The following is a 65,597-nucleotide window of genomic DNA, read 5'->3' as shown; positions in this document are numbered from 1 at the left end:
GATGTCCTAAAAACAAAATTGTTGACAAAGCAGCCTTCGACTAAAATAGAAACAGCTAATGTTTATTACACAAAAGGTAGACATTCAATATATAAAATGTAAATGTTGACCCAAATGAAGCCTAAACCTGAATGTTTGGAGTGTTTGTGTACATTAACCACAGTCTGGATGTTCCTTGTATAACAGAGATGTAAGACAGAGCGTATATCTCCTCTAATAGTTCTTATTAGGGCACTTCATTGGAGTGTCAATATTCATGATAAAATACAAAATAATACAAATATTAGTGGCACTTCAGATTCAATAACAGGGTTGTAAATTGTGAGGATTCAGGCACAACAAGCCAAATAGAAAGATCTTCATTTCTACCCCAAGGGTGTTATAAAATAGCACTATATCCCTTCATTTGCAGCTCTAAAAGGAGGCACGTGAACTACAGCAGCTCTCTGTACATTTCCAGCAGCCCTTTCCAGCAATAAATGTCAACTGGCACCCTAGATGAAATGAGCAGAGAGGAAGGAGTTTTGTGACATGTACGGGCTGAGCTGCTAAAGGCACGATGGGATTACACAGCACTTCCTGAGCTGTCAATCGACCCTACAAAGGTCAGAGATCATTAACAGGCAATACAGGAAAAATGGTTGTGATAAGCATAGGCCATCAAACCTATAGGCCTTAGGGTCTCACAATAACATGGCACACAAATTAGGGGGATTGCAAGCCCTCATAATTGTGTTACTGATGAAGAAAGGGAAAGACAGCACCTTCATAAGACCTCCGGTCACATTAGACTGAATTTACACTTTGGTGCATGAAATATCCTCTGAGTGATTCCTTAAAATATGCTGGGGTTTTAAGGCATTATAGGAAGGCAGATGCCTGTAGTCCTTTAGACGAATCCACTACACTCCGTCTGCCTAATTTTAGATTACAACACCGTATTTATGTCTTAGATGATATGCATGTAAAGTTGAAACACAAATACACAAGCACACACAGTCTCATTCTCTCTTATTATCAGTCTGTGCACCCATTGCTAACTGTAGTGTAGAAATACGAACAAAAAGTTGTAGCAACACAGGATCACGTGACTAACTTACATTCCACCCTTCATTAAATCTCTCTCACACACACACATCCTCATGTAGTTATAACAGCACACATTTCTTGGTGTGCTTCTTGGCGTTTGGGTAGAGAACAGCCCTGACTGCTTCATTGAAGACCTCTCTGACTCCCTCCTGCAGAAGGGCTGAGCACTCCAGATATCGCACGGCACCTATGCTTCGGGCCAGAGCGCTGCCCTGCTGCGGAGTGGTCGGACTCATGCTTTGCTCCTTCAGCTTCTCCAGGGTCTCCTTGTCCCCCCGCAGGTCTCTCTTAGTGCCCACAAGCAGCACGGGCACGCCGGGACAATGGTGGCACACCTCCGGGTGCCATTTATGCCTGACGTTGGCGTGAGAGGAAGGACTTGCCACAGAGAAACAGATGATAAACACGTGTGTTTGCGGGTAAGAGAGGGTTCGCAAGCGGTCATACTCCTCTTGACCGGCCGTGTCCCACAGGTTGAGGCTGACGGCACGGCCGTCCACACAGGTCTGAGTGCTGTAGTTGTCGAACACCGTAGGAATGTACTCGTCTGGGAAGGCATTGGTGGTGTAGGAGATCAACAGGCAGGTCTTTCCCACTGCACCATCACCAACGACAACACACTTTATGGTCTGCATTTTGTTGCCTGGCACAGGGGTCCCTGAAAGAGAGAACGATTTCATATCTCACTATACATGTACCAGACTTTGCAGATAACAGCTCAGACAGTAAAACAGCAGATAATGTTTGTATACAGCAGGGACTACGAAAGAGCAGTTTGTCTGTATAAACTGACTTCATATTAGTTATTTTATCAGGTTAGACCTCTGCGAGCAACAAAGACCCAAAACAAAGTAATACATCTGCTCAGCTAGTACGTTAGCAGCTGATCTGGTAAATAAAACCGGCCATTACGGGATTCAGAAAGGCAGCATCACATAATCGTTGATAAAAGTATTTTTTTTTTAGTAAAACTCACTGTGTTTGGGTGGTCTGGAGAGCTGGATGAGTGTTTGCTTTGAGCTGCTCAAGTTTCCATCATCGCAGCGGCAAAGGCGCTTTGCTAACCGACTAGCGGATGAGCCTCACATTAATCAGTTATTAAACATAGGCAAACAATTTCTGAAGGTCTGTAACTACGTGTAACAACTGCTCAAAACCTGAAAACACATCGAAAGTCTCGGAATACTTTCATATGAACACCATTTAATGTAATTCATACAAATTGTTCTATGTGTATCGCAGTCCTTTTCTCTCACTGGCTCATTCTTCAACTAAACGGAGACGACATAGAGGAACACGCCCATGTCGCAAAGCCTATGGGAACTGTAGTGTAGTTTCAGAGTAAAAACTACAATTGTTCGTATTTACATTTAGTCATAAATGATTATGATTCATAATCAAATAGTAACACAACTAATAGTAACTCAAGTATGATTGATGTATGGTATTACTTTACTAAACTGTACTAACCTTTATAGGATGGTTTCAACACGTTATACCTTCTAGGTGTCTTTTTATGACATTATCCACACATGTAGGTCACATATGTAATTAAACCAAATTTCTCAATGTGAATCGCAGTTAGTTTCTCTCACTGGCTCATTCTTCAACTTACGGGTCACGGATATGACATTACGGGACATGCCTAGCCTACGTCGCATAGGCTCGTGGGAAATGTAGTGTAGTTTTAGAGTAATAACTACAACATTATCTAGGCTTTGTCTTTCATTTTTTGATAATATGCTTTGAATCAACTAAACCGACTGTAAAGGTACCGTGTAAACGTATAGCCTTCACCAAGAGCAATGTGTATTTTTTTGTGTAAAAGAGCCGAAAGCTCACTTATTTTAAGGTTGCCTTGTTACAGTGTAATTATATATTTAAGTACTAAGTAATATTATTACTACATAGCCTACTACTTAGGCTACTATACTATAGGGTTAGGGTTAAGAATAGGGTTTAGTTTATGGTTAGGGTAGTTGCGTGGAATAATGCATAATTTACTGTTAGGCTATTAGTAGCCTATAACAAGTAGTTAAAAGGACACCAAATCAAACTCTGTACATTAAAAAAGTGTTACCGCTCACATATACAGAGTGAGCAGACTGACAGGGCTAAATGTCAGAGTTATGAATTGTTAGTTATATAGTTGCATTACTTAAATAATAATAAAAAAACATATTTTTACAGATCGAAGTAGGTTACTTTATTTTCAGGTTATTAACAATAATTACTCATGCAAAAAAACAACAACAACAAAATCACTGGTAGCTGTTAGGATGTAGCTTTCCTGTGTTCCAGAATGTGGACTTTACCCCGTCCCATTCTTTCCTCCCACTATCTCCCATGGCTATCAATAGAGGCTGCGTTCGAAACCGCATACTCATTGAGTAGGTACTCATTTTCAATAAGTACTTACTTAACGATCTCTAAAAGAGTAGGTACTATATTGCCTGATCTCGTTAAGTATGAATGCGATCCGCACTTTATGCGCCATGTTGACGTTATCATGTGACCTACAACGTTATATCAAGCGCAACGACTTGAAAGACGAGTGACAGGTTTAATTCATCGATCTATAAATATCTTAATATTGATTAAATTTGCTAATTGTGTGGGCTTGTTGAAGAAACAGCTGCCCATTTATTTTGTGATATTAACCCTACTAATCTGACCCAGTTTTATCCTTACCAAAACCCACAATCGTGATCTCTTAAATATGTTGTTAATTTCTTTATTTTATATGCAAAGCATGTCATCCACAAGCAAAATTGGCCTAAATCTCCTTTATATTTTCCTTTTTAAATTTAACTCCTGTTTTATCCCTCAATCCCTTATTCAAAGATATCTAACCTTGTTATTGTTTTTTCTTTGTATATAATGTATGCAAACCCATGATATTTGTTTTATTATTAGGATTGTTAAAGATACAACCATGTAATTATAAAATAAAAGATAGGCCTATGAGTGACAGGTGCAGTGAGAGCTCAAAGCATCAATAACTCCCAAGCCCGACCTGTGCGGTTTCCCGCAGAGTCTGCAACGAGGACGTCTTTCAGCTGCTCGAAGATCTCACCTTTGGAGAACACTGTTGATTTTATACTCTTAAAATGTAAGTTATTACTATTCAAAATTAAGATTACCCCAGAATGAATTGCATTGCTAGCCCACTAAAACACTTACAATAATAATAATAACAAATGCTGACCAATACTTAATTATATAACTTTTTTTTTTACTGAAAATTATATTGTTTTAGTAAAACAAGCAAAATGCAAAACTTGTTGTCATATGACATAGCGATGCATGAAAATACACTAGAACAAATGCAGCCGATGTGAATACCAATTTTCAGTCAAGCAATGAATAAATGCATGAGTTCATAAAATATTTTATTTACTGACAACAATAGGAAACATGAATTAATGAGTAAAAGAATGAATAAAAGTAAACATCACAAATGAATAAGTCACCATGAAACAAAGCTTTATTCAAACGTATTGTTCTAACAAACCATCACACATTTACAGACGGTGAACCCCACATCTGCTGCCATCTCAACACAGCTTGATGAAGCAGTTGACCACCGTGAACACCTTCGCCTGTCCCAGCTGTCCCTCCTGTCCCTTCTGAACCCCACAACCTTGAAGCAAGAGTGAGAACATGTGCGGGACAATCTGACTGCTGATGTGTCTACTCCAAACATCCGTCTCCATCAGCATGACTACTTAAAACGCTTTACAATTCATGTTGTCAGCATCCCATTTCTTGCCATATTTGATTTAATATTTTTTACAATTACATGCTACTTGTATTGTAGCTTTATGACTTTTGTGGTGTAGTGGGCTAAACACTGAACTGATAAGCAGAAGGTTTCTGCTTGGATCTCCGCAGCCGTCACCACCAGTGTGTCCTTGAGCAAGGCTCAACCACAGAAGCTCTGCAGCAAATGCACAGACATCAAGAATCAGAAAAGTGCTGAAATAACCCTGTTTGAAATTAAAATAAAATACAACTTAAGATTTAAATGTATGTTTTATTCATTTCTGTAGTATACTCAAAGCCTTTGATAACAGGCTTCCTTCATCACCCTCTCTCCAGTCTCCACCAGATAAACACACACGTGCTCTTCTGCTCCTGTAACATCAGACAACTTTCATGTTACCTGTATCTTAAACAACACCTTGATAAAAGCATAAAAGTTTATGTGCTCAATAGCCTTAAATGTTGAGGTAGTTGCTGATGTGTTAATGTTCCTCAATTCATCAACAGTACTAATGGAAAAATAAAAAAAGATAACTTATGTTTAGTTATACTTTATGTAGATTTATTAACATTACTGACGTTCATGTAAAGTAAGCAGTGATGACAACAGGGAACTCTACATTATAGCACACACATCACTCTGATCAGATGTCTATTTCATGCTGTGATGTCATCTGCAATACTTATCGAAAATGTTCCTGTCAGATGTTAAATAAACATTTAGCAAACATCTTTATCTTTAAGTATATCGTTTATGTAAATCCACTTTGGAGACGTGTGTGTGTGTGTTACTGGAGCTCATACATAATAAAACGTGTTTTTACAGCCCAATCACAACTACACTATACTGTCTGTCGTCTTTACACTTTTAACAATTCAACAATTTAACGTTACTCTACAGTAGTCCAACAAATTTTAACACAAGGAACCGTGATTTTGGTTTGTAATACTCACATTTGATTGGCTTTTCTCCGCCTGACGTCTCCTTTCCTGTGGCCTCATGGGAAAGCAGGGATAGAAAAGTATCCGACGATGGGTACTTCACAATCTGGGCGGAATCAGTAAGCCATCCGGGAACTTCTCGCCTACTCTTTTATGATTACTGAGGTTTCGAACATACTTCTCCTTTCACGTACTGTTTTCGCCTACTATATAGTAGGTAAGTAGGCATATTCGAACGCAACATCAGTATACGCACGTCCGAATCTCGCGAGAAATACTCCAAAACCCTGGTAGTTCTCGCCTACTCTTTTATGAATACAAAGGATTCGAGCATACTCTTCGCTCGCCTACTGCTTTTTACATACTATATAGTAGGGAAGTATGCGGTTTCGAACGCAGCCAGAGTCACCTTTCTATTTATAGACTAGTATTTTATTGTCCCATAAGCCGCACCAATATTTTAAATATTTGTTTTTAATTAAAGCTGAGCAATTAATCATGTTATAATTTTTGATAAACGCACCTTGCATGATTAACCTTCTAAGGAAGCTGATCGCCTGGAAGAACTCTAAATCACCTTTTAACCGGAGTGATTTAACCGGAGAAGATGATTTTACTGATGTAAAAATGTACACATGGTGGCTTAAATGACTATGAGTAAAAATGACTAAAACATCATCAATGTTTAATTTACCTGTACAACTCGTTTGCACTGCAAGGTGCGTCTTCCATTATAATCAACTGTCCTCGAGCTCGCGAGCAGTGCAGATATGATGTGCGCCTGATGGGGGCGACAAATCACAGCCTCTTATCACTCTAACTTCACTATCGACCAAAGAAGACTGATAAAACTTCCCGTAGAATAATGGCGACTTGGGGCAGGTTAGGCGCTAGTTGGCGGAGTACAGTCAGAAGTTTGTGGCCTCTCAGAGGTATATGGTATAACCGCGCTGTTGGAGCGGGTCTGCTGGGCTCTGTTGTAGCAGGCGGATTTATACACTATAAGAATGAACCGAGATGGACACTGTGGCCACACATCGTCTACGCGGAGGAAAGTAAGGTAAACAAACTTCTCTAATCAGAGACAACTTTTAAACCTCTTAACTTTTTAAAATGTCGTGTTGTCCGAGAAGTTAAACGCATTAGCATCATTTTGATGTTCGGAGAGTCACTTTGATTATACTGTTGTGCCATCTGTTTTAAAATGATTAAATTCAACCGATATATACTTTTATTAAACGGGTTTACCCGTGTTTTATTGCAGTTTGGTACATTGCATATGGAGTCTCAGTAAAAGCCTAATCTGTCTTCTGTTGCAAATGTTTGTTTATGCCCGCATATTTGGGATAGTTTGAATAGTAACACTGTTGCCATCAAGTTGAAGGTGGAGATCTGTGTATGGTGTCACAGCAAACTAGCTACTATGTGTCAGCCAGGTCACAAATCTAAATGCTTGGTTGATGACTCATTATGTGATTAACATTTGGATAATTTACAGAATTCATTCAAACATAATACAATGTATAATCAGAGCCAGAAATGCATTACTGAAGTGAATTGTCATGCACACAAATAACTGCTACTATAAAAACCCAATAAACAGTTTAAACAGGTTTAGGATAATCTTACAATAACACTGTTTACATCGGCTAAAGAGAAAGTAATAATAAATATTGAGTCCACATTTAAAGAACATCAAATCATATTTCCTGTATTTTTTACCCCTCTGTGAACAGTTGTCACCCTGCTGTTATTTTAGTATTATTTGTACACTATATTATAGTATTTATTCATTTTTAATTTGCTTTTATTTTTTACAGTTTCATACGGTTCTCATTTTATTTTACGTTTTAGTATTTTTTGTGCCTTTATGTCTTTTCTATTAGTTTTTTTAATATATTTTTATATTTCCATTAACCTTTAATTTATTTTTGTTTTATTTTATTAATTTTAGTACTTCAGCTTAAACTTATTTCAGTGAGTTTCAGTGAGTTTTTAAGGTGGAGATTTCCGTCTAATATTTATAGTTTTTATTTAAGCTTTATTTCTATTAACAAAAACTATTAAAATATTTTAATAGTTTTCAGTTTTAATTAACAATCACAACACTGCTCCCCTGTTGCCCCTTCTTAAAAAATCCATAGAATGATACTGAACTTTCCAGTTAGACATTATTGAAACATTATTCAATTTACTGGAAAGATAATGACTCATATGTCTCAAAATTCTAGAGGCCAAGTTATGCTCTAGATAGAATGCAAGTGCACAGTTCATGAATGCAACGTACTCTTTCTTTATATTTTTTTGTTTATGTCTGTAAAGAAAGAGGTGATCACAGTACCAAATGTATCCATGAGACGACTGCGGTTTAACCAGTTTGCCTCCATGATCTATGAAGAGGAGCCATACATGACACCCAGAGACTTCCTCCATTCAGTCTTGATGGAGAAGGTGGATCGTAAGTGATATACCATCATGTGCGAACACTCAAAAAGAGACGTGCACTAGGGAGGCTCTATAATGTATAAATTGCTATATGATATTGTGCATTCCTGTTCTATTGGACTAAATAGAATATAGCTTTATTACACTTTACTTTACCTTTATGAAAAGTGCATACTTTAATATTTCTCTGTTTAAATGTAAACTCTTTATGTGGACTGCCATCAAAAAACACCAAGACCCCAAATTGCTGACACATGCAGCCTTCCCCTCTCTTTCACTTACACTCTCATTTATAGTAACATGTTTCTGGTTTGAGTGTACCGAGTGAAAATGCTGTTTATCTGGAAGTAATCACCTCTGCGTGTTAGGCCTTGTATTAAATAAAGTAAGCGTAAAGTACTCCAGGATCTCTCCAAACACCACTACAGACATTTCTGTTAATTTTCAATATGCTGCAAAATATTATTACAACAATCTTTGATCTTCCTCTTATAGGCAAACTACAGAAAAAGATGCTGACCAAAGCAGTAAGTGCATTTTGTTAGTTCACATGAATGTTGTTTCGAACACAAATAGACTAGCTCTAAACGAATACCATTATTATATGATCAAATGTGATGTGTGATTGTGCTGGAGGTCTCACGGACACAATTAAAGCTTTGCCTTATTATCTGATTGGTCCACTCACAGGATGTGGACGATATGATATGGGTGGCTTCTAGGGCTGAGGAAGGAAATCTTCTGTTCAGAGGAATTGGAGACAAAGGTATATGTTAACTGAACACATGCCAGAGTCTACCTGTCTTAGTAAAGTTGCTGTGTGGGCCAATTACTTCCCATTGAGGAAGTGTCATAATTAAAATGTAATTTTGAATATGCTGTTTCTGTTTACATAATTCAGTGTTTTAATTAACATTGAATCTCCTTGTCTGAACCATTATTTTCAGGGCTGATCTCTTACACAGAGTACCTGTTTCTCCTCACTATTCTTACAAGTAAGTATTTCCTACCCTTTTTACATCATTTCATAAACGGTTTTCTTTCAGCTACATCAGTGCCCATCCCTGGAACCAATTATTTATATATATTCTTTAACCCTGTATCAAAATATGTCTGCACCATTCTGCACTGCTGCTAAATTCACTGCATCATGGCAAAATTAATTTTAGCTGAGCTTGCATTCTTATTTGAACGCAATAAGAAAGAGAGATTGGCCTCTGTGAAATAATACAAACACAATAATTAGACAATGCATTGTCCTTGCTGGTTGCATGCAACATTAAACATACAGCATGACCATATAGTCCAACTTAGGAACAAATTAATTTGAGAGATTTGATGAAGTAAAAACAATTTTTAAAGAAAAAAAAAACTCATTAAGTGGAATCAAAGCCAAAATATTTCTTATGATTATGATTCCTAGTCTCAGAAGACGGTAGAAAGACAATTTAATCACTGTTTAATCACTTTCGGTTCAGCACCAGAATTTATTAGGTCTCATTCACTAACTAGTGCATGAAATCTGAATGTTTTCACAAACAAATCATGATTCATCAATATCTTTCGTTCTAAAATTTATTCCAAATTTATGAACAAATGTAGGAACAACGGAAACCAATTTGGGCATGCACGTTATTAACGTTAGAACAAGGTTAAGAACATATTCATGTGAGTACTCGCTTTTATGAGAATTTATCCTGTGCGTATAAATAATAATCATTTATGTAATTATTAGTGAATGAGATTTATTGTTCTTCAACTGCTTGAATACAATCAGAATATTGTCTAAAAATATAACAATCAAAAGTTTCGGTGAGTTTGCAGAAGGCCTGTACTTGAATACTTGATTTTTTTTAACCAGCAGTTTCAGTACAATTGTACAAGTTTAGAGTCCTAATGTTTTTATTTTTTATATAAAGTTTTGCTAATTTGCCAGCAAAGCCCAAAATACTGCATCTTCACTCAGTGCTTGCTGTGACACTATATTGGAGCATACTCAGGGTTCCCACTCGTCCTGGAAAACCTTGAAAATTGATGACAAATTTTCTAGTCCTGGAAAACACGTGGAAAATTAGAGAAAATGTAAAAGGTCCTGGAAAATCTTATTTTTTTTTTCTTTAGCTGAGTACAAAGAGTTTATCACAGGCTCAAAACAATTACCGCTAGTTGCAGAAAGCGCGATGCTCCGGAATGCTGAGTTTTGACACTTGAGAGAAGCATTTTGAATGATGGTGTTTAGTCTTGTGTTGCCACTTGCTGCAGTTAGCTAATGTTATTAACAGCTCAAATTTATGTAGTGAATGTTAACTGGTAAGCAGCTATCTAATCACATAATTTTGATATAAACTTGTAATTGCGTGATATAAACTCACAATTGTGTGTTATGAAGTCAGAATTGCATGATATAAAATTACAATTGTGTTATAGTCAGAATTGTGAGAGTAGTATAGTTAAAAATTTGCAATTTTCTTTTCTTTTTATTCTGTGGCGGAAACAAGCTTCCATAATTTATGATTAAGAGCTCATATTAAAAACTGTTTTATAGTTAAGTCATGGCAATAAATTGTACTAATTTTAAAGACTTAGAGAGCAATATTTGGCATGATCCTTGTCTTTTATTCCCGTCGTAGTAAAATTTAAAATATCCTGGAAAATGATCGCTGAAAAAGAGTGGGAACCCTGATACTGTATTTACCATAACATCACAGTTATACCACAGTTGTATTTGTGATATTTACTTACACCGGGGCAGCTGCATTATACCTGTTAGTCTTTTCTTCCTTGTAGCAATTTGTTTTGTATGTGTGGTGGGGGTGGTGGAGGGGGGAGGGTATGGGTCTCTTTCGCTGGTCACATATTATTCCAGAAAGCCAGTATCCATTGCTTTACTCTGTTAACTGCATTGTGATTCCAGAACCACAAACAGGATTTCATATTGCTTTCAAAATGCTTGATATTGATGGCAATGAGCATGTGGACAAGAAGGAATTTCAAAAGGTATGGGGTGTCTTTTCACACATGATTTATTTGACACCATGTTTTCTCATACTCAAATTGATAATAGGTGCAAATGTTTTTTTGGTTTTTTTTGTAAATGTAAATGCATTTAATTATATGAAGATGTGCAGAGCTAAGAAAGTTCTCCTGACTGGATTTATCCATTATGGACTGTTAGTAGTGTGGTCATTAGGGTCTATCTGCTTTGTGTTTCTGTTAATGCTGGCATGAGCTGAGACTGATGCGCACCAGGTATGTGGGAATGGTTGATGCATGATTGGTGCATGATACGAGCATCAGAAAAATATATCAATTAATTGAATTTAGTTTGATTTAAATGTTTAGTCTATTCAAATGGATCAGTGTGCCATGTGGTGGAAGATTCACATAAGCTCAAAACTATTTGAATAGTTTTTCTTCAGAGCATATCTACATCCCACCGCCCCTTAACACACAAACACATACATAAACACTAGAGAATATCGTTAATCAGTTATTTGAATGTACATTACTTTTACCTGCTTTCTACTAACCTTGCTCTCGTTTTTGAAGCTGAAGAAAGTTATTCGACCGAGGAAAGAACTACTAGGGCAGGGTGGGACAGAGGTGGGTACATGTTTGTGTGAGTTCAGCAACTTTGGATGTTATATGGTGTATTTAGAATTTGTTATTCCTATATTCTGTATAGAAACACTTCCTAGTTTTGTTTAATATCAAAGGTAAGTTGTACTGAAAATCTTTGTAAACACATTTGTTACATTTAGATGTTTAAGCAAACAGCATTGTTTGTTTCTCTACAGGTTTCAGACAGTGATTTTGAGGTTAACACTACACTACAGGTTTTCTTCTTTGGGAAAAATGGCAAGAAAAAACTCCACTACAAAGATTTTTGCAGGTACTTTAGCATGTTAAAGTGTCTGTGATTAAAAACTATAATTGTGTGGTCAATCTTAAACTGTAGTATTAGATGTAGTCGGCTATTTGACCTTAAATTTGCATTATAATATAAATCTCTAAACTTCTCACTAGTTGTAGTTATAATCAGAAGTTATCCGTTGCCATTACTATGCTGTTTCCACTCTCTAATTTTCTTTATGTATGCTACAAAAATAACACAACTGTTTTCAAATCAGGATGTTTTTATTAAGTGTAGACATGAGATTGGCAGAATACAGCAAAATAAGATCGGTTGGTCGATAAGGATTTTTTTTTTAAGAAGTCTCTTATGCTCACCAAGGCTACATTTATTTGATTATAAAATACAGTAAAACAGTAATATTTGAAATATTATTACAATTTAAAATGACTTTTTCATATTTTATTGCAAAATGTAATTTATTCAGCATCATTACTCCAGTCTTCAGTATCACATGATCCTTCAGAAATCAGTCTAAAATGCTGATTTGGAGATCAATAAACATTACTTAATTATTATCAATGTTAAACACACAGGGCCAGATTTACTAACAGTTTGCGCCAGCGCAAACCCTCTTTAGGCCTTAAAAAATATTTACTTAAAAAATTAAAAGCAGAAAAGGTGTGGCCAGTTATTTTTGCGGCTGACGTTATTGCATGTGCATTTGTAAGATTTTCACTTTCCCATTTCCTTGCTGAATAAAAGTATTAATTTTATTTAAAAAACAACAACAACAACAAAAACATCTGGGGCCGTATTCACAAAACATTTTATCTTACCACGAAGAGTTCTCCTAAATAGCAGTAAAAGTTCTTAGTTAAAGGGGTGGTAAAACACATTCTTTTGAAGGCTTGGCTGTGTTTGTGGGGTGCACTGTAACATGTGTTCATGCTTCGTTTTAAAAAAAATTGCCTTATTTTTCATATATTTGACCTTTATTCTACACTGCTCTGTCCCTCCTTGTAAAACGGTCTGATGCTTTCCGGGTTGTATGAAGCCAGTCCCTCAAAAATACGCAGTGGGCTCAGATTGGTTAGCTGGCCCAGTGTGTTGTGATTCGCTAACCGCAGTGCACGTCGGAAACGTCACGCCCCTTACCGGAGGCTGTTCAGTATGGTGTTCGTCGGATATCGTTAAGTATGAATGAGCATTTAACAGACTGGTTTGCAGAACAGCGTTGTCATCTGTTTACTTCCTTGCTACAACCTATTACAGGAAAACACATCGATGAAAAATAAATCAGACTTACAGGTTGTGGCCCATGAACAGCTTCTGTTTGTAAATCCAGCTTTCAGGACAAGCCGTTGTGCATATCCTGTATTGAACTCGCGAAGTTTGTGGAAGTTTGTGTTGTCCTCCGTGAAATGTGCAGCGCGCGCGTCGTGCATCCACGCACCGGCAGTGTTTTTTTCACGCAGCTGACGTTGTGCAAATCTGGCATTCAAAACGCGAAGACGGTGGATGTTTCCCTCCATGAGATGTGCTGCAGGGAGCCCTGCGCACGCCTGATTCCCCGCTGACTCAAACACACGTGCATATAACATGCTGTATGTTAAACGCTCTGCAACGCACCCCCGTCCCTATGAAGGCTGAACAGAGCAAGTACCCCAGACCTGCAATCCGGATGAATATAACAGCGTTTCCTCTGCATCGCGGCAACAACACTCCAGCCTACTAACCACAACAGCGCCGCGATACAAAATGGCCTCATCCCCCCCCTTATTTAATATTCTCGGAGGAGGGGTTTATGTAAATATTGAGCCTGTTGATGTCACCAACCCTGGAGGAATGTCTGTAGTCGCCTACTGGCCGTTTGCTGTAGTTCTTAGAAACTGATTTCTTTAAAAGCAAATATCTCCCTTTGCTTTAAACTTTGAACGTTGTAACTTTGCAGATGTTGTTTATGCTCAAGCAGCAACATTACACGCTAGCTAAAGTTAGAATAGTGAAATCGTTGTTTACCACCCCTTTAAGAGTTTTTCTCTTAAAACCTTTTCACAAAGCTGCTGAGACCAACTTTTACTAAGGAATAGAGAGAAGTCTTAAGAGCAGGGTTGACCTTGTTGCTATGGATTGGCTTAGGGGGAGGTGTCTATGTAAGCTATTTAATCTATTCAATAATATTCAATAATATTGCCATATTCAATAAAGATTTTAAAATGTAGGCTAAGTGTCAATATTAAACAAGTAGGCCTATATGTTCAGCTAATTGTCAGCCTCTTACATGTCTGCATCTCGAGAGTTTGAAAAATTCAAGCGACAAATTATGTTTTATAAGCAAAGTTCCATTCAATGCATTTTGCCTGTACATGAATGTTATTTTAAACCGTTATTTTATGTCATTGCAGATTAAAATCTATAAATCAAAATATTTATTGCATTTATGAAGAAAAGGCTCAGCACTCAAGGCTCAGCACTATCGCCTATTGCCTCTTGCCTCAATGGTCTTTGGGTAGATTGCTGTGGCAGATTGCCAGCAACAACCATAGGATTGTTTGTAATATGGTCTTACTGACTTAGTTAGTCCTCTTGACTACCCCTAACTTTTCACAGATGGAGCTGGTTTTAGTGCTAAAATGCTTTGTGAAACACTCTTAGAGCAAAAAGAATTTAGGAGTCCTAAAATTAGGACTGACACACCTATTATTTTTAAGAGTTTCTCCTAAATCAGCAAGTTACTATGTTTTGTGAATACGGCCCTTAAAACAGCCCTTACCCTTTCAAAGTAAGCCAGGTAGCTCATCTCCTATCTACCAACTATCCTGTGTTTTAACTTTTGTTTAGCCTTGAGAGATGTATTGCAAGGATTTTGTTTTGGCTTTGTGTAGATTTATGGAGGATCTGCAGGCGGAGGTGCAAGAAGTTGAGTTCCTGCGGTTTTCTAAAGGAATGAAGACCATGAGGCGGGAGGACTTTGCTGAATGGCTGCTTCACTACACCAATGAAGAGGACAATGAGGCATACTGGGACAACATGAGGAAGAGGATCCCCACTGGACAGGTAACATTTATATTAATAATAGTCCTGAATATTATTAATATACAGCCTTGGCCAAAGTATTGGTAGTGACATTAATTTTGTGTTTTGCAAAGTTTGCTGCTTCAGTTGTTGTGGTGTTGATTCACTTTGTTTGTAGGTTATTGTGCAGAATGGTTAGATGCATTTTAAATAATTGCAAGAAAATGCAAGAAAAGAAAATTTAAAAAAGAACTTTATCACAAACTAGTCCCCGTCCATACGTAAAAATGTTGTATCGTATCGGCGCTTCATCCAGACGGATCTGGCGTTTTAGGAGCCTGAAACCGGTATTTTTTTTAAACTGGGTCCCAGACTGGATAAATCTGAAACTGACACCCTGTAGCGTATTAGGGTTACATATATATTTAAATTAAAAATTAGCTCAATAGGGAATTGTGGGTATTAATATTTAGGGATTTATGATTAATCATAACGGGTTATAATCTAATCACCAATCTCCAAAATCACCCAAAATGGGAATACCTCACCTCGGTATTTATGCAATATAATATATATGGTTAACAACAATTTATTGTAATTAACTACAGATATATCTATATTAAATAATCACAGAATAACCCCAAGGGAGTTGATTCAAAATTCCTCTCCGTTCCGTTTAAAGAACGAGCGGAGATTCCTTATCCACTCACCAGGTCTATTCTTCCTACCCAATTCTCGGGAAGTTCGTCCCTCTGGCCACAAAGGACAAACTTTCCGAGTTATGGTATTAATTAAAGCATTCAACGAATAAGAGCTCGTAGCTTAGATCTGACATTAAAGGGACTCGTGTTCCGTGAGCAAACAATGACAATCGAAACGTGAATATCATGGTTTTAATAAAGATTAATACTACGATTACATATGACTACATAAAGAATACATGTATTTACAGAATAGTGGAAAGTAAAGAGGAGGATGAGGGGAAGGGAAAGGAAAGGAAGGAGGGTAAGATCGTGTCCGATCCGACACCTTCCCAGACAAAACCATTGGAGCCAGCAAGAAATATCACCTTAAACAGGGGTACAATCTTTAAAACGCATCTAAATTTCGGTAGAATTGATACTTGCATGGTTTCTTGGTGTTGTGTAAAGCAAGATGCGTGCGTTGGCGTTTCTCAGAGAGTTTGCGCGCTGAAGCGTTCTCTCCATTCGGTTCTTCCAGAGCTTCGTTGGTCCGCGGGACTTTTAAAGGTGTCGACTTGGAAGGAAGTTCATCTCGTCCAGCTAAGTGCGTCCGCTGACTGCGCCGCGGAGCGCGTTGATCTTCAAAGGAAACATCAGCTTGGCTGGACCGCGCCGGCTCGCAGGTCGATAACCCGCGAGCCGCGCTGATGAGATGGGAGGAAAAGGGAATTTGTCTCGTCCGGGGTTCTTGCAAGGTGACTGAGCACCGATATGCTTGTGTTACTGTCTTTTGAGATCCATTAAACTACGCCCACTTTCCCGGCGGCAACCAATCGTTGGTGTGAATTTCAGGCGGGAGAGAGTTTCTTTGTTCTGACTTTATTACTCAATGGAATGTTCTTGCCGGGAGCCAGAATTAGTAAAGTTTCGCTCAAAAAGGGCTAAACCTACTAAAAGGTACATCTCATAATCATCTACTTTGCACCACTGACTGGGACAAAGAAAGAGAAACCTTTAGACATCAAACATGCCTGTGTTTAAATGCATGAAAGACAGTGTATCTCTTTTACAGAGCCATTTTGAGCATTTAGGATTAACATCACACACACATACAAATATATACTTTGTGGTCAACATACATATAACACAAGGGTCATCACATATTTCTGGGATGGTTAAATTAAAGGCTAATATGAAGAGGAATACTTGTGTGTGTGTGTGTGTGTGTGTGTGTGTGTGTGTGTGTGTGTGTCTGTGTGTGTGTGTGTGTCTGTCTGTGTGTGTGATAGGAATCTATTTGAAGTTCCTCACAAGGTGATAACGGCACGGCCTGCGTTGTCTCTGCTGGTCGTAAGGGTGATAGTGCGGCCATTTGGCCAGCCTCAACTGGCACCACTACACTCATTTATATGCTAATACTAATTCATAGGCAGAGCTGTGCAAAAGATCTGCATCTCTGGTGTTTCTCGAACGACCCACCACTTTGATCTCATGTCAAGAGCGACTCCAGACGCTACAGTCCCCCTTTGTCATGTGACGACGTCCGGTTGACCTCGTCGGATGACAGTTGTCGTTTTGATCGGATGGTAGTCGAGTGGGATCATGATGGTCAGATGGCAGGTGGATCATGGTGGTCGAGTGGCAGGTGGTTTCTAATCGTTCCAAGCCTTTGGTTCCTCAGGCTGAGGGTCCATCCTGATGAGGTTTGGCCTTGTCTCTGTCTTGGTACCTCCCTTCCGTGGGTTTCGTTTGAATCCCAGGAGGAGAGAGGCTGTGTTCTTGGTCATGGACTCTCGCATCTCGTGGACCCTCTTGACTAGGATGAAAGCCAGGCCCAGTGTCAGGGTGTGGCATGATGCTGTAGCAAGGTAAAGAGCTGTGTCGATGAGAGTGATGTCAATTGGCTAGGACCCCCTTTCTTAATCTTTAGTTCCAGTTCTGGATCTAGAGTGAAGTTGTGATTCTTGAAGAAGGATGGGGTTTCCAGCTCTGACCAGTACTCTTCACTTGGGAGGTATTACGATGCCAGATCATCAAGGTGGAGGATGGTACCCTTTGGTACGTGAATCCACACACTCTGGTCGTTTGTGTCCCCTGGAGTAATGGTCACTCCACGGCAGATAAGGCAGGCAGCAGCCAAGTTCAGGTCTCTGACCTTGTGCAACAGGTGTCGAGGCAGCAGGTGCCATGACGGTGCGTCACCTGTCATCCTGAAGTCCGTCTGTGTGGCGCAGGTTTCTGCTTGTGGTCTCAGGAAGTGGTAAGGGGTCTATGTGGCCTGAAGAGGGTTTCAGACTGACCTAGTGCTGGTGACAGGAGGGAAGCAGGTAGTTGTTAGCCTCTCAGTCACGAGAAGTCCGAAGGATCGGAGTTCTGCTCTGCTTCTTGTAGCAGTGCTGTTGTGAGCTTGCCTGAGCTGTGTGTGGCAAGGAGTTGGAAGCTTGTCCTTTGCAGTCCTCATCTGGTGAGTCCTGTTTTCAGGGGCTATTTTGCTGGTGTCAGCAGCTCCTGTGACCCTGAGATAGTAGTGTCCAGCTGTCCTTGTGCCGCCTCCGCTTGACAGCTGCGTGAAGGGTTTGGCAGAGGGCGTTGTTGTCGACGGCTGTGGGACATCCTGTGGTGTGCGCAGGGTGGACGCGCTGTCTTCCGTGGCTCCGCCCAGTGGCTTGTCTGGTACTTGGCGTTTGCCATAGTGACAGTTCTGCATGTGTTTGATCTGTCCAGCTGCTCTCATGGTTCAACAGCTGTCTGAGCCACTTCAGGTGTAGTTTGTCAATGTGCTGGTGAGTAGTGTAAGTTCTGACAAAACTAGAGTCTCTTGTTTGATGCAGCAGGGTCGTCTGACACCCAGTCACAAGTTCCAAAGTAGACACATGAGTTGATTCATGCGGGGTGGCTCTGATGGTCATGAGCACCAATGGACGTTTCACATCCCAGTCTTTCTGGTTGGCAGACACATACTTTCTCAGCATGCTGGCCCCAGCTCAATTGGTTCATTCAACTTGGTGTCGTTGGGTGCTCAAAGACATTCTACTCACTTGGAGAACTGGCATACAACTGTGAGGAAGTACTTGTGGTCCCTCGTCGATCTGGGAAGGGATCCCGTCCAGTCTATTTGAAGGTATGACCACGGGACTGTGACTCTTCTGCGTTGCAGGGGCTCTGGGGTTTGGGTTTGCCGGTTAGAATTGTCAGCAAACCAGACACTTCTCTGACATACTCTGACACGACTTGCTGCATGCCAGGCCAATATTTCACTTGCTTCTGTGTCTTGTGGCTCTGGTACCGTGGTGTCCGGCACATGGTGCGTTGTGGGCATACATTTAGCATTACCCCCCTTTTGACACTGTGGCATCACAAGCTTTAGCGCTGTGAGGGCGTCAGAGGCATACCCCAGAATGTTTGTTTTCTCACGCAGCATGTGTTTGCCGTCATGCGGTCGTCTGAGGCCTGTGGTAGCGGTGAAGTCAGACATCGTGACAGGGTGGTTGGAGGGGTCTGAGAGGTGGTTACTCATAGCTTTTATGGCAGTGTCAGAGGCTTGCATGTCAGCTGTGTCATTTATGGAAATTGTAGAGCCAGCGTAAGCGGCTGTGATGTTGGAATCGCCGCAGGAATAGTCAGTTTGCTGCGGGTTATTGCAGCGCCATCACGGGTGGTTGCGTGGGTGGGAGGTGACCATGGATTGCCGTGAAGTGTGCCAGTCTTGGCCAGGGAATCAGTTTGGTCATTCAAGTCTTTGTCAAGGCCGGGTTGCCTTGAGTGTCCTGTCACCTTTTCCCGGTGGACAGTCATGTCGTGTGTTCTTGTGATGTCATCACACGCGTCGAACAGGTGTTGGGCATGCTTCGTTTCGGAAGATGTTAAACTCGGCTGGTGAGTTGGCATAGCCGATTGGGCACCTGGTGAAAGTACGCTGTCGGTTGCAGAAGGTGAAAGACAGCTGGTGCTGCAGTATCCTGTTCGTTGATTAAAGTACAGACTCTTGGGATGGTCTGGCCTGGCAGGAGGTTTTCAGGCTTGGCAGGAACCACAGGGGGCTGTGATGTCAGTGGGGCTCACATTACCTCATTGGTAAAGTCCACATGAGCCTTGAGGCGAATCAAGGGGTCTGCTTCTATGTAGACGTTATGCAGTGGATCTTGAAGGACCAGGATGTGGTGTGTGAGGCACTGATCGTTCCATTTCAAGTTCAAAGTGCAGGTGCCCTTGACAGTTACCATGGTTGTTAGGCAGGAGTCCAACGGGCAGTGGGTGCACTTGCTTGCAGATGGAAGGTTGGATGTGTCTTTCATGAGGGCTTTGAACAGTGCTAGACTGATGGCTGAGTTGTCTGCCCATAGTGAGAGTATGATGTCTGTAGTTGTTACATCATTCAGCTGGAGGTCAGTCATGACCTTGGGGCAGTGAAAGTCAGAGTCTATGGTGAGTTGAAAAGTGCAGAGTAGCGAGCTTGAACTTTGCTCTGGTGCTGAGACAGTGTTCTCGCGGCGGGTTGCAAGATTTCTCGTGACCTCTGTGACCTGACAGTCTGGCTCAGGTGATCTGGGTGGCTGGAGAGGCAGAGGTTCTCGTACTTGAGCCCAAATCTTTAGCTGTATGAAGTCTAGTAGGGGCTCAAAACGATCTAGCAGATCTTTGCCGACGAGAAAGGGGTACGTGTCCATTGGTTAGATGTACACTGGGTGTACCAGACTCATTAGGCCCATCGTTAGCTGGATGGGAGCTATCTGTTCAAGTTGGATCTCATTTTGGCTGTATGACTGCACATTCAACTCACATTTTGGGATTTCAGAGTTCGATTGTTCAGGAAGTGCAGCTGTCAGCTAAGGGAGTTGAGCGACGCTGTCACTTGGTGATGAAGTCTCTGGATCTTTGGACTGTGGTTTGTGCGGTGCTTGGTTCCGTCGGAGAGCAGTCAGGAAGGACGTTTGGTGCCGGTCTTGGTCACAGTCGTAAGCTGTCTGGCCTGTCCTTCTTGTCTCCCTTGCGAGAAGTTCTTTCAGAATCCTCAGGATCTCTGCTGACTCAGATGAAGCTGCACCGTCTGGCTCTGGTGAGTGCTCAGACTTGGGTTCGTTTGGGGCGAGCCGTTCCGCCGCTGGCTGTTTGGGCTAGGGGTGCTGTCATTTCTGGGCTGTCGGCTGGCATCTCACGCGGCTCCACCTTTGGGTGGTTAGACAGACGTGGCTTGTCTCAGAGTCTTTCAGAGTGCTCGGACAGGTGCTTAAGACGGGCACCGTGCCAGTTGCGCTGCTCTCTGCTGGCTTGGAACGGTCTTGCCGGTTACAAAGTCTGTCACTGCGTTGTTGCAGGGCGCCCCCTGGAGCCAGCTCTGAACGGTGATCAGAGACAGGGTAAACCATTAGATTTCTCACAGTCTTTTCAGAAACAGTCTTTTTGGTCGGCAGTCCCGTAGCTGTTGGTAGTCCAGCTTTACGGTCTCATGTTGTAAGTGAAAGTTCATACCCTGCAGGGTTTGGGGTGAAAGTTGAGATGTTTCTGGCCAGCTTGTAGAGTTCTTGGGAAGCCATGATGTGCCTGAGCATGATTCTCTGGATTGGCTCCCACCCCCTTTGCTGCTGGTGGGGGCCTTGTGGCTGCTGGCTGGTGACAACCTGGGCAGTGGGCTTTCACCTTTTTTTTTTTTTTTTTTTTGAACCAAATCTTGGACCTTGGCATGGGCGTTTGCAAGTGGGTTTCACAAGCTTTGGCCTTGCTGTTTCTTTCTTTCAGTTCAATCTTTGCTCTTGTTAGGAGAGCTTCACCTCGTTGGAGTTTTTCTTTTGGTTCCTCTTCGGATTCTTTCTCCAACTGCTCTCTGTGCTTGTCTCTACACGAAGTTCTGCCGGGGCATTTTGGAGTCTCTCAACTTCCTCCCGAAGTTGTAGGTCCGTTCCGTCCTTCCGTCCGCGTCGGTCCTGGGTCTCGAGGAGTAGCTGATCTAATCGACTCTGCGCGTGGTCCTGGTTCCTACGGGCCTCCTCGGCATGGAGCTTCAACGCTGCCGTTCTTGGCTCAGGGGCTGCAGGTCACCGTGGCTTTAGGCAGGAACGCAGTCGTCCTGGTGCTCGATCAGGTCTCGACGTGATCCCAGCGGCGGTGGGGCTGGATGAACGGGACACACCGCTTACTGTGGGCAAGAGAGAGACAACACAAAAGAGGCCAATGCAAGTCCGTATAGGGTGTAGTGCTTATAGCCATATGTGACTATTTAATTGTGTGTGCAATTTTGGACTAACTGGTGCAGACAGTTAGTGGAATCTAGGCCGTGCACCTGTTGTCTTGGCCGTGAGCGGCCAGGTGGGGCCGATTTGTGTGGGTGAGTGCCGGATTTAAATAACAATTTTGACAGTGCGGTAGCCTAGTGGGTCATTTACTGACACTGGCTCCTGATCGTCAATCTATTATTCAGCTTTCCTTGATGGCTCTCATAGGTTCTGTCTTTAGGTGAACTGGAAGAAACTAAACAACAGAATAGTAGAGTAGAAAAGAAAAGAAAAGGGCGAAATATCCAAGAATACTAAGAAGGCACGAAATAAAACAGAATGAGAACATAAGAGATAGATATGGGAAGGCTCTAAGCTTAATACCAATGCTAGGGTTTATGACAGGGCCAACGAGTGAGGGGGCGCTGTTGAGCTATAAAGCCTTGGGGAAAGTTATGGCTTACAAAAAAAAGAAAGGTGTGGCCAAACACTTAAGTGACCGGGAATATGTATATTCTAGGGCTTGCAATAAGTGAATGGGCTTATTTAACTTACTATGCCTGGGGTGAATCGGGGTCGCTTCAGGTGAGAACCGATGGTGAGGTCAATCTCGCCGGCGGTCCCTGGACACTCGACCGCGGTGTTCCCAGATCCTCGTCCCTTGGTACCACGGTGCGCCCACTCAAACAGCGTGTGACTTTTAGCATGACTGGGCAGCATTCAGGTAAGTTTGGTCAACGGCCAGACTGAAGGGTTGAAATTGGGTTTCCTCTGAAATCCCTTTGGAGTCCAAACGGAGGATCAGAGCAATTAACCAAGATGCCCTTGAGCGGTTCAGTTGGACTCGTTGACTTCTCCCTGGAGTGCCCGAAATGCTTAGTCTGCTGCGTGCCGCCGCCAATGGTACGGAGACAGGTGTCTGCGATTCACACACGACCGGTGTCAGTTACGCAGGCCAGGTGACTCCACTCACCGGAACCCAGCCAGAAGACAACCGGAAATTCACCACAAGCACTAGGGGAGGTACTACCTGTAAATATATAAATGGCTAACAAGGAAAACGTGACATCAGCTTAGCTTAAACTTGTTTGAACCAAATCCAAATAATTCTGTAAAGTGAGAGAGGTAAAAGACTATTCAATGAATAGTACTAAAACATAAAATGATGATAATGTTGGTAATTATCAGAACAACCTTGAAAAAGGGAGAAATAGAATTAATTAAATTAATCTATTCAGAAATGGAGCCAAAGGAGAAGAGAGAGAGGAGAGCCAACTTATGAGAGTGCCCAACAGGGGGCGTGCTACTGATAAGTGGCTGTCGCAGGCTGAAAAGAGAAGGCTTAATTTAAATTCAGGTTCAAACTTGCTTAAACCAGAATTTAAATAAGTGCAGGGTATCAGACTGGTATGAAATGGAAGAAACCAATTGATAAACAAATAACAATAAAAAGGAAAGAAAAGAACAGACAGGCAAAAATAACTCCAATTGAAACAATGAGAAAGAAAGGGAAACTGACTTAGCAGGAGATGTCACAAAAGGGGCCCATTCCCCTTAGGTAGCATCACTGGCTGAAAGGAGAACTTAATTTAAATTCAAATTCAAACTTTGTTTAAACCAAATTTAAATAAGTGTGAGAAGTCATTGAACCCGAAAGATTGAATGATACCAAACAATAGCAATAACGGGAAATAAATGAAAATAATTATAATAGTAAACAAATAAAATAACGACAGTTCGCTTGAGAGAGTTTAATAAGGCAAACATCTGCAGACGTCCACAAGATGGCGTAGTGGAGTCAAGCGTGGGTAATTTGAGAGGTGCAGCACACCTAGCGGGCTGCCCCCTTGTGTTACTCGGAGGTATTACACTACCCAAAATTAGGTGATTATGAAGCTTGAGCGTCCGACAATGGGGAGGGTCCAGCTTCCTAACGCAGCAATTTAACTGCAATCACAAGTGTGAAGAGAATTTGTTTTCAAATTTCCTTTGTGCCAATTTTGAAACACAGAGTGTGTGGACGGATTTATTTACCGCATATATACACAAATGTAGAACAGAGCATTTTCTCTGCAACAAATTTTAACGTGATCAAGGTTAAAATAAAATACTCCCATTCACACATCAAGCAGATACTGGCCAGCAGTTTTTTTCTGGTTGATTTGTGCAAGGTGTGCGTTCTGGTTAGCTATGCCAAAACTCCACCTAAGGGGGTGAGATCGCTAGCGATTGATAAGGCCTTTTATAAAACGAATAAGAGGAATACGCTCAAATCGTCATCACGCTGAAAGAAGATTTCTTCGTTCTAACAGGTGGCATCACGCACAGGTGGCATCACGCACAGGTGGCATCACAATGAAAGAAGATTTCTTCGTTCTAACAGGTGGCATCACGCTCAGGTGGCATCACGCACAGGTGGCATCACGCTGAAAGAAGATTTCTTCGTTCTAACAGGTGGAATTGATAATATTAAAATGTTCTGCAAAAGAAGTTTATTTCCCTTTACAGAGACAGTTTTAATATTATGAACTGCAGTTTCTTTTTAACAATTAACAGTGACCAAAATGTTTGACAAAAATAGACGCTGTTAACATAGGACTAACTGAAATGAGCTTTGGGCTTTTCAGTTACAGATACGTGAGTTCGCGATTGCGACTTGTCTCACTGAAGCGCGCATATAAGACAACAATTAACACAAATGATATACGGATAAAATTGACAAAGTTGCTCACAAAACAGAGTTTAGAATGTGCTCGAAATATTCTCCACCAAAAATATGTAGCGTATTAGGGTTACATATATATTTAAATTAAAAATTAGCTCAATAGGGAATTGTGGGTATTAATATTTAGGGATTTATGATTAATCATAACGGGTTATAATCTAATCACCAATCTCCAAAATCACCCAAAATGGGAATACCTCACCTCGGTATTTATGCAATATAATATATATGGTTAACAACAATTTATTGTAATTAACTACAGATATATCTATATTAAATAATCACAGAATAACCCCAAGGGAGTTGATTCAAAATTCCTCTCCGTTCCGTTTAAAGAACGAGCGGAGATTCCTTATCCACTCACCAGGTCTATTCTTCCTACCCAATTCTCGGGAAGTTCGTCCCTCTGGCCACAAAGGACAAACTTTCCGAGTTATGGTATTAATTAAAGCATTCAACGAATAAGAGCTCGTAGCTTAGATCTGACATTAAAGGGACTCGTGTTCCGTGAGCAAACAATGACAATCGAAACGTGAATATCATGGTTTTAATAAAGATTAATACTACGATTACATATGACTACATAAAGAATACATGTATTTACAGAATAGTGGAAAGTAAAGAGGAGGATGAGGGGAAGGGAAAGGAAAGGAAGGAGGGTAAGATCGTGTCCGATCCGACACCTTCCCAGACAAAACCATTGGAGCCAGCAAGAAATATCACCTTAAACAGGGGTACAATCTTTAAAACGCATCTAAATTTCGGTAGAATTGATACTTGCATGGTTTCTTGGTGTTGTGTAAAGCAAGATGCGTGCGTTGGCGTTTCTCAGAGAGTTTGCGCGCTGAAGCGTTCTCTCCATTCGGTTCTTCCAGAGCTTCGTTGGTCCGCGGGACTTTTAAAGGTGTCGACTTGGAAGGAAGTTCATCTCGTCCAGCTAAGTGCGTCCGCTGACTGCGCCGCGGAGCGCGTTGATCTTCAAAGGAAACATCAGCTTGGCTGGACCGCGCCGGCTCGCAGGTCGATAACCCGCGAGCCGCGCTGATGAGATGGGAGGAAAAGGGAATTTGTCTCGTCCGGGGTTCTTGCAAGGTGACTGAGCACCGATATGCTTGTGTTACTGTCTTTTGAGATCCATTAAACTACGCCCACTTTCCCGGCGGCAACCAATCGTTGGTGTGAATTTCAGGCGGGAGAGAGTTTCTTTGTTCTGACTTTATTACTCAATGGAATGTTCTTGCCGGGAGCCAGAATTAGTAAAGTTTCGCTCAAAAAGGGCTAAACCTACTAAAAGGTACATCTCATAATCATCTACTTTGCACCACTGACTGGGACAAAGAAAGAGAAACCTTTAGACATCAAACATGCCTGTGTTTAAATGCATGAAAGACAGTGTATCTCTTTTACAGAGCCATTTTGAGCATTTAGGATTAACATCACACACACATACAAATATATACTTTGTGGTCAACATACATATAACACAAGGGTCATCACATATTTCTGGGATGGTTAAATTAAAGGCTAATATGAAGAGGAATACTTGTGTGTGTGTGTGTGTGTGTGTGTGTGTGTGTGTGTGTGTGTGTGTGTGTGTGTGTGTGTGTCTGTGTGTGTGTGTGTGTCTGTCTGTGTGTGTGATAGGAATCTATTTGAAGTTCCTCACAAGGTGATAACGGCACGGCCTGCGTTGTCTCTGCTGGTCGTAAGGGTGATAGTGCGGCCATTTGGCCAGCCTCAACTGGCACCACTACACTCATTTATATGCTAATACTAATTCATAGGCAGAGCTGTGCAAAAGATCTGCATCTCTGGTGTTTCTCGAACGACCCACCACTTTGATCTCATGTCAAGAGCGACTCCAGACGCTACAACCCTTACGTTTTTGTGTGTACAGCCAATCCATATATTTTGTGAAAACAGTGATGTCATCACACCACGTCACGCACTGTAAAGACTAGAAGGGATACAGCTACAGCCACTGGGCATGCGCACATCAATATTGCGTCATTTAATTACTGTATTTGCATTATTGTAAGGGTAGGTTTAGGGTGTAGGCATTAATAAAACACAATCTGATAAGTAGCAAATGTATTTATTGTTATTTTATTGTGAGATTTTGCCTCACTTCCGATAGTTGCTGTACCCCTTCTAGCCACAACTCTTCTCCGTTTTTAGTGTATTTCTGTGGAAGAATTGCAGCGCCACAGGGGGAAAAATATCGTATAGGGAAAGCTCTGGCTTCGTATGGATGTGGCCTATATTCTTCTGTTTTTGGCCCTGGCACAAAACTGACCATTTTACCTCATTCACTAATCATATCAGCACATGGGAAAGTCTGAACGAGTACTAGTCAGGTGAATTACTCATTCTGATTGGATTATAAGAGCAGACTGATTGCTATATAGACCTTATGTAGCCCTGCCCCTTTTCAGCGTTTCGCTTGTTGTGTTTTGTTTTCCAGTTTGTATTTCCACAGCATGAAGGTAAGATCTTACGGATTAATGAATGAACGGCTTGTTTTAAAATCTTCCCGGTCTACTGACATTTGTTATGACATGCGCGTCAAGCATTACAATGCCCATGATAACTTTCATTAACTCTACAAAAAGTAAATCCACTTCACCAGCTAATTATTCTTCAACAGCAATGCCATAGAAATATGCAGAGCTACCACAAAAACGGAAGTTCAAAGACAAAATTCTGCCTGCTTGTTTCTCGGCTGCTCTTCTGTCTAAAAGAAGGGAAGAAGTGCTGCCTATCATTGTGTTCTTGTTTTAGCTATGGTTACCTCCGTGCCTCACATGCAAGGAAATTGTTGCACCTGAAGTGAAGTGACGTGTAGCCAAGTTTGGTGTCCCATACTCAGAATTTCACCCATCAAATGCGCGCACACATAGCAGTGAGTATTGAACACACACACACACACACACACACCCCGTGAACACACACAGTGGGCAGCCTTTTTTGCTGCGGCACCCGGGGAGCAATGGGGGGTTTGCCTAGCTCAAGGACACCTCAGTTGTGGGTAATGAGAGTGGAAGAGTGTGCTGTTCATTTAATCCTCCCCACCTACATTTTCTGCCAGAACTGAGACTTGAAGCTGCGACCTTCGGGTTACAAATCGGACTCTCTCTAACCATTAGGCCACAACTGCCCTGAAAGAATCATGTACCGGATCATCAAGAACTTCAAGCAGAGAGGTTCAACTGCAGTTAAAAAAGGCTATAGGATGCCCCAGAGTGTCCAACAAGCAACAGAACGGTCTCCTCCTGAGGAATCAGCTACCGAATCGTGTCACCACCAGTGTAGAGCTTGCTCAATATTTGCAGCAGGTAGGTGTTAGTGCATCTGCGTGCGCAGTGAGGTGAAGACTTTTGGACAATAGCCTGGTGTCAAGAAGGGCAGAATAAAGAATGGTATCAAAATGTCCTGCAACAGGCAAGAATGGATCGCCACCAGTCAGAATTTGGCCCAAAAACTGATATCCAGCATGCCAGACCGAATTGCAGAGGTTATGAAGAAGAAGAAGAGTCAACACTAAATATTGAATCTTTACGTATATTGAATGTTTTTGCCAATAAAAGCCTTGAAAAAAATGGGGGGGGGGTCTACTTTTTGTTTTATGTTAGTCATAGTGTATTTTTACAATCTTTGTATCTATTCCACTTGTTCTTGCAAGAAAACATATTTACATATACTGAAGTAGCAAACTTTGTGACACTATTTAAGCAAAAAGTGTGTCACTGCTAATACTTTTGACCACTGTTTGAATTTCTGCTGTTTAACACAAAATTACTTGTATAAAATCTGATCTCAGGTCATTGTTGTTAAAATATTATAATAATCAAACTCCAATATTGTCAATATTGTGTTGGACAATAGGGGGCCTTCGAGTCAAAAAGTTTTAACTACTTATTTAGAGGACTCTGGACCCTGTTGACTTAAATGCAAACTGCTATTTATGATAAAACCATCAACTGGCTGAAATATCTTGTACATTATAAATTTGATTTAAATTGTAACAAATTTAAAAGAAAATGTGATTTATAACATATAAGAAGCATTATTTGACATAAAATACTTTGTACATTTGTAGCATCCGGTAATAATAACTTCATCAGTATATTTTTAAATGTCTCGTAAAATAGTGTCTGTTTTTTGTCTTTGTCAGAGCATCACCTTTGATGAATTTAAAGCATTCTGTCTCTTTACCAACAATCTGGAGGACTTCGCCTTCTCCGTAAAAATGATTAATGATTCCAACAAACCAATAGGAATGGGTAAGACTGATCTGGATGCCAGTAGTTTTAACTTTTAATAATAGATCGTTTTTAACACATTTCTTGACATTTTCCAGGTCAAATTTGTGTTGATTTGAGTCATTGAAATGCATAGCAATCTCCCTCACTTTGTTGCTCCATAGCTCAGTTTAAGCGAGCGGTGAAAATAGCGACAGGTCACGACCTTTCAGAGAACGTTTTGGACACCGTTTTTAAGATCTTTGACCTGGACGGGGACAACTGTCTCAGCCATAAAGAGTTCCTCGGTGTGATGAAAGACAGAGTACTTCGTGGACTCAGGGTGAGAAACCATTTAGCCCTTTAATTGATAAATGAAATCTTGCAAATTAATAATACATTTTTTCATTTACAATGTTGTGCTAAAAGTAATCATTTAAAATAAAAATCAGTAGGGTTAAAATTCTGACATAAATTATAATGTCTTTGCTGACAATAGTACACATGATGGACCTTAATCTGAAGAGCAATTATAGCCCAATCTTGTGACAGTTGTTAATCATTGTGAATGTGTGTAAGTGGCTTAACGCAACAACCGGTAGACTTACTGTAGATTGCACCTTTTTGTTGCATAGGTTCAGCCCCAGCTTGGTATTTCTGGGTATTGGAAATGTGTGAAAAGAGAGACACTGCAAGGAGCTAAAGAAGCACTCCGTGAAAGCGGCAGCCCTGTCTGACACAGGAAGAGTATGCAATACCATATACTTCTGGGGAGAAAAATGGTACATAATTACTTACTTACAAGCACCAGGACTTGTAAGTTATACTGTCAGTTAAACTGTAATCTTTTCCTTTAAAATGTTTACATGGGTCCAACGAATTTTGCTTGTAAAATTATATTGCCTTTGGCCCAAAACATATTAAATTAAATTTAAAATGATAAACAATCTTTTATATAAAAATTGATTTCATGATTGGTTTTACTTTTGGGGGGGGGGGGGGGGGGGGGGGATCTGTGATGTGTTCTTCGGACTTGAATTTGTGAAATGGCCTGTGTACACTCCAACAAGATTACACTGTCAGTTCATTATTTATCTTATGTGGATACTAGGTAACTATTTTACAAAATGTAGCCTTAGTTTTACTTGGGATGTGGTGTTGTTTACATATAACCTCTATGTAAATCTTTTCTGTTATAACATTATCCTGTGGATAGTCTGCATCTAATGCAGATTTTGAACTTTGCAATTATCACCCCGAAACCCAGAGCACGTTTGTACTGGATTTTGTTGCTTTTGGGGCTGTTTTGTGACTGAAAAAATTTGCAATTCCATCTTAAGTATGTGCATTTTTTACAAAGAGTTTTGTCCTTTTTGAGTTTCAGTGAAATTGAAATTATACTGCGATATACAGTTTTCTTCCTTTTAAATTGTAAGAGTCCATGTGGTACCTGTGATGACAATCTGTTAAACCCTGTTTAATCGGTGGGATTTCCTGTTATTTTTGGTTGTTGTACCATAGGCTATACATGTTATTTTTATTTCTAGGGCAATACAAAATTTTCAATCTTTCAAAATATACTACCATTTTCCATGAATAAAAAAAGAAATCATGTGATGACTCTATTACTTCCAAATTATGATTTTTATATATATATATATATATATATATCTTTTATAATATATACTTTTCAGAGCATTTAATCACTCGTATATTTCTAAGTTTTCAACTTACGTTCGTTGTCTTTGTAAACGTAAACAATCTTGCCTTTAGGAAATCAACGTCTACAAAATGCACTTTATTCCACACTTTTGCACTTTGAAAGTAACCTTTTTTTTTTTAAATGATCCCCATATCTAACATCTATGTTCGCAAATATAATTGGACAGTTTTAGTTAAAGGGCAAGTTATTAAACTAGTGAGTTTGGAAACTTGGCGCCGTTAAAAAAAGTATTTTGGAGGATGCGGCCCGTGACGTCAGGAGGGCTCTCGCGCTCTGGCTCACAATTGGTCCAGGGATGCTGCGCGAGAGCCCTTGTCACCCGAGCAGCCGCCACCGCGCGCTGGACAAGACTCTCGCATCTTTGAAACAAAATCTTCTCTTTTACACTCCAAAAGAAACCGACAGACATCGTCAACAGCAATACACTCCTTCCAAATCCAGGCGCCGCTGCGCGGAGACCGGAAAACTGCGAGCGACAATGACGTTTTAACTGTATTTTTGTTCTGAGCTTGAATCTTGATTTGTTTATCTTTAGTTTGTCAGCGCGAGGCTATGGTCGCGAGAATCTTTTTGGAGAGGGCGCTGCGCGTGTGCGTGAGGGCTTGTTAAACACACAGACGTCTCAAGTGTCGGGTGCGCGCTAATGAATAGTCTTCACTGAATTGATTTTTATATTTAGAGCTTTAATGCGCCTCTTCTCCCAAGGGAAATAGTGGACAGCGCGGCAGAAACGGACGCACGCGGCGACCCCGCAGCATGGCATTTTTATGACATTTAAAGCTCCAATAAACACACGGACAGCTCGGAGAGGAGAGGCTTACTGGTTTTATGTGCCTTCTAACGATTTTCGGTGCGCTAACGCGGTGTAAACTCCAGCCGGTGACAAAATGATGGCTGGCGGGGCAGTTCAGCAGAACGGGATCTTCTCAAATCCTCAGCACCTTTCACAGTCGTCACACATGGACCAGGATCAGGATCTTTCCGATTCCCGAAAGAGACCCCTGGAAACACCGACAGAGGCGAGCAGCACCAAGCGCTCCAATACCGGAGGTAAGATCCGATCGACAGTTCGCGGGCGTTCAGGCAGCTCTCGGGCCTGCTGCTCCAAATAAGTCATGTCAAACGAGTCTGCTTGAGTCGCGTGCCTAGTCTAGGTTTACTTTCCCCCCCTAAATAACTGCTCTTTAACGCTACGGGAGTTCAAATGGAGAGAATTGCCTTTTATTTTTTAGTTCGTAAGATGCTGTTTTTAAGAACATGTGAAATTAAATGGTACAGCAGCGCTACAAATAATTAATACTACAATTAAAAGGGGTCTGACCCTGTATGCCCCGGTGGGGTAATGTGTGGTGGTGGTGGTAGTAGTCGCCCCTCTGGGACTGAAGCTAAATTGAGCAGAAAATGAATGAAAGGGAGAAAGTGCACATGCTGCTGTAGTTTAATCCCTATTCATATGCAGTAACAGACTTAAGTGGAGACAAAAGATTGAATTCCCCCATAGCTTCGCTTGGAGGTCTTAATACATATCCAAAAGAGCATTAGGGTCCATTTTGATTTAGAAAAGTTTCCTTCAGGTGTTGCGGATAATGTAAATCACTTGTGCGCATGAAAAAAAAAAAAAGTTATTCATTTTAATTAAAGTATCTTCATCATAATTTGCAAGAATGTTCATTTTATAGTTTGTATTTTGTTAGCAGATTTAGATATTTTAGCAATGCTCTGAGTCATTGCTCTTTAAATAATAGCTGTGAAGATCACGTGATAAACACAATTATGTTCTAGAGCTCTTTTAGCGAATGTTTGGACATGTTGGATTGGAAGGAAAAGAAAATCTCAGTAACATTGTGTGTGAACTGAGTGTGAACCAGCGAGTGTTTTAACTGACATCACCCAGGGTCAGACACAGATTATGCACAACTAATGGTTTTCAGTGTTCAGGTCTAATGAGGTGAGTCGAGTATGTTATGAAGGGTTTATAAGACAGCGACTTCTTGTATGCACCCAACTAAACACTAGACAAACGTTATTAACGAACAATTACTAACTAACTAATAATTCCTGCTCACTATTTGTTTGAATAATTTACATTTGATATTGATTTTGATTCTGACTTGGCTTCGTTACAATATGCTTCATAGGAATGCAATGGCACGATTTAACATTTAAGTATTATAATTTTTTTTACTTTTTACATTTTTATTATTTTACACAGTTTATTATTATCATTATTATTCTGTTAATGCGATACATTAATATACAAATTATTAGAAACTGTTCCTATATCATTTCAATACGGTCTGAACAGGATTATGTGTTATCATCTTCTATGCCTTCAGTCTATTACACAATATAATAAACTGAAGGCTAGTAAGCTGAGGGCATATTATGGGCTCTAAAACACAAACATTAAAAATTGAATCAAATTGAAATCAAAGTTACAACCTGCAGTGATAAGTTCATAGATCCCCACAATGATTTTTAAATTTAACTACAACTAATGCAGAAAATTGAGCTAAAACTCAGAAGGTAGGATGAAATTGAGAAAGAGGCTTTTATAATGACGTACACTTTTGACTAGTGTGTTTGACAGCTTTTGTCAAAGCATCTCATTAAGCACAGTTTAGAGATCAGTCTTTTATTTAGTCAGGAAGTTAGTTATCTCTTTGTTCACTGGTCCAGACCATCATTAATTCTGTCCACCTATCTGGCTTTGTTAATTAAAACATAATCCTATCAATGGACGAACCCTTCCCCCTTACGTGACCTTTGACCTGAAGAGAGCAATGAAGAGGATGGTCAGTGATTGAGATCTTTTTATGCCCTCCCTTTTGTAAACAGCCATTGATTGCTGATGCTAATTTCACCAGTGCACACACAGTTAGAGTGTGTGTGGCCTCTTACCAGTTGCAATTGAAATGGCATGTTAATGTTGCTAATGGAGGTTTTGGCAGGGCTATTTATGTTGGTGTGTTTTTGTGCGGTTTGGTATTAGATCAAAAGGTGCGAGCGAGAGAGAGAGAGAGAGTGAGAGTGAGCCGAGAGAAGGACACAGGTGCCCTTGCAGTGTGTGGTGACGTGAGTTGACTGTGAATTGGGCAGGTGGTGGGGAAAGGAGGGGCTAGAGAGAGAGAGAGAGGGCTCATGTATTCTAGAATGTCCAGTGGATGTGTTGAACGTGATCGGTTTGCCTGAACAGAAGCATCTATACTTCTGCATTCTGCATCCGTGATACCCAGCAGAGCACGTCGATGTACCTAGTATGGATATGTAGGGAATTTATCAAGCTCAGCTTAAAAAAGCTACTATGCAAATTAAGTATGACCCTGGGACTGAGCTCAGACACCCTCCACCCCCCACCGCCGCGTGTGCGCGCACCTGCACGCTCGTGCTGGTTGGGTATAGCGTTGCTGGATTTATAGGCAGTAATTTAGTTGGCCGGCCCCTTGGCGCTCTGCGGCAGATCCTTTCTGCCATTTTCAAAAATCTCTCTCTCTCTCTCTCTCTCTCTCTCTTTCGCACTGTGCTTCCAACATGGCCGTCCAAGGAGCCAACTGTCTCCCCGCTTTCGCTCTATACCTCCTCTCCGCTCATGCAAGGTCACTCCCTCGCACTTTCTTTTACTCTTTCTTTTTCGTTTCCTCTTTCTCTCCCTACGCAACCTCCCTCCATCCTACCTTTTCATATTTCACCCAAACGTGAGCAAGGCGCTACGTCTTTTATAGTGCTGCGTCAAAGTGGTGGTGGGGGGCGACAAAAAAGAAAGCCTTGGTGTGTATGTGCGAGCGCGCGCGCGTGTGTGTGTGTGTGTGACGCTGGGGAGGGGTGCGGGGTGATTGGACACGCTAGGTGCCTCTCTGTAGAATGCAGCACAGGGCTGGAGCTCTCGCTGAATATGGATGAGAAGGAAAGCAGAGGGTGATGCAGTAGGAAGATTCCCCCCGTCAGTCCGCCTCTGCCTGAACAATACCAAACCTCTCTGCTTCAAACACTCACTCACACACACACACATACACACACAGCACACACATACACATACGGCACACAGCAGCAATTGCATTGCCATCACACACAATCAGAGAAAGAGAGAGAGGGAAATTGAGGGAAAGAGAGCAAGAGAGAGACGGGGGCTGACTGCGGGTATGGAGGGGAGGATGCGCTGACGTTGTCCCCCTCTCGGATACGAACCTGGGGAAAAAGGTTGACTGGCCACATTCCTTGACGGCGGCAGAGCTTCTATGACCAGCCTGCAATCGGGCATCGCTCACAGGTCCAGCCTCTCGGCATCCATGGCTATCTGAACCCCACCTCCAGCACGCTACAGCAGAATGGGTAAGAAATTCGGTCCCCTTTTGTTGACTTGTTGAATGCGCGTGTGCGGATGAGTTGACCGTTTCGCTTTGCGTCTTTTGTTCTTTCGCCCATTCTTCTCCTGTCCTTCGTTGGCGTCTCTTCATTCATTCTGTGGGAAGGAGAGCCTTGCTTGTCCTTGCAGTGTGCCTAGGACAGGCCCTCCTTTTCACATGCAGAGTGTGTGTGTGTGTGTGTGTGTGTGTGTGTTGCTTGGGGGTGGGGGGGGTTTAACAATGCAATCCCTCTTGACCCACTCCCTCTGTGTGTTTGCATGACACTCTGTTCACGCTCAATGTGCTGTGTGTAATCATAGGTTTGAGCCCGTAACCGTCTGACTGTGTTAGCGGCTGTGTAAGTATGGCTCCCTGGCAAACAGCAGCAACAGATTGTATTATTTACTCAGACACTCACTGCTGAAAACCTGTTACACCAGCTTTCCTTACATCATCACCGCAAGCAGGAGCGCACGGGTGAGGAGCACTCCCAAAGCGCTCGTCATTCTCAAATCACTGCTGCATGAGAATGTGCTCTAGGTTTTCCTTTTAACAACAGGTAAGCGACAGCAGACCTTCCAACTGGCTCTTTGTGCCTTCAGAATGTCACCTCCAAGTCATCTTGGAAACGATTGTGAGGCGGTCGCGATGGAGAGAGTGAAGTTTCGTCCCTCACTGGCCAAGGTCAAACGATCCATACGCCGACACTGCCTCTCTGTAAAAACGGCTGCCGGAGGTTCGCTTCCTTGCGACGCTTTTGCATGTTGGTGCGACGTACTTCAGTGATTGCGAGAGCTCTGATTGCTCTTTCTATATCCTTTCCGTTCGTATGAACGCACTCACTCTTTTCTTATCTCCCCTCCGGCTGCACTCTTCAAAAACCTCCATCATGGATTCCTGAGCGTGTGTCCACTGCGTCCTGTCCTCTTCCTCCGTTCACTGCAAAGTGCCCTCATTAAACAGTCCCTCTAACAGTGTCTGCATTCATTCCATTCACACTCGCACCCTCCCGTTCAACAGACCGGTCATTGATAAGATCGGGATCTGCCCAGCTGTGTGTGTGTGTGTGTGTATGTTTGTTTGCTCGGCTGCAGGGAGCATCATGGACTGGAATCCTATCATTACCTGTCAGTCATATGTGTGAGTGTGTGTGTGGCAGAGAGCATTGAGTCGGGTGAGGCAATGATGTAATGCATATCCCACTGCGCACCTGGAGCGCTGCAGAGGACAGGTACAGATTGAACCACTCTGCACTGCTCTATCCAGATCTCAATCGTGTCCACTAGCCCCTCTCGAGGGCCCTAGGAAGAGAGCTAGTGTTCTTGTGTGAGCATTTGTGTATGACGTCGTCATAAGATGAAGTATATGTCAGACGCTGCATGTGTTTTATAGAGAAACCCTGATGTCAGTCTCAGTGCAGAGAATGAAAAATCTCTCACCCTCTGACATTTGCACATTCATTTAACAAATTATTTTCTCTAGAGTGACTGAGCACAGAGCAAAGCCAGTCAGTCAGGGAGAGATAGAGAAAAAAGAGAGGGAAGAACAAAAGAATAGCAATGCTGCATAACAGCTTTTAGATCTGTATAAGTGAGACGTGAATGCAATTTTTATTTTCCTTTTTCCAGAGTTTTATTCGTTTCTATAGAAATGTGTGGAAAAGTGAGTGATTGGGTCGCTCAGTGTTTTTCTCAAATTGTCTTTTCAATTGAAATTCTGCTCGGGTATCTTTCTAACTGTGCATTGCACGTTCAGCTGCGCTTAAGCGACTTATACTGCATTTGAGCTTGCTTCTTTTCTCCTTTCTTTCTTTCTTTTTTTCTTCCTTTCTTTCTTGCTTGCTTGCTTGCTTTATTGCTTTCTTTCTTGCTTTCAGACTAGATAATGTATTACAACTGAAGCTAATGTTTGCTTTGATCCTGGTGCCATCTACTAACTGGCCCTCCCACTCGTGGCTTGATTATATATGCCTGGGCTGACAATTACATTTCATTGGATTTCCCAGATTCCCTGATTTTCTGGTATTAATGGGATTGTCTGGATAGGATGATTGATCACATATCGACCAGACTGGCCTTCCAGTTGTGAGAGTGTGTGCTGCATTTCTGGAAGAACCGCACAAATGCTTGACTCCAGCATTAGTGTACAGGTGACGTGTATGCCGTGAGGCGGACTTTGGTGTGATTTGGAATGTATGGAGCATTCCCATAGGAGAGTCAATCAGAGTTGCTTAGAGACCATAATATTTTCACCTTCTCCCTGCTGCCCCTCCCCTCTCCTCTTCCCCTTATCTGTCCTCTCCCCTCCTAGTTGCTGTTTTCCTTTACCACTCCCTGGAATAGTCTTTTCCTTTTGGTAGAATATTCCTTTCTTCAAATCCTTTGCATCCCAGTTGCTCCTTCCATATCTTTTCTCATTCTTTGCATGTTTTTATTTTATTTATTATTAGCGTGTTTGCTCTTATTCTGCAGTCTCTCTCTCTCTCTCTTCTTGTATCTCTGACTCTCTCTCCTCCTCTCTGCAGTGGTAAAGGGTCAGCTGCTAGAGATTGGGGGCATTTGAGTCTGCGAAACCCATCTTATCTTTCGGATTTCGGAAAGACACTGATATAGTACACAAACACAATGTACTTTTGTACCTGCTTCCATTTTGTCACACAATAAATTAATACAAATTACCTCAAATGCCATCTCTGCTACAAATCAAATTAAAATAGTTATTCTTTTGTTTTAGCTGTGCCAACAATAGCATTTAGAAGGGTATACCAAATATTGAACATGACTTGAGAAATATAATGTCACTATGATATCATGATGGAATATATTTGCATGTTTAGTTCAAAGGGAGTTTGATGACTCTCATGTAAGTTTTTTTGTATGTGTTGTAATCACCTTCTGGTACTTTCCTTGTTTTAACAATGGACCCTAGGCCATATGTTGTGTTTAGGATGTGTAATATTGTGGTAGGAGAGGGAAGCCTTGTCCCCCCGGGAACCTCTGAGTGACTTATGCGCTGTTGGCTGGGTTCTTCTGGACAAATCTGAGGATTTAGCATCCATATGCTCCTGCCTGAACAGCCTTCCAGGCAATTACCCACAAGCCCACGGCCTCAGTATAGTGAAGTGCTACTGCCTACACACCACCCGCCACATACTCTCTCTTAAACCTCAACTTCTAACTGTGACACTGAACCTCCATGCTGAGGATCTGAGCTGTTTGTCGACTGGCCAACCCTTTGTGTGTGTGTGTGTGTGAGAGCGAGAGATGGCGAAAAAGATAGTGAAGGACACAAAACAGAGATAGTTTGGTTAAATTTAGACCTCTACCAACCCAAAGCAGGTCATTTTATCTCTGCATGGGGAAAAAGTGGGACAGAGGCAGAATCAGTAGGAACTCATCAGGGAGAGAAAGAGAGTGAGAAAAAGTGAAGAAAGAAATATAAATGGAAAAGGAGGGGAAGTGAACAAAAGAACCAGACGCGTCTCTCTTCATGTTTAGTTTGTATATCGTTTGAAAATTCGTAGTGAGGTGCACTCGTGGTCTCTGGTTGGCTTCATGAGGTTTTTAAACTGTTATATAATCTTACTACAGTTTTCCAGAAATGTGTAATGCATTAAACATGACTAAAGATCCCACAACTAACAACAAAAATACTTATTATATGATATCTTAAACAAAAGTATTGTTATTATTTTATTATTACTATTATATATTATTTTGCTATTATAGTGGTGCTGTTAATGTACATATTTTACCGCTATTATCTCTAACTTTGTGTTTGTTTTTTGTGTGCGTGTGCAGAGGAGGGTGAATATTTCTTGAAGGTGTTGATTCCCAGCTATGCTGCTGGTTCAATCATCGGTAAAGGGGGTCAAACCATCGTCCAGCTTCAGAAAGAGACTGGAGCCACCATCAAACTGTCCAAATCTAAAGACTTCTACCCAGGTATGCATTACATCTTCTGTCTGGCTTTAATGATGATCAAAATTTCTATTTCAGAGCTTAGCACATACCTTTTTTATTTTAAATAAAACCATTCTCTGTCTATTTCAGTTTTTCATCTCTTTACAATTTATGTTATCAGATCTGTGTTATAAATCCTCACAGTTAAATCATTTTATTTACTGTGCAAAAGATGGTGAAGGTAGTGGTGCCCTGCATAACTCGCCTTTTCCAATGAACTAGAGAATAAACAGTTCTAAGTTAAACCATTTTTGGTATTAATTGGAGGAGTCTTTATTTTTAGGAATTAGGTATAAATATTGTTTTTTAGAATAAACAATCTTTACTCTCACTGATAAAGTTTTTTCTTTTTTATTTGCAAGCTGAAATTTCTAAAATTGTTGAAAACAGCAAGCTTGTAAGTGTTCTGAAATTTGGGTCTGATGGAGGTAGATTAATGTGTATGAGGACGTTTACAGATGTTGGCCTGTTTGTGTCATTGACTAGAGTATCTTTTCCACCATGTGTCATTAAGAAGCTGCTTTATGTTGTAGCGTGAAAAATAAAAACGGCAGAGAATGACGGTGGAAAATGTGCCCATAGGGAGAGGAAATATGTGAGAAAGTGTGTGTGTGTGTGTGTCGCAGCTGTGAAGCGTACAGCTGAATATTGTGAACATAATTTGTCTGTGAATAGCTATGTTTTCATTCATTAAACACATCCCGTTACAACTAAAACTATCCTGAGACCACCTGTTCTGCCTTTCACCCTTCTACTAACACACACAAACACATTCTCGCTCTCATTTGCCTTCTCACTTGCTTTTGCATTTTTTTTTATCCTGCAAATTCACCTTTCATCATCCCACCAATTTTAAAATATCAAATCATTTATTTTCACTGTTTATTCTAACAGCACAATGTCATTATTATGAATTATGTTATTCACTAATCAGAATTGAAATTAAAATGCAGGGTTCCTACGGGGTTTGGAAAAGTATGGAAAAGTATGGAATTTGATTTGAGTAATTTCCAGGTCTGGAAAAGTATGGAAAAAATAAATCAGAGTATGGAAAAATATTTATGTTTCCAGACTATTGTCCCTATTTAGTTTTCTAAAAATAAAATTAAGAATTTCTAAATGTATATAATAAATATATAATATATACAATTGTTTTTTTTTTCATGGCGTTTGGATCAGTCTGCCAGCGCTGCCGATCGTTTTTACACTTGATCTGCTGGAGTTTAGGTCTGCAGTGATTGGTTGTTAGGTTGTTAGACGGCAGTTGCCATCACAACGCCCCTACCTCAAACTGCTTGACTAAAAACACCTGGAACGTTGTGCTTGATTTTTACATTTGAGTGTGGACTTCACGGCAAACAAAATGGGAAAATGCAAGTTTTCCGAGGGCTGGCTTGCCGATCCTAAATATAAAGCCTGGTTAGCCAAAGAATTAAAATTTACAAAGAAAGCTATTTGCAAACTTTATGTCAAATCATTTGACATCTCCAACATGGGGGAGGTGGCAATTGTAAGCCATATGCTAGGCCAAAATAGTAGTGGGAAGTTCGGATCAATTTACTGACTCGGCTCTTTGAATCTCGTTCAGCAAAATGAACAAATCTTTTTTCAAGTCATTTCGTTCGTTCATGACATCAACGTCGCAGCCGCGCTCGTGCTCACAGCCGCATGTAGACGGATCGGCTCAAAATTAGAGACACGTGAGACTGAACATGCAGAAAATCGACCAATTCCGATCCCTGGCCGATCAATCGGTGCATCTCTACTTTAAATGTACAAAATTACAAATATGAATAACATTGCACTGATTTAGCATTGCAGTTTTAATAAAATGCTGTGCTTTGAACTTGACTGGGTTTGGTGTTAAATTGACTTGTACAAGCAACAGTAGCTACAATTTTCAAATTTACAAATTTAGCATGATAACCTACATAGAGGTTTTGACTCAGAGTGTAACATACTTACACCAATAGCATTGTGGGTAAGTACGTCGCCATGTAGTGCTGTTGTGCTCCGGGAGACCCGAGTTCGAGTCCTGCCTCATGGACTTTTCCCAATCTCGCCCCCCTCTCTCTCCCACCTTACTTCCTGTCTAGCTACTTTCCTATCCTAATAAAAGGCAAAAACACCAATACTAAATCTTTAGAATGTAACATACTTGTTAGCAGTTGAATTTTAAAACAATTTATCAGAACAAGTTGAATATGGTCGGAAAAATCTGTAGGGAAGTCTGGAAATTTGAGTCTGGAAAAGTATGGAATTTTGAAATGAAAATTGTGTAGGAACCCTGAAAATGACTTTAAGTACAATTTTATTTTCCTGAATTTGAATTGAATCCTACATTTGAATTGGAGTTTTTATTTAATGTAAAGAAGTTCAATTAGAGTTATATCAGAGTTATATGAATGTTTTGAATTTCAATTCATTTTAATTTAAGTAGAAAAAGCTAAGTTTGCATGTTGCCATGACAAAGTTTTATTTAACTTTTGAATAATAAAAAAGCTTTTAAGTTTGAAAGTCCATACTCCATGGATGGATGTATATATTTTTGATTTCATCAAAATTAATAATTAATAAATTCCTCTTTCTGTAATTCCCATTCAAATTCAACTTCCTGTGTGTTTTGACCAATTCAATTTAAATTCCAACTCATAAATTGAAAGTTAATTCATAAAATTAAGAATTTTGCTAAATCTTGAGTACAAGAAATAGTGCTCTGGCACAAACACCAGCACATCCTCAATCATTCTGGTCTCTGATATAATAGCAGCTTCTCTCCCAAACCTCATTTATCTTATGAGACGTTGAAAGGGAAACATTTAAACTCTCTCTGGATCGCGAAAGAGAGCTATAAAAAGAATTCACCTACAGCTGAGCGGTTTTACTCCAGCCAGCAGTGCGTTAACACACACACTGTAGTCTGACACACACGTAAATTACAATTCATTCTTTACTTAAAACTAATTTAACTGCAGACTCTCACCACAAACCACACCTCCTCAAAGAGGACCTTTTATTGGAGCATGTTTTTCAGTGGTTGCGACTGTGTGTGTGTTTGTCTGTGCGCGTGTATGTGTGTGTGTGTGTGTGTGTGTGTGTGTGTGTGTGTGTGTGTTGTGCTGTGCTGTGCTTCAGATACGAATAAGTATGTGATACTCAATCTAGTGGTAAAAAAAAAAAAAACGCAGCCGAGGAACAAACACTTGGTCAAGTATGCATGTGTGTTAGAGCGCTCTCTCTCTCTCTCTCTCTCTCTCTCTCTCTCTCTCTCTCTCTCTCTCTCTCTCTCTCTCTCTCTCTCTCTCTCTCTCTCTCTCTCTCTCTCTCTCTCTCTCTCTCTCTCTCTCTCTCTCTCTCTCTCTCTCTCTCTCTCTCTCTCTCTCTCTCTCTCTCTCTCTCTCTCTCTCTCTCTCTCTCTCTCTCTCTCACACACACATACATCCTCACATGCAAGGCAATATCTCTGCACTGTTGCCCGGAAACAAACACACACTACCAACAACCTACATGTCCCCGCTTTCTCTCCCCCTCCAAAAAAAATAAATAAATAGAAGATGATCATGACAGTATATTTAGGACATTGAATTATACTTTCCACCACAAGACTGAACAAATCCAAACTTGAATTCAGGTTGACAATACACAGACGGTTGTGTAACAACAACTCATTGTAGACTTCATCTCTCTTGTCATGGTGAAGAGGGTCCAGTCCAATGTGAGCTCTTTGGTTTATCAGAGTTAGTTACAACAGTATTTCAGACATGTACTTCAGGGCAGTGAGATGCCAGAGATTAGGAGATTGTGTGTCCTGGACATCTGTGTGGTTTGTCCCACTGGAGTGATGTGAAGTGGTTAGAGGTGACAGGTTCAGAATTTGATGTATTCTGAATTAATTACATCACGCAGCCATAAGTTCATCTGTCTTTTTCCCTTGTGTTACAGCCTTTTTCATTCTTTAAGATATATGCATGTATACTGAAAGGAGAAATCGCTTTTTTGAAAATGTAATGTGTGTTTCCATGACCTTATGAAATATATTTCAAACAATAGAGCTTGCAACTTCAAGGTCATTGGTGAACTGATAAAATGTACACCTTGGCTCGAATGCAGTGCAAGTTGCTTTGCATAAAAGTGTCTGCTAAATGCATCAATTTAATTTAATCGCAGCAATGTATCTCTATACCATTATTTACGCAATTAATATTAAGCTTTACTAACATATACACTATCGCTCAAACATTTTGTGAGTTTTTTAAAATAAATGAATACTTAAATAAATCAAAAGGTACAGCAAAGACATTTTATATATATATATATATATATTCTAGGGCTGGGTATCCATTTTAATTGATTCTCTTCATTTTTATAAACCGATTTTTATTCTTAAATCCCAAGAATCGATATTTTAGTCTATGCTGTTTTCAGTTGATGAAGAACATAAGCTTTGCGCTTTATACTTTTGATATGAAACAAAGTCTCAGATTTCAAATTCTGTCCATTTTATTTGCAAATTCAAACAATAAATACCAATTTGGTGCTATTTAATGTGGCGTGACAGATTGCTGTTGCTGCCTCAGATCAAGTGGCACAAGAACTGATCATCTCTTCCTCTTTACTAGTAGTTACTGCACCAAATAAACATGAATGAACATCAAAAGGTATGTTGACAACTTACCAAAATCCGTATCATGTCTATTGTAATCGCTTAATCAGTGTTTCAGCCATGGAAATACATCAATAAAACAGCTTGTAAGCAATTGTCACATAACATCACATTTACCACAGAAAAGCCATTTAATGTCCATAAACTCATTAGTCAGCTAGAAAAATTTACTCTTGAGAGGAGCATTTTGCTAAATGTATATGCACTATATTCATATATATTTTTTATTTTACTGTTCTTCAAAATTATAATAAATTAGCTTTTAAAAACACAAGCAAATTTATTTAACAAAAATGGTTGACACACACAGAAGTACTTAACATACACATAAATTGTAAGAAAATCACTAACACTGATGAATTAACAGGATAAGGTAAGGATATTAAATAGCAGTCCCAAATTAGTTTTTTAACTAAGTGAAAAAAGTGGTATTTTGAAAACTACTGTTACTATGGTAAATAAACAATACTGTGTACAACATGAACTGTTAATAAAACATATGGACATTGATTCTGATTAATAGACTGAAAATCATACTTGCATGCAAATCCTTCCTAGCTAACACACAACGTTATTTATTGGTAATTTTTGATAATATCATCACCAGTGTTGGGGTAACGCATCACAGGTAACGCAAGTTCTGTAATCAGATTACTTTTTTTTTTCAAATAAAAAAATATACAAAATCTATGACTTTTTATTACTAAATAAGTAACGTAAGTTATTTTGTTTTCCTATTTATTGACTGACACTTCTCCTGTCCCCATGTTGAGAGAAATCGGGAGTAAGTGCAGAGGCAGTGTGTGCTGTGTAAACATGATGGTTACTGTAGTTGTAGACTAAATGTAAGCATGCATTTACTCATCTCACTTGCACAAAAACAGATTAGTATTCCTCAAAATAAATGAAAACAGTGAAATGCAAACTCAGAATGTTAAGCAAACCTGCAATAATTAAATAACACAAATATACTTTATGTATTTAAAGGTGAACTATGTAGGATTTTTGCAGTAAAACATCCAGAAATCACTATGCCAGTGTTATATATTTTGTTCAGTTGAGTACTTAGAATATCCCAAATGTTTTCAACTATTTGTTAATCGTGAGAAAATTGCTATTTTAACCAAGGAGCCGGGACGTGTGAGCTATGCGTTTGAGGGAGTCGCCTGTCGATTGCGTCATATCTGCGTCACCCTCGGTCTCCGGTTTTATTCAGTGAAACACTTTACTCTCACTGCATTGTGAACAAGTGTCATAGCAGCCGCTGAGCGAACGTCATAACTTCCTTTTCAACACACTCAGATATATCTAATACGATAAACAGAGCTGCGTTACCTCACACTCAGCACTGGAGAAGAGGAAGTGCCGCCGGCAACTGTGTCATAATAAAAGTCCCGCCGGCGACTATAACATAATAACAGTCCCGCTCTTCAATCGCTCCAGCGGCCTTGCTCAGCTCCACAACACTCGCTCCTGCTCTGCTTCACTACAGTAATGTTAATAATCGCATCCATGAACATGATTTCTGCCCGAGTCCTATCCTGACTGTTTCCCACCGGCTGTGAGGTGAAGACCACATGTCCCGAGATTCTGCGCTCAAACGTGGCGTCATCAAACTACGCCTTTGTTTTGAACAGGCGACCTCTAGTGGACGGAAAAGTTACATAGTGTAGCTTTAATCTCACCTTATTAAAAGATTAGTTCACTCCAGAATAAAAATTTCCTGATCATTTACTCACCTCCAGAAGTGTCAATAGCTTACATGCACGTCTTTCAAAAAAGTGTCTCGCTTCAGAAAAACATTTAGAATGTTTTTTGGGGGTTGTTGTTTCCTCTTTCACCACACACTTCGCGACCCACTCAAAACGGTCTTGTGACCCACCAGTTGAGAAACACTGGTTTACAGCATTAAATGAGATTTATTTCCCTTGAGAAAATGTACTGTACCTAATATGAATCAAAATCAAATTGAGCTGCAAGCTTGTGAATCAAAATCGAATCTTGAAATTTGTGTTAATACCTAGCCCTAATAATTTCATTTCACATGTGAATTTTGTCTATATGCTAACATTGTGTTTTGTTTTGTTTTTGTTTGTGTGTGTGTGTCAGGTACAACAGAGCGTGTTTGTTTGATTCAGGGTACAGTGGAAGCTCTGAATGGAGTACATAACTTCATCGCTGAAAAAGTTCGTGAGATGCCTCAGAGCAGTCAGAAGACCGAACCAGTCAGCATTCTCCAGCCACAGACGACCGTTAACCCTGACCGTGTTAAACAGGTTCGTTTGGGAGGTTGCTCTACTACTACACAACACCGAATCCAAACCGAAGTTCCTAGTTATTAATTGGGTGATAAAGAGTTAAACATATACGACCTTGCAGTTTAGGAATTAAACATGCAAATCAGTTATTCCCCTGAACCACATCTTAGTTCATAATATTTGTAATAATGTGATTAGTTTGCTTATGGAATGACAGCAAAGACAGTGAGAGTACTTTTTACATGTGCAGTTATAATTAGTCAAGCAGTTTGGATGTGTACAAGAGCGTTTACATGACATTTTAAAAATGTGAATTATTGTTTTAGTCTGACTGAAATCAACTTCTAAAGTGCATGCAAATGTACTTACTGTCAGCTATCTGACAGTGATAAGCAACACTGAAGACAGGAAAATATACCAGCCCAGAGGAGGCAGAGGGCAGGGCAGGCTGGTGGTTGTTCCCCAGGGAAAGAGTGTCTGAGAGGGGCAGCAAAGTGTGAGAGCAGTGGGTTATTTTTACCTGCTTGATCTTTGCAGAATGAGAAACGGAGAGGGAGTGAGAGAGAGAGCAGCTGCAATGTAAGACCGGGGATCAACAAATGACTGAAATAAGCATTGACTTAAGAGCCAGACGTTACAGAGTCACACACATACACTATGATACACTCTTAAACGTATACAAGCATGCAGGGTTGCATATTGTAAATGCAACTCTCTTTAATATATTACAAAACATTTTTTTACTGTGTATGTGTGGACAGAAAACAAACAAATACATAACAAGCACAGATGCATTTGAGTTTACTGCAGCATCTATTTTTGGGGCTGTGTGCAGTCTCATGCATGTAATTCTGTTCCTCAATCAAAGTGACACTTCCCCTCCTCCACAGGCTAAACTGATCGTGCCCAACAGCACAGCAGGACTCATCATCGGTAAGGGTGGGGCAACAGTTAAGGCTGTGATGGAGCAGTCAGGAGCCTGGGTACAGCTTTCTCAGAAGCCTGAGGGCATCAACCTGCAGGAGCGCGTTGTGACAGTGAGTGGGGAGCCGGAGCAGAACCGCAAAGCAGTGGAGATCATTGTCCAGAAGATCCAGGAGGACCCACAGAGCAGCAGCTGTCTGAATATCAGTTACTCCAACATCACCGGCCCCGTGGCCAACTCCAACCCGACAGGATCCCCCTTCGCCAACTCTACAGAGGTGTTACCCAACGCCGCCGCAGCAGCTACAGCCTCCACACTCCTTGGCCAGGCGGGTCTCGCAGGCATGGGTGGGTTCCCTACGGCCATGTCAAGTCTTTCCGGTAATGATCTGCTTGCCATTACGTCTGCCCTGAACACTCTGGCCAGTTACGGCTACAATACCAATACACTGGGGCTTGGCCTTAACCCGGCCGCCGCATCTGGGGTGCTCGCTGCCGTTGCGGCTAGCGCCAATCCAGCGGCTGCAGCTGCTGCCAATCTGCTTGCTACATATGCCAGCGAGGCCTCCGGAGGGGGCGGTCACCCTGCCGCACCTAGTTTAGGGGGCTTCTCACTGGGATCTCTAGCGGCCGCCACAGGGGCTTCTAATGGGTACCTGAATCCCTCATCACCACTGGTGGCATCGTCTCTGCTGGGCACAGAGAAGCTGGCAGAAGGTGGAAAAGAGGTGGTGGAGATCGCTGTGCCAGAGAACTTGGTCGGTGCCATCTTGGGAAAAGGCGGCAAGACTCTGGTGGAGTATCAGGAGCTGACGGGGGCACGAATTCAGATCTCCAAAAAGGGAGAGTTCATTCCAGGCACACGCAACCGCAAGGTGACCATTACGGGGTCACCAGCAGCGACACAGGCCGCCCAGTATCTCATCAGCCAGCGAATCACATACGAGCAAGGAGTCCGTGCCACCAACCCTCAGAAGGTGGGCTAGGGATGGACAGGAGCGGGGAGGGGAACGACGAAAGCGAAGGCAACCAGAAAGAATTGATGGATGACTGAATGAATGGATGAATTGATGGAGAACAGGATGGGTTGGAGCAAGAAACATGTCCAAATATTTAAACACAAAATAAGGACAATTACAAAACAAATGAAAAAAAAAAGATCTGATGGAACTGTGGATAGATAATCTGTTTGGGAAGAAATATGATATTTTGTGATTGAAATTCTGCTGTATTTTTAAAGTTGTTACGTTGTGTAGGTCAGAGTATCGTGCCCTGGGGCACTCAGAGGAGGAGGAGCTCAAACCTCACTTCCTCTCTCTTAGCCAGGGTCTTTTGAATTCTATGTTCTGTTTTTGGCTTCCATTTGCAAAACCCTCCGAGTTTAGTTCATACCTGATCCACACCCTGAGCAAGGAGAATTGGAGTTTGAAGCGGTCCCCCTTTTGATATCGGTAAATTCAGTCTCCACAAGTGTAGGCCTGAAATGAAAACGAAGATACCTGTGAAAAATGTCCATAGGTACTCTTAGTCCCCCCCCCCCCCCCACACCTTATTGTTTTCAACTGAGACTTAATCCAAAACATCTGCTGAAAGCATTTGATCTGCATTGCATTACTAATTTATCTGTGATGATTCTCCATTATGGTCAGTTCACACTCAGTCTCTTTTAGATTTACTCAAACCTGTGATTCCAGGTTGACCTGAATGTATAAAAACTTCCTGATATTGTTGGGTTTTTTTATATGTAAATAGAGTATCAAGTTGAGATGCTGTCAAGAGTAGATAGCTAATCTTCAGCCACAGACAGGCAGACAGACAGACATCACACGTCAAAGTTCAGATACTCGGCATTAGAGAACTGGAATGTAACGCATACATACAAGTGCAGTTTAGTCACAGGATCCCATTTTGGTGCTATAAGAAAACACATTTGAAGAGATTTTGTTGTCATATCTACTGATTTTAGTATCTATGGGAGAGTTTCTCGCGAGCCCTCATGAATTATTAGGGGGAATTTTGCAATTTACTCACGAGACTGAGAGCGAGTGGATATTCAAAAGATCCTGCTAGAGCAGAGACAGAACAGTAGGATCTTAAAAGCCGTCTGTTTTGTCTCATTGACTTTTAACTCTTACTACAGAAAACCTTTGGACACACTACCAAGGAATTGAAGTCCTTAGAATCCTGAACTTGAAAATAATTGGACCTGTTTAGACAGATGTACCTCTTAACTCCTCCTCTTCCTCTGATTAGAGGAGCCAGGCAATGTCCATGCCTGTTTCGTTTGAAAGGAGCTCAGGTTGTCATACCTCATGTTTGCGAAGAAGGAGAAAGATTTCCAGTTTGTATGCAGTGCAGCAAAGTCTTGGGTGCATTACAGATGCCACCTCGTTCACGTCGCAGTTTGGCAGGATGGCAACAGAGGTGCGGTTGAGGTAGTGAACGAGAGAATAAAATGACACCGTTTTTGTAACCTGTCTGAACTTATTCGAAGGCCGGAGGATACTACTGTCGACCTTCAGCCTTCTTCTGTAAAGCGGCGTCACTGCGAGGTGAACTCTTGCAGTCTAACTGATCGTAATTCTGCTTCCTTTGAGAAACCAAACTGCAGGCCGTAGCGTCAGACGCACAGCTCCGTTTGCCCAACATTTCTAAGCATTGCAGGAGAGTTTCACGAGCCCTCCACCTTTTTCACTGATCAACAGGTCATCAGTTGCACAGAACGGTGGTGATAGTTACTCATTAGTTAATTCCACAGTTGTACACTGCATCAAAACGTTTGCTGCTAACAGCATTTTCGGTCTTGCCAGCAATTGGCTCTTGCATGGAGAGTGAGCAGGAGCTCCCGTACAGGGCGAGCGATCGTCTCTGAACCACACTGTGAATCCAGCGGCCTGACGCCATCGCAACTATGGAATGTACTGTACATATTTCACCCCATCGAGAGTGCGTCCACTGAGACACGGCGTGACGGAATAAAGCAATGAAACCAAGCGAGCACAAGAACACGGGCCACGAGGCTCCGCTGTAGGAATGTCTACCTGTAGTTTACCTTGCTCTTTCGCCAAACCGGAGGTCACCAAGGGTCCGATTCCCCCCGTGGCGCCCAGACCTGTCATTAATTAGCAGATCTCCATTTGAACCCTGGACTTCTATATATAACAACACTGCACAGCCCAATCTACTGCTGACCTACATGCACACTCTTAAAGTCATTCATCATCTCCCTCCAACTACCAGCCCTCTAATCTACTCGCTAGAGGCGAAGCGGAATTGTAGAAAAAGAAGGGAAGAGAGAGAGAGGGAGAGAGATGGACGGAGAGAGGGTGAGAGAGTAACCTATTTATATCCATTGCATAATTGTCAGTAATATTAACATTTCCACATCTCTCGTGAATGCTGTTTAAATGCCATTCAAAGTTTAACATGCCACACGCTCAGTTAATGTACTTCCAAACTAGTTACTGTATTTCAGTACCAGCCGTGAGATATCAGGTTCTCCAAATATAAATTGTCATTCAATACTGTTTGGAGATCAAACTGTACCTGATTTCAGAAGCACAAGCACTTGGTGCAGCAATATGAGGGTAATATAATTACAGACAAAGATGTCATTTATATTTGTAGTGAAACAGTTAAAATGTATTGATGCTCATGACATTAGGGTTAATTCTGTCTCTCACTTTCTCCGTGTCCTCCCTCTGTCTTTGCACTACCTCTTTTTCTTCCTTTTTCTGTGCTCTGACCCCCTCATGTCTTGCTCTGTCACCACTTTTCCCACTTTCTGTTGTCTATCCTTTCCCCTTTCGCTTTCTTCCTCTCCAGGCTGCCGGTCGCCACGGATGTGTTGTGTGTGTGTGTGTGTGTGTGTTTATCACAGAGGGTGTGTGTGTCTCCACAGGGGCTGATGGGTATTCTGCCGCGTCGCAAACACCGTACCTCTGGACTAATACACCACATAGTCTAACATTAATACATGTGATCAGATTTCCGTGCTCTCTGCCTGATTGATTCAGTATTCTACCTTAAACTAGCTAGAACAGGAAACCTGTGCTCTGAGAGAACATAGAGGTGTGTAAACCCAGAGCAAAGAACTCTGGTTAAAAAAAACAAACAAACAAACAAAAAAAAACAACAATAACCTAAGGGAGATGGATGTGATAGCCACCTCAAACTCAAACGATGACGTCACCATCGTTTGTGCTCTGTGTTCTCTTTCCTCTCTCTGAGAACTATCGAAGTCCATTTCTGCATTTTTCCTTCATTTTTTTTAAAAATGAAACTGTGGAATCCGTCGCGTCTCATGTTCTTTGTGTATTTTGGTGTAGTTCCTCTAGTTTGTGGTCTAAATGCAGTCTTGCGCTGTTGGTTTCAGTGTGTGATTATCCGTTATACTCGTGTGGATGATGAAAGTGCCAATCAAGCCTGGTTAAGATTAGCTTTGCAATTTGTTTGTGCATTAGAGTTGCTCTCTTTGGAGTGCTGGTGTCCATATCTACGTCATTGATAATTTTAGATCGACTTAAAATGTAAAGAACTATTGGAAGCAATATTGTAGCATGTTGTCAAGTTTTGTGTTTTGTTATGTCTGTTGTATGAGCCTTTGGATTTACTACAAATTTTGAATGAATAGGTTTACATGTACTTTTTGTAATACCGTAAGTTTAAAAAAAAAAAAGTAAAAAATGCTGCTATTTGATAAGTGAAATATACAGAAATATTTTAGTTGAGAAAAAAACGTCTGGTCTGTTGATTAGGATTGTGCTCGTTTTTTCGACAGGGGTATAAACGAGGTGTATCAATATTAATTACATAGACGCAGTAATAATAGTCAACCTGTGCCAAACTAGACCTTCACAGCTTCTCGACATGTAGGTGTGTGATGAAACATTAGATATCGATAACTTATTTAGAAGCATTGAACAAGTGCCAATTAATCAATATCTTTTAGTTCCAATGAAAAGATAATCAGCGAAGGAACAAAAAAAACATAGCGCAACATTAGCATTGTTTTGACCCCATAGCTGCATAGACTAAGAGAAAAATTGTTTTCTGCATCCATATGGTTTAAATGCACTCAGTAGAGGCATCCTGTGCATTCGTTTGACCTGTGGCTTCCGCACTGCTTATAAGTCATATTGTCTCTGTAGGTCGGCATGGAGTAGGCATACACATGTTATACGCATTCATAACACAGCCATTTATGAAAGTGTGTTTTGTGGATTTAGGTGTTATCTTTTTGCACGTCTCTATTGCATGATATCCAAGTGAATTATTGAGGGGTGGGAAATCAAAACAGACAAACATTAAAAAAAATAAACGTCTTGCGTCACTCTGAGACACACTTCTGCATGTGTCACAAACGGAGCGTTCTTTCTTTCTACCACTTCATTTGTGTTTCTCTGGTTTGTAGCGCTTTTGGTTTTCTCGGTCAGATGGGTGTGGTCTTCTAAAGGCCAGTACGCATAGGCCTACGAACTGCAGCATAACCATGGGAACTGGAGTCAATCAGGAATTCATAAAAGCGAGAGGATTCCAGTTTACGATGGCGGAATGTGTACGTACTTGCGTGTGAGACTCCATCTCCCTGCCTCTAATTTCAGGGTAACATACCCATGCATGGAAACGTCATTTGAGTTCAGTTTTTTGGCTACGGTCGTGTTTATTCATACGAGGAGTTGCGTTCATCGCTTTCAGACTTCTCTAGTTTCTCAGCTTGATTCTCCTAACCCCACATGTAATTTATGAATGTATTTACATTTGCATAAACTGAAACAAAATGTTATTTCAATGTTAAATGTCTTTTAGGTGTGATGTTTACGGCGGAGGTTGTAAAGTTCATGTAGCTCAATCATATCTGTCAGTGTTAGGAAGGCCCAGAGCCACATTAGCACCCAAATTCATTTCTCTCTCTTCCTGTCTGCTGATGCATCAAATGCACTTTACTGAGCATTAGGTCCCATCACAAACACACACAGTGTAACCTTCTACTGGATGCAAAACTGAACCAAGCAACCTGTTTTTAACATGGAAAACTTTGACAGATATATTGTTGTTTTTCCTGTTGTTGTGTTTTTATTCTTTTCCTTCTTTGGTGTTTGTAAATGAGTTGTAATTTTTTTAAGTGTGTTTATTTTTGTATTTCTGATAATTTTGGGGAGGAGGTCAGAAGGAGAGTGTGTGTGTGATATCTGTCCTGCATTCCTACTACATTCCCTTCAGTGTGTGTGTGTGTGTGTGTGTGTGTGTGTGTGTGTGTGTGTGAGCGTGCGAGTGAGAGCGTTTGCATGGGTGTTTGTTTGTGAGTGTCTAGATAATGACACACAGACACTCTTGTTACCATTGTAATTGCCAACTGTGTGAAACTGAACTGCTTTGAAAGTGAAAGGTGTTATTTTTGATTTTCAAAACTGTACGTTCTGTTCAGTTTAGAGGAATGGAAAATAAATTGCAGAAACCTCTGAAAAGTTTGTGTTCTCAATTAATTGAATCAGTGTTTCACAACATTTTCTGTCTTAGTACTCCACAGATTCAAGTGTCCCTATTGATTTCATTTAGTATTATCATTAAAAGTTTAAATAATGTTATAATGTACTCTCCCTAATGTCAGGCCAAACCTGTATGACATATTTCTTCTATTGAACACTTAATAAGGTAACATTGGCAATATTCTTCAAAATATCTCTTTGTGTGTGTGCGGTTCAGGTAAACCCTGTTATGGGGACATTGTAGGGACATTTTTTTGGTCTCCATGAGGAAAAGCTTATAAATCATACCCAAGTGATGTTTTTTGAAAAATGCAGGAAGTTTTCTATGATGGGTAGATTTAGGGTTAGGGGATAGAATATACAGTTTGTACAGTATAAAAATAATTACACATTTCACACATTGTTTTATTTTGTGAGAAAAGGAAGTTATTTTATACTTGTTTTAAATAGACTTCTTGGAATAACTGAATTTTGTTGTCCATTTAGAAATGTCTTAATTTAATATATATATTATATACACACACACACACACACACACACACACACACACATAATTTATCCATTTATCCATCAAAATCTCACATAGCATACTGCATGTGCAGCAGAGCCAACACAAACTGATTTTAAATCTCTCTCACACACACACACACACACACACAGAGTTGTTTGTTTAGAAGCAGTACGGTCCTGCAATGCTGCAGTTTGATGGTGTGATTTAAGTGCCATTATGATGAATGGCAAGATCAGTATGAATCGTATGCCTGCCTGTGACGCTGTTAGGTCGCTAAAAGCCAAAAGGTGTGTGTGTGTTTGAGACTCATAGAATGTAATAAACTAACAAACTAATTATAGCCCAGAAAACAACTGTATGGCTGTTAAAGACTGAGTTTAATAAATGTAGGCAATAAGCAGTAGCAGGAGAGACTGTGTGAATGATTTAAGTTATATATCTTTGGTACTGCTTAGCTGAAGTGGCTACCTGGTTGCCTGGGATACCTCTTGCAGACATACCTCAAATGTCCTGTTTCCTGCTCTAACAAAGCCTCCTCTTCAACACACGCATATCTGCTGAATTCCATCTTGAAAATAAATTATATCAATATGTCCCTCCATTTCACTATTATTATCAACGTTTTATCGTCTATTTGAGCTTTACCAAATCTTTAATAATGAAGAAATAACCGTACGGTTAGAATATAAGGTATTCTCAACCGCCCCAGCAGTTGCCATGGCAGTGAGACCATTGCATTCTCTATGGATCCTCATTCAGTGCATCTGGAAAGTATTCACAGAGCTTCACCTTTTCCACAAAATTGATTAAATTCATTTTTTTCCCCCTCAATTCTACAAACAATGCCCCAAAATGACAAAATGAAAGAAGTTTGTTTGAAATCTTTGCAAATGTATTAAAAATAAAAAACGCAAATAAATAATAAATAAAAATCACATAAGTATTCACAGCCTTTGCTTGATACTTTTTACAGCCTCAAGTCTTTTTGAGAATGATGCTTCAAGCTTGGCACACCTATTTTTGGGAAGTTTCTCCCATTCTTCTTTGTAGGACCTCTCATGCTCTATCAGGTTGGATGCGGAGCATCGGTGCACAGCCATTTTCAGATCTCTCCAGAGAGGTTCAATTCTGGGCTCTGGCTGGGCCACTCAAGAACATTTACAGAGTTGTCCGGTAACCACTCCTTTGTTATCTTGGCTGTGTGCTTAGGGTCATTGTTCTGTTGGAAGATGAACAGTCACCCCAGTCTGAGGTCCAGTGCGCTCTGGAGCAGGTTCTCTTCAAGGATGTCTCCCTCGATCCTGACTAGTCTCCCAGTTCCTCCCACTATAAGACATCCCCACAGCACGATGCTGCCCCCACCGTGCTTCACTGTAGGGATGGTATTGACCAGGTGAGGAGCAGTGCCTGGTTTCCTCCAGACATGACGCTTGCCAGAAGCAGTAACATTGAGGTTATGGTAAAATTTGGAGTGACAGTGGTGGAAAGAGACAATGCAAAATGAAGTGCTACGTAAGAAAAGTGATTTATTATATAAAAGTGAAAATATATGCACAAAGAAATGTGGATTCAATCACGATAAGAATTATGATGAAAATAAGCAAAGAAAAAAATATTTGGCAAAGTAGTATAAGTAATAATTAAACCCAAGAAAAAAAAAAAAAACCTACGCAATAAGTGACACCAAAGAAAATGGAGTCTAACTTGCGGAGTCTAACTTGCAGTTCAACCTCTAACCTACTTAAAGGTCCCACGGCATGAAAAATTCATTTTATGAGTTTTTTTAACATTAATATGAGTTCCCCTATCCTGTGTATATGGTCCCCAAGTGGCTAGACATTTTGATGGGTGTAAACCGAGTTCTGGCTGTCTTTCTCTGCCTTTGAGAAAATTACAGCTCAGACGAGTTGATCTGGAATTTTCCTGTTATGACGTCATACCAGGAAAGGTTACCTCCCCCTTCCTCCGCTTTGCCCGCCCAGAGCATTCAGAGAAAATGGATTCAGTTTATGTCAGCACAGGCTTTACAAACAGACTTTACAATATGGGATTCGACAGCACCGCGACAAACAGTGAGCAACAGTGTTCATTAATGCCGAATCTGTGATCAGTGATTTCTGATGTGTAGCTAATCATTCAAGTTCACTCAGACTTTCTTTCTAGATCGTTTAATGATCACCATCTTGATGCCCTAAGCGTAATGCATCAGTGAATCAAGCCAGTGACTAAAACGATCGTTTCTGTTAGTAGCATGAAACAAATCAGTTATTTAAGTGATTAAACTACAGAGAGCGATCAGAGAACACTCTTTATAATGTTCGTGTGACAGAGTGCTCTGTCACGATCACGGCAGCACTACATTTTACACGCACATTTGATCCATTATCCACCTGGTTTATTGTTACCTACCCTTGGGTGCACACGAGGGTCAGGTTAACGCTTCAGTAGCATACATAACACACACACACCATTATCGCATCTTTTTCCAAATCCCCTTTATAAACACACTGACAACAGATAAATTAATCCATAGATGTTTATTGGACTTATCTGCATATTATGTTTTGTGTTTGGTCGCGGTCTGTTTGTGTTGTGGTTAGTCCAGGTTACCGGAGGCAAATGGCAATCAATCTGTCAATCACACGTCGCGAGTGCATCTGCACACTTGCCCAAACTGCCGTTATAATGAATGACACTGTTATGCAGCACAAAGCTCTTACTGTATTCCTGTCGATGTTGTGTTTGCTGTAATTTGTGGCGAAAGCATTTTGTGAGAGAAAACGCGTTGCAATGACAAGATCACTGCATTAACGTGATCAACAGGCTGTCTGTGTACTCAATGCTCATCACCGCAGCCATTCATGTGATAGGAATAGATCATTAAATAATGCTATAATCCACACTTTGACGATTCGTTCATCTCGACGGCTGTAATGGTACATTACATGTGTTACAAAGTTCGTAGAATAAGATGCAAGAAGACAGAGTCGACGTGACTGGGACTGTTTATTCAGAACTCTCAGATACAAATAAGCTCGCGCTAACAGCACAGCGCTCTCAACAACTCAGTACAATAAAACTTCCTCCGGCTCTCCGTGGTTCCAGGGGCGCGGGAAGTGGGGGTGCTGCAGCACCCCCTGATTTCAAAGGGTTGCAAATGCCATGCAAATTTTTGTTCATTTACATTTATTCATTTTTTGAATTTAATCATTTATTTGTAATAAACATTTTAAGTGGCCCATTAAAAAGTATTATTTATATGTTGAATTATGTTTTTAAAACATACATGAGGTCATATTGTGACCGTTGCGGTATGTGCGTATAGAAAGAGCGGTAATATTTCCTCCAGTGGAGAGCGCCTTTCGGGAGATTCTGTTTATTTCTGAAGCTCATTCCGCTCAGCACCGCGTGCTCAACCCAGAACTCCCTTTGTGACAGCCTATATTTGATCCAGCATATCTGAAATAGTTAGGGCTGCCCCTGACTAAAGGTTTTCTTTTTTCTAGTAGTTGTTCATTTAAGCATTCACGCAGCGCCACCGCCTCCATGTCATTGTCTGTTATAGGCTATTTGCTTATTATTTATTAAATCCAGGCAATTTGGTTGATAAAATATTTATTAAAATTAAGATACAATTTATACAAAACGAAATTCAATTTAAAGAAAGGCTTTCAACAAAACAAAACTTATTGCAGTGTTATTGAACTTATATTGAAGACATAGGCAATTATGCATCTTATGTGTCCTGTTCACTTTTCAACGTACATTTAATAAAAAAATAACATTATAATATTTAAACTGAAACTAAATATGTGTTTTAATGGCTTACAAGCACTGTTGGGTGTAACTAGTTACTAAGTAATTAGTTACTGTAATTTAATAACTTTTCCCTTGAAAAAGTAAAGAAAAGGGATTACTCTTATTTTTTCTGTAATTTAATTACAGTTACTTCTGATGTAGGCTATTTGAACTAAATACAAATATATATAATACAATAATGGAATTAACATCAACATTTAAAGTGTAACTTTAAAAAGCATGTTTTTATGTATCCTTCTAACATTTGTAATACTTTGGTCAGAATAATTGATGTAGTTTTATATTATTTATTTGAATGAATTAAAAGAACCGTTTCATGTCTATCCTTGAATCGCTTAACTAGTCGAGGTTAATATAGATTTGGGAAGTAGCCTAATTAGTAATAAGTAATTAAATACTTTTTGGAGAGAGTAATTTGTAGCTACAGTAGGCTAATCTAATTACACTATCGAAGATGTAATTAGTAACTAATTCATTACTTTTTTAGAGTAACTTACCCAACACTGGCTACAAGTATAGTAGGCTACAGAGAAATGTCATATCGGAGCGGGATTTGAGCGCACGTCATTTTACCGGTGAGCGGTTCATGAGTGAAGCTCTGCTTTGCTTGCATGCTCTGGTTAGGTAGTCAGGTTTTTTGCGTCAATTTGTATTTCCTGTCATTGTGCAGGCTCTTTTATTGTATATGACTGTATGACTTTTATTTAAAGGTTTAATGTAGGCCACAGTCCATTGCATTACGCCCCCCCCCCTCCCCCCCGCCCCCCAGGTTGTCATGCGGTGAATCCGACCAATCGTGGGACAGCTGTGTCGTCGTTAGCGCTCGTGCAGTCTGTAGAAGCTGTGCAGAATGCACCAGCCGCCTGCTGTCGAATCGCTCTCACGGCACACGTCACATTCACGTGCCATCAGCGCTGCCTCAAGTCGGACAAAATTCTTACAGAGACACAGAGAGACAGAGACAGAGACAGAGACAGACCTACAGGGACGTAACACTTACCATTCAGGCCAAAGAGTTCAATCTTTGTTTCATCAGACCAGAGAATCCTCGCACTATGGCGTGACTGACAACTTAGTTAGTCCACTGCGGTTCCGTTCACACACCGCGGGTTTTCCAAAAACGCGGTTGTGTGTCCTGAAAATGTACAGGTGTGAGTTCGGTTAGAGCATGGGGTTGTCACTCCCGTAAATTATTGAACTGTGTGTGTACACCGGATAATCATTAAAGGTGAACTGACAACCGAATTTAGTTGCAGTGTGTTCGCGGCCTACAGGACTGACAACCATATTCTGCTGCTGTGTGAGCGAAAAGCAGCAGTCCGTTTAGGATAAATCGATTCACTAAACCTGACTTCCCAACAATATCTACGACAAAGATGATCGTTTATGATGAACCGATCAACTAATGGTTCGGACATTCTAGGCTTCAAATGAGAGAGAAAAGGACCGGTGTCATGGTGAGTGCATTGACTGTTCCCTGAGCTCAGACAGACATAGGCCTGCCTTTATGTTGACTAAGTTACTTATATAAATGTAGACTACTTATGTTAGACTGCTTTATTTTAATGTAGACTACTTAAAATGTAAATATATTTTAAGAAAGAAATCATGCCTACCTGTCGAGAGTGTATTGACAGTCTGTTTAGTTGTATAGCTGAGCTCTAGAAAATCAGCAAGGAGGTGGCTTTGGTTACTTTGAAAAACAAAAAGGCGAGAAGAAAGAACCGTAAAACACAAAAAAACATTTCAACATTCAAGGGTTCTTCAGGATGAGACCGGTCTGAATATAACTTTTACTATGCAGAGGTGGACAAAGTACAAAACTCCATTACTTGAGTAAAAGTACTATTGGTTAAATATTATTCCATTACAAGTGAAAGTTGTAAAGATGCTTTTAAAAGTACTTAAGTATCAAAAGTAAAAGTAAACGCATTATTTTATTATTGTATGAATGCACGCTGTTCCATCATGGTGGTTTAAGCCAGTCATGCTCCATCTGACATGCTAGCATATCTTGAACTCCTTTAAATACTTGCTTAAAAGTTACAAATCTCTTATCAAAGTCAAAATCATACTAGAAAAGAAAGGTTTCTACATTGTGTTTATTTGACAGGATTATGTAAAAACATATTTCTGAAAAGACTTCAGTTAACATTATTAGCCCAACTACGTTTTTGCATGCTAACTTACATCATTGTCGAACGTTACCTATGCGTTAGCGCTGTGTCCACAAGGCTATGGCAACTTGGCAGGTAAATCTATAAAAATCATTTGACCAACCATACTTCATACCAGTGTTAATTTTGACAGCAATTTTTGATTTAGCCTAGTTTTAGTCAGTCTTTTGACTATAACATTTTAGGCATCTGAATTGTTTTAGTTTTAGTCTAGTTTTAATAGACTATAATAAGATTTTAGTAGATTCAATAGACTAAAATTCAGTACTTTTTTTAGTCGTCCGAGAGGCAGCTTTCTGTGTGCACTTTTGTGTCAGCGCACTTTTTTTAGACTTATCCACGTCTGCTCTTCTGAATTTTAACTTTTAAGTATGACTGGTTGCTCGCACTGCGTCTGGGAACTGCCGCCTTCTATTTTTCCATCAATTGATTGGTGTTCAAAAAATACTTGGAAATCATTGAACTTCATGTGATCCTACAAGAGTGATTACTGATAGGCTGTCTCCAAAAAAAACCGAATCACGTTTTAAAGAAGAAAACAAATCATCCACTGACTTTCAAAGTGGCTACGACTTTCTACTTCGAGGGCCTTCATAGAAATGTAGTGGAGTAAAAAGTACAATATTTGTCTTTCAAATGTAGTGAAGTAAAAGTCATAAGTTTCCAGAAAAAATAGGCTACTACTCAAGGAAAGTACAGATACTCAAAAAGTGTACTTAAGTACAGTACTCAAGTAACTGTACTTAGTTACTGTCCACCTCTGTTACTATGTGTAAAGAACTATCTTTTTTTAGAGTGTACCCATTGTAGGACAGTTGGCTAGGTGGCGCTGTCACAAAAACTAGGGTCCTAGAAATGCAGTTCTGAAACTGAAGCGGTCCTAAAAGTGCAGGCTGCGGTAGGCTATTGCAGGCAGATAATTTATTATAACATATTTTACATACTTGACGTTACAACCAATTTAATCGAAATTTATAACACTTTTTTAGTCTATATAGCGTTTCGCTCGCAGCCAAGCATCAGTAAGCACCCAGTCGTGATCACGTTCATTTGACTGCTTTAATTGTGAGAAACCCCCCTAGAACGTCAATCATACATAAGAATAGATTCCTAAAATGATATTCATAATAATAAAATAATGTATTTCCATGCTGCGAGAGTGATATGGGACACGTTATACTTGCAGCTCAACAGCGGCTGAGACTGCCAGCCGCCAGCCCGCCCAGAATCCGACTGCCACCTACTGACAGGGCACATGATCTGTCAGTGGCGGCTCCTGCCAGCCAGTTAAAGATTGAACCCCTACTGGAGAAACTAAACAAGCTTTATACTGTAGTACAGTATATAGCTAGGTCTACTATAATCGAACACTGTATATTATAATAGCGGTTGTCTTGCTGTTATTTTATCCTCATTGTTTTAATAATATTATTATTATTCAGTTATACTAGCCAAATAGGTCTAGGTGTCATGTGGGACGTCGCTGGACAACTAAAATTAATTTCGAGGCCCAGAGGTACCAACTCTGTGGGTCATAAAATCAATTGTTTAGTTTTTTTTTGTTGGTGTTTAGTAGCGGCACATTTCATTATAACAGACCCAAGGGCTCATTTTCTCTGCACAATGCTCATGACAACTTATTAAATCCAATGTATGATGAAAATAAAATATCAGAGGGGTTTCTTTTATCATGATGAAATCTAGTTAAGGATCCCAGTGTTTCCTGTGCTTTAGAACTTCAGGAATTTAGACTTCAGTCAGTAATACTTGAATACATTTGGTCTCACAGCAGCATGTATTTGTGATAAGACATGCACTGTCAAGTCAATCTTTTTCTATATGCAGAAACGTCCATGATGCAGACAAAAGGAATGTAAAAGGTTGGTAGCCTAATGTCGAAGTGTGAGGGCTCAAACGCGCATATGCCGATGTGCTATTTTACTGTGTCTTGTACAATGACTTCACAGGTCCCACAGGAGACAAGTACATCTTTTCTCTGCACACAACCCCTCATTAAAAGCATGTCTTACTCACCCGATAAATCAGGCATCTGCTATCTGTGACAGAAAAGTGGCCTACTAGAGAGTGTAATGTTTCGCAGACATGAATTTTTAAACTTGTTGATGTTTCATCGCCTGTTTTATTGGAAGACGGTTAATTGGTTAGGTTTCAAGGTGGTGATTTTTTTTTTTTTTTAATTTAAGAATAAATCATTCTGCATTAAAAAAAAGTTATTTACATTCTGCATATCTGTGTTAAGATATGATTGTATGTTATTTAAAAAAATTGTAAAGATGTTTTTGGGAAACTGCAGCAAATAATCATCGTAGATTCCAGAATCTCTCTTGCAGTCATTCCAAACGGCATAAATGATGCCTTCGTAGGGCACTTTGAAGGGAGAACAAGCATGGCAGCCTTATAGGGTCACTAAGATGACTTTAAAAAGTGTTCCACCCTCCAAAGCTCTAATGGGTAAAGCCTTGGAAGGTAAATGGCTTAGGGATGATCACTTTTCCATGCACTTGCGCTCTCGTCCTAATTCAGTTTGTTTTCAGCATTGTGGCAGTTTTAAAAATGTACTACTGTCCCACATTTTATATGCTTACACAGACACAAATAAAGAGGGCCCAGAATATTGACAGCACTGCATATAGATAAGACATGATTATTGGCAGTACAAAACATTTATAAAAAATTTTCTTACACATCTCAGTCAATACTGAAAATGTCACGCAGTACTTCATTAGACGCATTGGGATATCAAACGTGTACAGTGTAGCAGCAACCCAGTAAAGCTCAGTGCAGCATTACAGCATCTTCAGATCTCAAAGACATATTTATAAGTACTAAATATTGTTACATAATACATAATGCAACTCCAATTAGGCATCTAAAGCGCAGTGTATTAGACCACAACATTAATAGAAAATAAATTATTTGTAACATTAGTGCCATTAGCAGGCCAGTTTCATCTGGAGAGCTCAGCTGTAAATGCAACTCATTTAAACAAACGTATTGCTCTGTCACCTTCATTGACATTCAAGGGCATCAGAATTGCCTGAAAACAGACCAATATGGCAAAATGTGCGCAATACAATCAAGCCTTCCCCGTTTGAAATGGCAGAACAGTGTCTCGTCTGATCATAGGGGAAGGATGTACTGAAGTAATCTGTGAGATTACTGTAGCTCTGTTTGCTGCTTTCTCCTATAGATGTGTCTGTTTTTCGAAGATAGTTGTAGGGGAGGATCTCATCATTAAATCATGTTGTCAAGGCGACAACTTTGTGTGGAGCGTGGCTTTGAGAAGAGTGTGTCAGAACACAGGCATATTCCTGTCACGATTTCATCACTATTTCTGCGTAACCCTGGCAACCTGAACTCCCTAAAAACCGCAATACTACAACCAGGTAAATACACATTACAACAGTCAATCATATTGCTTTGTCAGAATGGTTCATAACATCAGAGCAGTCGTGTACTGAAAGCATTTCTAATGCTGCATGAAGCTCTGAGCAACACAATCCGTTAAAACAGCTGCTCACTGTGGACTAGGATTAAAACCAAGGAATACAAGATGTTTATTGTGCTTCAAATTTTTATGATGTGTTTCGCAGTTGTTGGGCTCGCTCAGTTTATGCAGCACTCACTGCAGTGGCCAGTTTCCCCATTTACATGCTGGTCTTTTTCTCTCTCTGCTTCCAGTGGTCAAGAGTGATGAAGGCGTATGCAGTCCTGCGCTGTGCTCCTGGAGTTGACGTTGTTAGCATTATCACACCTGATCAATAACTATTAATGAAGGAAACCATGGCTGATTCAAGATGTGGCTCTTGCTCTGCCGTTGCCATGGAAACCAGAGCTGCAGCGCTGCAGGCTCAAATTGGGAGTTGGAAGAAAAAGAGAGGAAAAAAGAGATAGAGAAGGAGGGGGTGGGGTTGAGGGGGTATTTCAGCTGGAATGGGGGAGAAAGGTAGTCCCTATAGTTATAAACACAAATGCGTGTTTTATGATGCTTCTATCTTTTTATTAACAAGCAAGACATTTTTGGCTATGTAAATTTAAAAATGAATGTATTTGTTGTTGTAAATATTTTTTGTCTTTACTGTCTTGGAGGCGTTCTTGTACTTCCATCATTCAAACATAATTTATGCTATATGCGTACATTCCTGGCGATTCATATCAATGGTCATAGCGCCCTCTGTAATGCGCAGTACCGCTCCGAACCTCTAGACGGCGACGGTAAGTCACGTGTTACCAGAGTACACGAGGGAACTTCATCCCAAACACATCAATGAACAATCCTTCCTGCTCATTCAGCAACAGTTCAGTGATTTAAAACTTCATGTCAGTGATGACTGCAAACAGTAATTACGTTTTTTCCCTATGTTTAGACGTAGTTGCTTTTGGAGAATGTTTGTTTAGCGACTCGTGAGTGTAATAGCAGTCGGTTTCTTGCATTGCCAATGAATCTGTGATGGTTAAATATTCACAAGAACGATGGCAAATCCGTGCAACATTGATACTGACCTGGAGAAATTCATTGTGAAAGAGGTAAGCGTTGAGATTTGTCATTGTAATGTTTGTTTGAATCAATGGACGCATTTTATTGTTTTTCATTTTAATGTACTTGATGTTAATACTTAGGCTCCTCCAACTATTTATTATATTCCAAATTTTATAACGGAGACTGAGGAGGAGTATCTTTTGCAGCAGGTAGGACTTTTAAATGGACTTTTAACTATCTACTACACCTACATAACATGTCATCAGTAATTTACACTGTTTGGCCTGTCTCTCTTTTGTAAGGTATACAGAGCTCCCAAGCCCAAGTGGACACAATTGTCAGGGAGGAGGCTACAGAACTGGGGTCAGTATTCAGTAACAGGCTGTGTTTGACATTAGCACTTTTTTAAATGGAACAGTTTATTATTGAACCTGTAGATTTAATGTTTTGTATCATATTTGATACAGCAGGCTTTTATGACCCTTTAAAGTATAATATAGTGAGAATGTGAAGTCCGTTTTATTCAGAGGTCCAAACTATGCAATTTGGTGCAACAACTAAGATACAATTCTGATCGCTTGTAATGCAAATCATTTTTACAACCGAATAGCAGACTACTAGATAAAATGCATATTAATATTAGTTGTCACTCTATACCTCCCAATAAAATGTCTTAGTAAGTAAGAGGATATTTAAATGCTTACTTGTATTATCAAAGCTATGTAGTTTAAATAGTGGGGGACAAAACCTATAATGGAATACAATACGCTTATTATTGAGAGATGTACAAACAAACATTCCTCAACCTGTTGTATCATATTTATATATTTTAAAATTTTTCTAAACAATTGTGTATGAATACTCAAGTAAACCTAAGTTGCTTCAGTCCAGTAAATGCTCACTTTGAAATATTACTAACAATATAAAAGTTATTCTTACGTTTACTACTTCATAAAAAAATCGTTATAGATTTCACAGGTCATGTACCATTACCTAAAGTTGGACCTTTTAACGGTCCCATGGCATGGATTTTTTTTTATTATTTTATAATGTTTTCTGAGGTGTACTTCTATTGTTAGGATGATTTTTACATCATAGAATGACATATTTTAGAAATAAAAGGCATTTTTTTTCTATCCTGATTTTAGCCCCTTGGCTTGAATGCTCTGTTTGAAGGGGCGTGTCTGCTGTGAGACTTCAGTGTAAACACCCACTGTTGTGATTGGCTGACATCTTTGCATTTGAAATGCGTATTACT

General features: G+C 40.4%; 4 protein-coding genes across 6 annotated transcripts in view; 3 read left to right on the top strand and 1 right to left on the bottom strand.

The window, feature by feature from the left end:
* The window catches only part of rhogc (ras homolog gene family, member Gc), a 3,063-nt gene extending 686 nt beyond the window's left edge, over window positions 1-2,377 (bottom strand). Inside the window, exons 1-2 of the mRNA XM_079814335.1 lie at window positions 2,066-2,377; window positions 1-1,747 (exon numbers count right to left, since the gene is read on the bottom strand). The exon at window positions 1-1,747 is cut by the window's left edge and continues 686 nt beyond it. Coding sequence (XP_079670461.1) covers window positions 1,149-1,724 — 576 coding nt within the window. The 5' untranslated portion in view covers window positions 1,725-1,747; window positions 2,066-2,377 and the 3' untranslated portion in view covers window positions 1-1,148. The remainder of the gene's footprint in view (window positions 1,748-2,065) is intronic.
* A 3,460-nt stretch (window positions 2,378-5,837) lies between these two features.
* Window positions 5,838-30,594, top strand: micu2 (mitochondrial calcium uptake 2). Its single transcript, XM_079815800.1, has 12 exons — window positions 5,838-6,856; window positions 8,119-8,254; window positions 8,737-8,768; window positions 8,932-9,007; window positions 9,189-9,236; window positions 11,156-11,238; window positions 11,791-11,844; window positions 12,039-12,133; window positions 14,983-15,154; window positions 28,904-29,012; window positions 29,156-29,313; window positions 29,606-30,594. The coding sequence occupies exons 1-12, from the start codon at window positions 6,662-6,664 to the stop codon at window positions 29,705-29,707; spliced, it is 1,260 nt and encodes a 419-aa protein (XP_079671926.1). The 5' UTR covers window positions 5,838-6,661; the 3' UTR covers window positions 29,708-30,594.
* Window positions 30,595-30,993: 399 nt separating this feature from the next.
* nova1 (NOVA alternative splicing regulator 1) lies at window positions 30,994-53,304 on the top strand. Of its 3 annotated transcripts, XR_013816423.1 has the most exons (5): window positions 30,994-31,743; window positions 38,837-38,980; window positions 45,771-45,937; window positions 46,810-50,689; window positions 50,726-53,304. XR_013816423.1 is itself a non-coding variant. In XM_079816052.1 (4 exons), the coding sequence occupies exons 1-4, from the start codon at window positions 31,581-31,583 to the stop codon at window positions 47,827-47,829; spliced, it is 1,494 nt and encodes a 497-aa protein (XP_079672178.1). In that variant the 5' UTR covers window positions 30,994-31,580; the 3' UTR covers window positions 47,830-53,304. The 3 variants fall into 3 exon arrangements, 2 of the variants coding, with proteins under 2 accessions (XP_079672178.1, XP_079672179.1); XM_079816052.1 differs by having other exon boundaries at window positions 46,810-53,304; XM_079816053.1 differs by lacking the exon at window positions 30,994-31,743 and adding an exon at window positions 34,594-35,022 and having other exon boundaries at window positions 46,810-53,304.
* Window positions 53,305-64,091: 10,787 nt separating this feature from the next.
* Window positions 64,092-65,597, top strand: part of alkbh6 (alkB homolog 6) — a 4,178-nt gene continuing 2,672 nt past the window's right edge. The window contains exons 1-3 of the mRNA XM_079814974.1: window positions 64,092-64,386; window positions 64,480-64,548; window positions 64,642-64,702. Coding sequence (XP_079671100.1) covers window positions 64,333-64,386; window positions 64,480-64,548; window positions 64,642-64,702 — 184 coding nt within the window. The 5' untranslated portion in view covers window positions 64,092-64,332. The remainder of the gene's footprint in view (window positions 64,387-64,479; window positions 64,549-64,641; window positions 64,703-65,597) is intronic.

Source organism: Gobio gobio (genome assembly GCF_949357685.1).
Source record: "Gobio gobio genome assembly, chromosome: 4".
In the NCBI taxonomy this organism is placed as follows: Eukaryota; Metazoa; Chordata; class Actinopteri; order Cypriniformes; family Gobionidae; genus Gobio; species Gobio gobio.
This window is presented reverse-complemented; position numbering and strand designations above follow the sequence as displayed.

What these genes read in the sequence shown, in the direction of transcription:
- micu2 (XM_079815800.1), top strand. Translation starts at nt 6,662, where the DNA reads ATGGCGACTTGGGGCAGGTTAGGCGCTAGTTGGCGGAGTACAGTCAGA. An exon ending in AAAAGATGCTGACCAAAGCA is followed by an intron (nt 8,769 to 8,931) that starts GTAAGTGCATTT and finishes GTCCACTCACAG; the next exon opens with GATGTGGACGATATGATATG. An exon ending in TAGGGCAGGGTGGGACAGAG is followed by an intron (nt 11,845 to 12,038) that starts GTGGGTACATGT and finishes GTTTCTCTACAG; the next exon opens with GTTTCAGACAGTGATTTTGA.
- nova1 (XM_079816052.1), top strand. Translation starts at nt 31,581, where the DNA reads ATGATGGCTGGCGGGGCAGTTCAGCAGAACGGGATCTTCTCAAATCCT. An exon ending in CAAGCGCTCCAATACCGGAG is followed by an intron (nt 31,744 to 38,836) that starts GTAAGATCCGAT and finishes GTGCGTGTGCAG; the next exon opens with AGGAGGGTGAATATTTCTTG. An exon ending in ATCTAAAGACTTCTACCCAG is followed by an intron (nt 38,981 to 45,770) that starts GTATGCATTACA and finishes TGTGTGTGTCAG; the next exon opens with GTACAACAGAGCGTGTTTGT.